Below are 56,086 nucleotides of genomic sequence, written 5' to 3' on the forward strand. Positions count from 1 at the left end.
AATTTTTAAGAGGGGGAGACAAAAAAAGGGTACAGGGACTCAAATTTGTATGTCTTCAACTGAACATATCCTGTCCAAATAGGGGTAAAAGAATCCTATAAAAGGAAAGGATTTTAAAAACATTTTCAGAGACATCACGTCTATCATCTACTGTCCCTATCTATGCTTGTAATCATCACAGACTGCAACAACTAAACCTATAGCCACCCGACTTGAAGCTTGCTGTGTGACCTCCATTTGAATTGTTCAGATTGTATGGGTTTTTTTATATTTAACATGGATGCATATTTTTCCTGCAAATAAACATAAGTAATGATTGAAATAAAGTTTGGGTGTTATTTCACCAAAGTTGCTCTGCTGTTTACTTACATTTAACAATAACTGATGTGTGTTAATATTGCAAGCTGTTCACACATATTGAGATTTTTCAAGGACAGTGATTAGAGTACAGAGTGCCATAACTGTGAATCCCGATTTTAGCACAAGGCTGAAACATAGCAAAATGTGAGAAACATTAAAGGGTTTGAAAGGTTTCTGAAGCCACTGTGTTTGTTATTTTAACTTGTCCAGGGCATTTTCCAACTTCTACATTAGATGGAAATTCCAATAAATCAATCGGAAATGTAGTAAAGGTTTACTAGGCATATATGGTTTCATTTAACGCTGTGTTTCTTGATAAACCTGCTGATTCTGAACCTGCTTGTGCAAATGTTACTCAGATGATTACCCAAATTAGTGTTTAAAGTAAAGTACTTAAGACATATTTCTATAGCAAAGTTTTTCCAGTTACCTGTACAATATACTTATGAAAACACCAAAATCATTGAAATACAAACTAAAATTACAGTGCAGCTTGAATTAATGGAATAATTTATTCCAAAAAGAAAACATACACAAAAAACATTAATACAGTACACACAACAGACTTTACAGTTGTTAACTGGACTTTAAACAGTACTTTTACAGTTAAGTTTACATACCAAAAAAATAAATTAGATCAATATGACCCTTTCATATTATATTTTAATTTGAGTTTATCATAAATTTGGATTTAAAAATTAGTAGCTAACTAAAAGGTCTACAGCAGAGTGTGAAACATTTCAATTTAAAAATGTACACAATACAACAGAGTAATCAAATTTTGCATAATGTATATAAAGTAGTTTATTGCTCGATTTGAATTATCTAAAGAGTGTTGAAATTCAAAAAACTATCCTTAACGTAAATTTTAAATAGCTAAACGTGGTTTAAAACATGCTGTTTGTAACATTTATAGAATTTCTTTTCAATTATTCTATAAATTATAATTTTTACCATTTAATGTATTGGTATTTCTAAACACTGTAGTAAACATCAGAATAAATTAATTTTCCAATTCACTTATACATGAATAAAAAAATTTTGTATTTCAGAACATTCTTATTTATAATTTTTCAAACATTATGGTTCAAGACACACTTTGCAAACAACAATTTATACTTTGAAATTTCAAAAAGATGCCGTTATACTTCTGTACCAGTTTTTTTTTTTTTTTTTTATTAAAAAAATACACAACATGGAATGGGAAAACCCAAGGAAAAAATGATGGAATGCTATTGAAATTTCTTAACCAAAGCCACCCAATATAAACAAGACTCTTCCCAACAATTTATTAGCTTTCAGTACTAAAAGAATAAATAATTTCACAGTTTATTGTGAATAGGAAAAATACATTATTGTAGACCTTGAAATGTTTATCCAAATCTCAAAACATGTTTTAAACATTTAATACTGCATACAGAGAGGCTTATGATGCACTGGACACTGCAAGCTTCTTCAAATGATCCATGAAAACTTGTAAGCTGACATCATCTGTTAGAATTGGAGCTCCAGTTTCCTGTTAAACGATAATAAAAAAAATGTAAACAAAACAAAAAAAAAAACTGTTGAGATTTTGAACATATGGAACGTCTGAGATCTTCAAAATTCACTGAAATTAACCTTTAAAAGTAACCACTTTTTTGCTGTGCACACAGATACCAATCTACTGAAATGTTGAGATAATGAAAGTAAATTGTCAATGAACTAACCCAAGGACGCAGACTAAAATGTTGTTAGTCAAAGGTTAACTCCTGATTTGCTTCTGTCACTGGTTTTAGTTTAAAAGGCATGCTTTCCTTTGCTAAATCCTGTACTTTGGACATTAGATAGTATTGAAAAGCACTTCAAGCTTCTATTCCGTCACAGTTTAAAGGCAGCACTTGTTTGACACACTTTTAGTACCATAAAAAAATAGGTTAGAATTATTAAAATAGGAGACATTATCTGCACATTCAAGATCATTTTGTTTGGGCTGACCTACAGCTTTCCCTGAACACATTTGGAAACATGATGTACCAGAGGTCACAGTGGTGAAGTTGTGACCTTGATCAGTCAGTCTTATTTGTTGTTTTCTAGAAGTAAATATGGCCACCCCAAAATCCACCATCCATTTGGACCAAAGAAGAGCAGCAATTAGCTTGATATGTGCTAGAGTACTGGGGACAAAATTCTCATCAGTTCATCAGTCATGGTACGACTTGCTCAGTGTTGTTGTCAGTGTTGGACATAGACAGATGTTACTCTTTTACTTCGTATTTAACACTTGCCCGGCCATTTTTATACCATTTTAAACACTTTGCTGTGATAAAGCACCATCTCCACATTTTGCAGAAAGCCTTCTATTGATTTATTTACACCTTCAGCTGTACAGCCAACCCAAACAAATTGATCACAAAGATGCAGGCAATTACTGACTTGCTCTCGAATATATCATCTAGTTACTAGCTCTTAGAATACTCAACATTTTAATGTTACTAGTCCTATTGAAAATTATTCATTTCAAAAATAAAACTGCACCAACTTACCTGCCCCCATGAATACAAGTTATTATGGGTCTGTGATGGATTTACTTTTGACAGAAGGAACCGAGCCTGTTTATGGGAGAGGGAGAGAAAAAAAAAAAACACACATGGTGTCAGTGGTCTTTTGAACAATCTTAATTGCTTAGAAAGATGTCTGCAGTGTATACAGTACATACTTGACTTCCTCCATGTTCTGTATCAATGTAACGGGGCATTGGAAATCGACTCTGTAGAATTTCCTGTGCATCATCCAATGGAGCTTGAAGAAGCTGTTTGAAGTTTTCATACTCGGCCATATCTTGATAGCCAGCTTTACGCCACTGTGCAATAGTCTAATAAGAAATATAGTCAACAAAAATGTTAGCACCACCTATAACATACGTTAGTAAAAAAAACAACATTTTAATAACTTGGGTTAAAACGTTAATTTTTTGTCTACTGTAGCTTTGATATTGGTATCATCTTTGAATATAATTCAACTGAAGAAGCATTAACAACTAAATTACCCAGACATACCTCCCCATGATAGATGACAAGCTGAAAGAAGGTGTCCATCAGTAAGATTCTATCAGGCAAAATACTGCTACTGTCGAGCAGTACAGGCTGCAGGATGATGAAAAACACAAGTCATTACCATCTATAACTTATATATCTACAGACTAGACATACTTTTTTAGGCTACCAACTATCAATTATTTTTCTTGAAAAACACTCCAAGCCACTTTATAGTTACACCCAATTCTTTAACGTATCTTATTTTTTTAAATTGTGGCATAGGTAATGCAAGTCACAGAGTTACTAACTGAATAAGAGCTGAGAACTTAAGCAGCAAGAAAACAGTTGACTATTACATCAAAAACGCTAAACACAATTTTCTTTTCAGAGAGTAATACAATTCCACAATGGTTAAAAATATGGCATACAAACCTCAGGTGGTCCATAAAAAGAATAGGAATACAGAACTGGCTGAATCATGATCAATGATTGAGTAAGATCCTGGCGCATAAAGTGATGGCGATAATATGAGGACTCATCTGGACTGTTATTAAACACCTGAAGGAATGGTGATCTCCTCAAATGAAACATAAACTGGAAATGGAGAAAACAAAATCCATATTAAATATATTCTGGTGAGGTGCCAGTTAATCACAGGATACCCACATTCACATGTGGGTAATTTAGAGTCACAGTTCAACTTAAGCTGCATATCTCTGGAATGTCAAGGAAAACACAAACTGCTTTAAACAGATGCTAAAAAAACATGTAAACATATTGACAGTAACTGGGTGAGGTTTCTAGTCCACAAGAAGCTCTGAGATAGGATCATTAAAGATAGTGTTAACATCCCCCTGATAATTACTCAAATAAATACAATACCAACTGTGATAAACACCATGTGTGTAAAACTGAGTGTATATTTTTTATTAAAATTAATACACAAAATTACAGGCCATTTATGCTTCACAATTATTAGAAGGAATTTTTCTATCGATCTTGAAATATTCATTTAATCTCATGCTTTTTGAATGAGACATATTTTCAATAGCTCAAATTACTGCAGACGTTAGGTTTATCGACAATTACTTTTTAGTTTAACTTTACATTGATTCTGCACAATTCTTATAATACTGTTACTCTACAGGCTTATTTTCCATTTCTACTGTTACAAAAGGTCACCATTGCTAGGAGAAATGTTAGAAGTTTTTTTTCCCCAGGGAGAAAGTATCTACTTTATTGTAATGTGTCAGATTGGAAACAAATGAGCCATTCTTCTACTGGCTAGTGTCTGCATTCTGAAGAACAAAACTGACTTGAACGACTGAATAAAGTAGGTTTTTGGAATGCAAAAGAAATGTTAAAAGTTAAGAAGTACTATTAAAAAGGGAAGTTAAGTCAAATTATGCATTATTTGAAATCCCCACAATAGATATACTGATAAGCATCATAAAATAATAAATGTTCTGAGATGTAAGTAACGTTTTAAACCTCTGGTTTTGGGAGAAGAAATCTCTACTACATTACATAAAAAGTTTTACCTGTGGGTAAAGGGAAAAGGCTTCTGATAATCTGAAGGAAGAAGGATCGTCTTTATGAAATTGTCCAAATTTCTGACACTGTAAGTAAGCAGTTTAAAAACAATTAATGAATGCATTAATGTAAACCTATTTACTTTAGTTTTACATTTGCACATTTTACTTCCTTTACTAAACCACCCATAAAACTTCACAGTTTCCTTGGTTTCTTCTCAAGAAGCAGAACCACTGCTGATGAAAGTGCCTGCCTGAGAGGTGTTGTGATAGCAAACCACTTTCAGTTTGCATCACATTTTGCACAAGAACGATTTTGATAAATTGTTGCCCTGGTAGAAAAAATTTGTAATCATCAAATTATATTTGGATTGGTTTTGTTTTGCGCAAACTACAGCTAGAAGAGTTCAATTGTACTGAAGAAAAATAGAGGCCAAGAATGAGAAAAAAGAAAGGTGAATAAGTACATTTGGAACCTAGTAGCCTTTCAGCTACTGCAGGAACAGGAACAGCATTGTTCCTATTTTTAATGAGGATAAATAGGCATTACTTATGTTGATTTCTTATTAAATGTAGACAAAGGCTATTTGCATATTTTCATGTCCCTGCCTGCCAAGAAAAAGCACTTGGAATCAGGCTGCTTGTCTAGGTATGGTTCCTGGAGATTAATAGAATTAGGGGAAAAAGAACAATAAGAAAATTAATTTGCTCAAAATACCATATTATTAACTGATGCACTATAAAGACTTTAATGCTTCTGTCAAGTAATCATACAATATTCACATGAAAGCTATCTGAAAACTATAACGGCTCAAGGAAAGAACTTACATATGAAATCTTACCAGTCTAATTAGCTGTCTGTCAAGCCACCTTAGCACATCAGGTCCTTCCTCAGACTCTGCTCTAAAAACTCCAAGCCTAGCCATTAACACAGCTGATGCTTCCTGATCAAATGATGCTTCAATGTGTTGAAGCTGAGACTGCGCATCTGCCCAGCTATAAGAAGAGGAGAAAAACCAAACTCTCTTAAGTACAATAACATTTTCAAAGACTTAATGTTAGCATAAAGAGATACTCCACCCGCTATATCTAATTTTATCACACCTTTCTTATTTCTTTAAAAATGAATACCAGTAAAAGTCAGCAGTAAACTGGCCAGTAAGACGGCAGATTCAGTTCCCTACTTTAATTCACTATTTGTCACTCTGCACAAGTCATCTAACCTATTTATTAATTTATAAAAATAGTCATATGCCAGCAGTCTTGTGATATTGGTAATAGAAAAGAGTAAATTTGTATTTTAAATGTATAAAAAGAAATAACTTTGTCACAGTATATAATTCTAGTCAATTGGTTTTAAATAAAATAGCAGAAATTATAGAATGGAGTAACACACATAAAACAACAGCTACTACACAAAAAAGTAACCATATAAAAAAATTAGAATGTTCCCCCCAAAAAATAATACAGGGCCAAATTTAATATCCCACATGTAATGCAACAAAGTATGTACACTCAGCAAAACAAAAGTCCATAATAAATATTGTATACTTGTCAGCGGATGATACTATATATGTACTTTATAATTTTTTGTAAATAGTTTATACTTCATATATATGTGTGTGTGTGTGTGTGTGTGTGTGTGTGTCTGTCTAGGCTGAAGTGTGAGGCTACAGCATGAAGCTCAAAGAGCCAGCAAGGCAGCCCCAAGTTAACAAGTCGGAAGAAGAAAGAAGTACAAGGCATGAAGCTGAATGAAAGTGACTCCACCACCAAAGTGAAACCGCGGAAAAAAGACAAACTCGCTTAGCTGCTGATACAGAAATGAGGCAAGCACATTGGCAAAATGAAACCTCAGAGGAGAAAGAAACTTGATTAGCTGCTGATTGACAAATGGGGTTGGGCGAGCACATCCGCAAAATGAAGCCAACGCTCTGCATTTTCATTTTTTTTCCCCTGACGATTTCAATAGTTTCTAGGAGCCTTGGCTTTTTACAACATGGGCTTACAAAGCTATAATATATTTTTTTATAATTATGTAATATATTATTACATACATACATAGGGTTCTACTTGCTTTATCTTTTGGTTATATTCTCAATAAGTGGATTATTTATATTTTCCGGTAGTGGTTGTTTTATTCGTAATAGAAAGATATAATATAAAATAAATGTGGTTTCTTTGTATGATCAAAAGTTCATTTTAATTATCTAATTGTAAATGCAGCATTATTTATATTTTATATAACCTATAACGATCACTATTCCATAACACTTATCAAGCACAGATATTACTGTATAGTGAAATTAATTGCAAATGTGTTTTAGAATAGAAGGACTGCAATTTTAATTTGACTTGCTTTAAGTCAAATAGAAACTCAGTGGGCACTAAACAGGTAACAGTGCAACATGTTAACTTGCATGATTATACTCTGATAATGAGGGGGAAAATACAATTTCAAAATTATTATATATAAGGTTTTCAGGTAAATAAATAAAATTACAGCAAAAAGAGTATATTTGTTTATAATGTTAGAACATTATCAGCTGTTAGAAATAATCCTATAGCTTTGTTTGGTTTTACATTTTGTTAAAATACAAACTAATTCTCATAAGCTTACTAAAATAAAATACCTACCTCCTGGCAATTGTGGTCACTCTTATTCGCTTTTGCGTGCTTGAATGCTGATACTGTGTAATAAATTGAATTGCTCCTCTCCCACCCTGAGGAACTGGCGCATTATGCTATGTAACAAACAAACAAAAAAAATACATATAGATTTGAAAAACACTTGAACTTCCTTTTTCACGTATTGATATGCACATTTTCTCTGGTTTCACATTGATCAAGCTTTTCACAATAAGCACTAAAAATAAACGTACTTGATTTACAACTTCAAAATATATTCCAAGTGTTGTGAATGGATTCAAGCCACAGACTTTCCAGTGAGTTGTGCCACCAATTCCAACCTCCTGATGGACCAAACAAAAAAAAAAAAAAAAAATGCTTGTCTTAATGGTGAGGATTTTTTGTTCCCCAAATGTGATGCTTATATTGGTTCTAACAATTAGGCTTTTACATATTACAGCAGTTAAATAATGAATATTTAGCCATAATATACATTTACTTACTATATTTAAAACAGAAATAACTGAATAAACCTACATTTTCTGAAACACTTTGCCCCTTTGCATTTAGGGAAATGCAAGGTCCAATAGTACCAGATACTTTAAGCTCCCTTGAAACCTGTAATTTAAAACATTTAAAAAATTAAATCAAATATTAGGCATCCATTCATTCAAATCAGTGTCAGAATATATTTGTAATTAATAAAAAAAAAGAAACAAGTTTTAAAATACTACTATTTCAGTAAATCTTAACCACTTGTTTTTTGTAATTAAATTTATGCAACCTAGGCAAAAACACATTACAACACTTAACCAAAATATAGTGTGCTCAGAAAACAAATAAACAAAAGAAAACTAACATTGGTGTTTTATTTAAAACAAATGGCTATACTATATTCAGTTACCAGAAACTAATAACAAAAAGCAAATTTGAAAAAAAAAAAAAAAAATTGTTAACACTATTGAGAAAATGTAATGTTTCAGATTAAAGAAATTAAGTCATAGTATTAACTCACTCTAAACAGATGTCCTTACCTTAACTTCTATTACCCCTCCAAAGGCCATTTGGAAGTGTCCATTGTAGTCTTTCAAAAAAACTCTCTGGAATGTTTGTTTGAAGAGAGAGGTGTTGAATGAGTCACCCATCACTATATAACCCCTAAAAAGAAACAAGTGCAATGTTAATGCTTTCCATTTAAACACAAAACTGGTTTGAGGTGTACTAAATAATTCAACACCAGATCACTATATTTTAAAAGAGGTTTCCTTATTTAAAGAAACAACTTGCACAAGAGATTATATGTGCCACAAAACATCAACACAGTATATTTAGTATCAGAGATAATATATAAAGAATATTAGAACAGTGTCTCAAAATGAACAGTTTGAGGTAACAACTAAAATTTTTACCCTGTTAGGTTGGCACAACATTTCATCTCAAGAAGCCCAGTCTGATCCAAGGCACAAGCATAAATATCAACACAATGACCATTAGTAGCTGCACGATTAGCCAGGGCTTCATAATACTGCAGTCAAAAAAAAAAAAAATGAATATATAAAGACAAGTCTATTCCCAAAAACAAAAATGTGTAATCAGTAAGTGACACATTTCTATCATTTTAAACAAAATTAGCCTTGTGAACTTTACACATTGGGCTATAGGCATTGTCTGCAACTCAATGCGCCAAAGATCTTCCTTAGTACTTGTATCAACTCTCCCCAACGGGAAGCTGTAATTTTGTAAGGTAATTTTGATCAGCACAATGGATATTTCAGGTAGTGGTAGAATAATTGCATTCCTTATTAGTACAAGTGTCTGAATGAATTTTACTAGTAAAAAAAAAATAAATAAATACACTTTAAGCAACATACCTTTGTTGCCTTTTTTAAGTGCCGTGCATTGTCTTTCTCAATATCATGCCATGAACGAATTGGGGTTTTAAGTTCATCCCCAACAACCATTCCTGGTCCCTGGGTAGGTGGACCTCCAGTGAAAAGCATTATCCGTGCACCTGTATTTGGGAATGTACCCTTAGAAAATAAAAAGGTATAACATAGGTTAGCAAACATACAAGTCACTTATTAAAACAAGTTAATAATCCTGTAGTGGAGGTTGAGTTGGGAACTAGAAAAATAAGACTGTATATAACTTACAAGCACCCTATTTAAACATTTGTCTAGCAGATTGGTCTCTGATAAACAAAGAACAGCAGCAAAAAGATGCAGAAAAATTACCAAAGAATTAGATCATTGCAAGTCACTTAAAAATTGAGCAGTACTGCATATTCTTGTGGATCGCAAAGTGAGTCATCGGGACAAAGAGACTTTTAATTAGCTCAAATGTGTTTGTTTGTTATGTGCTTAAATAAGCATTTATTTGTAACAATCAAGGGTGCTAGACAATATTAGCACTGCTAAATCAATATATCTTAATACATGAGAAATGGAGCTAAAACTGCCACCACGGACTACATGTCTAGCCTTCTTACACACATTAACAATTTCACACGTTCCTGCTCTGCTTCTTTGCCTTTAGTGGCCTCCCCTTTGTCACTCTCACGTCTCTCTGTATTGCAGTCAATCTCAGTCAATGCACTGGACTCCCTTCTAAACTCACTTTGTTGTCAGCCAGGTCAACTTTATGTTGCTGATGATCAGCACATTAGTGCTGACAGGCTTACTGCCGTTAATCTTCATGACTAAAGTGGTTATTAGGAGTCTCTGCCTGAAAAACTGGGACTTTAAATTTGAAAATTATATTTATTTTAAAAATACTAAGATCCAGCATTTTTATATTTGCATTTTGCTTTGGAAACTTAGAATTACACATTCTGGCAACTGTCAAACTCAGGCAGTCCGCTGTTAGATTTGATTTTAGCAAAGTGATCCTCAGTCCAAAACACTTTGAGACACTTTTTCTTTATTAAATGTATCAGCATTTCTTGTCAACGTCCAGAATCTATATCAGAACCTTTTCCAATCCATCAATTAGAAAGCCGATTATTCAAAGCACAACACACTGAACAAAAATAACAAAGGTTGTGTACAGTCTTAAGATATTAAACCAGTAAAATTTTCTTTAGCATTGTTATATGCTTAAGCTGTACCCCGGATTAAAGTCTTTACATACTGTGATATTTAAACATGCACTTTCATTGGACCACCTCATTACCATTTGTTTTTAACTAAAGAAATTCAAATCTACCATTATTTCTGCACATTTCAACAGGACAGATTTTTAGACATATTTTTTTCAATTCAATGAAATAAAGGATATTAATAAAGGTATGATGACATCTATCCTCATGACAAAATGTACTGAAGTAATTTATCAAAGAGAAACTTGCTCATATTAGCAGAAGTGGCTCACTTATTAAGAATATGTAAGTAAGATCTTGTGCAGGAAGAAAGAGAAAATAAAAGAAATTGAAATGGCTTAAATTAGCCAGGTACCAGTCAGATTATCATTGGAACTGGGTACTATTTTCATACGTGACCAAACCTAAACTCTATCACTACTGACCCAGTCAGTGCTTTGAATATCTGTTGAGGAATTTATGGAAAATAAAGAAACTTTTACCCAATGTGAAATGTAAAATTGATAGTGTTATTTCATCCAAAGTGTTATCCATGCTGGTTAAACATCATAAGTAAAGAACAATATTTCCTATTTTTGAGGCTAAAATGCACTATAACTCATTATCCAAGGCATTTCTTTGATGACAGTTTTTTGGCAATCTTCTAGGGTGACATTAATTTTTGAAGTCAACATACATGCTATCAGTCAGAAAGTAGCAAGAAATATTCTTTAATCCTCTAATCTTTTGAACTACTATGCAAGGATCCATAATAAAAAAATTTAAATTGTCTGTACTAATGAAAGTAAGAAATACAATCAAAGGATATTCAAAATCTAAACTGTTGCTATTTGATTTTATTTGTTAACCACCCATGCCTTTTTTCTTTATTGTTACACTCTGTTTAACAGGATTTCAATTAAACATTTACAGTTACACGGATGTACAATCAAACCAATACATATATTAAAGGAAGTTACCTCAAGCAAACCAACAGCAATAGATAATGCAATTCCAGTAGATCTCAGTGGCCTCTTTCCTTGAGGTACTGGCCATGGGTCTCGCTGGAGCTCCCCAAGAAGGTCAGTAAGGTTCATGTCAATCTTATGTACAGGCTGCAAAAACCTAACAATAATTTATGCAACAATGTCAAATGCAGCAATTAAAACAGAATAAAATAATTAAGTCATAGAGTAAGTAATAAGTTTAGATTAAGCTGACAATATTTCAGGAAAAACTTTGGCATCAAAAGTAAGAGTTTATGAAAGTTGTGTGAGGAGGAGTAGTAAGTACTCTGGGACTGAGATGTTGACAATGAAGATAGAATATGTAATGGTGAAGAAAAATAAAATCTTGTGGATTGTGTAGTGTCACAGAGTGAGGAAAAGGAATGCCGAGTTAAGAGACTGGGTGTGGAGGTGTGGTGCAGAGGACAGACCAACTAAGGTGATTTGGGCAGTGAGAAAGTGAAAGGCAGAGAATGAGTAAGTGAAGAGGTGCACCAAAATGGGAAGTGAAAGGGATGAGGAATGGAGTTAGGTGCTTTTGGATGACAGGAAAAGAATGGTCCTTTCTGCTCACAGAACAGCCAGAACTGACCAAAGAAGAGGAAAAATGATTTCATGGACAACTGGCTAACCTGGGTAAACCCAGAAGAATGTCCATTAAACCAGTGATAATGATGATTTTGGCAATGTGAAACTATTAACTACTAAAATGTATCAAGTAAAATTATATTTTTTATAATATTTAAGCAGATACAATACCTGCTGGTACATGTTTGATCTGGAGGCTGCAGTGGTCGCCCCTGTTGTGCAGGGGCTGATGCCTTACTCAGACCTAGCATTTCCTGTAAATGAGTATCAACATTTAATTGCTAAATAAAAAGTACTTTTGACTATTTTTAAACAGTTACACAAAAAAACATTTTTATTCCTTGTTTAGGTACTATTAAAAGTAAATTGTCATGTATTAAATAAATTTCATATATTATTTTTTACTTCAAAATTTCTCAGAGTAGGGTGAGAAACCAACAATTTTGTATGTACTAATCCAATAACTAAACATTTTTAATTTCAGTTTAGAGCCATAGGGAGCAAGGACTTATCCAAAATGAAAATTTTTGTTATGTTCTTTAACACTATCAGTAATGTAAATTAATTCCCAATAAGTAAACAAAATGTCAGAACACCATAAAGTTAATTCTTCCTCATCCTTCCACTCAACCAACAATTCATTCAAAATAAAGTAAAAAAAAAATCTGCATATTTGATAAAAATATTGAAACAGTTTCACATCCACATACAATAGGTCTACTCGCATAGAAAAAGAAAGTCGATTTATCCGAGGTGTAATAATTTTATCAACATAAAAATAGGGTGTTGTACCGTGTAAAGAGGTCTATTAATTTTTTTACATTTAAGATGTATCACTTAAAGATTTACCAATGTTGTTACTTGTCCTGGTGTGTGTGTATATTGTAAAATTTATATATATATATATATATATATATATATATATATATATATATATATATATATATATATTTATTAATTAAAACACACAGGGAACTCCAGTTTCTGTATTACAATCTTGCCTGAAGAAGGGGCCCAAGTTGCCTCGAAAGCTTGCATATTATAATCTTTTCAGTTAGACAATATAAAGGTGTCATTTTGCTTGACTTCTCACAACTATCAACATGAAAAATAAAGTCCAATTTAGTCATCTAGCACAGAGACTTTAAAAAAACGCTTTAACAGAATATTAGACAAAGCAAATGAATTTATTTATGGGTTAGACTGTTTTGTTCAGTGTTGCCAGTAAAGAACTGGCTTTATCACAATAAATTAAGGCAAGGTACGCCCCCAAATTCACACAAATACTACACCGATGGCAGTGTATGGTATAAATCTGTAAGTCCACCATTTCTGGCATCAGTTAATGCTCAACTGCAAGACTGGGCAAAACAAGTGACCTTAGTGACTTTAAATGTGTCATGATAGTTGGCAATGAGTATGCAAGTTTTAGCATCTCCAATCAGTTGTCATTTCACATTTTAACAAGAATGCAAAAAGCAAAAAACTACAATTGATATGTGATCCTGTGGACAACAGCAGTTTGTGGATCAGGAGTGACCAAAAGAAAATGGAGAGAAATGTACAAGCAAACAGACGGGCCATAACCAGGCGAGTTAAATCCGAATTCAGCATAGGTGTGCAAAATGTTGGAGTTATTTCATAATCTAGTATATAGTGTGGATTTCATGAATTTGAAAAAAATAATGAACTTAGAGATTGTGGATATGAATCCAACAGCCTTACATTACACACATAAACATTTAATTTGGAATACATTTTGAAAATGCTACAATCTCATGTCAACGAAATTGCAAATTAAATCAGTTTGAAGAAAAACAAAATCAGTGTGTAAGCTCGACCAGACAAATGATTTCTTTGTACTTGACACAAACTGCACCAAGGTATACCAATGCTATAAAAGATGTATAATATTTTAATGACTGCTACACAGTAATATTTTCACCGTGAAAAATGTGCATTATGAGTAATATGTCATTAAAATGTGTTCAACTGTAGACCCACAGATTTCTTTCTATCCTTGTAACTATAATATAAAAATTAAAACAATCAGGAAGACTTTAACGGAACAAACCTCTATCTGTTTTGCAGACAGATCTTTGGTTCCCCTGAAGACAAAGCTCTTGGAAATGCCTTCACAACTCAGCTCATGGACCTGAACCATTCTTCCAAATGTAATAAGACCAACAAGTGCATCAGGAGGTAAAAGACTCAGAGACATTTGAAGAGATTCCTTCAAGGCCTGTAGATCTTCTTCTTCCAAACAAGTATCCACAACATACAAAAATATAAGAGGGGTTTGTGGTCCACGCTTAAAAGGAAAAAAAAAATTGCAATTATCAGCCTGTCACTATGATGTAACTGTAATACATCAAGTTTATTATGACCAAAACAAATGGCCTGTATAAATATTAGAAAGAGCAGAAAGACAAGACAAATACGAAAAAATAAGTGTTAAAACTGGTGATAAATTAGCACTCAATTTTTTAAATACAAAATTATTACAGCATTTTTAGTACCTGCATTATATATTCAATTGTGGAAAATTGTGGCATTAGCTCTGCTGGCTGATTAACTTCTGAAATGCCGGCATATGCAGGAGGGAACTACATACAAAAAGAAAAACAGAATTGAAAATACCACATCTAAAAATGATATAATGATTTAACAACTCAAACTACAAACTTACTGGATTCCTCTGAAAACAAAAATTGCACGTCCAAAGTTTTGCACGGAAATCAACCTGACTGCAAATTTAAAAAAACAAAAAAAAAAACTTTAACAACATTTTAAGTACAACACGCCACAATTGTTTCTCCTTATAAATTAGAGCACTGATGAGCTTACCACAATGGGTTCAGTACTGCTTTGCAAGTTGTTCTGCTACAAAGGACTGGTTCATACTGCACTGGTGGAAGATCTGGACGTTCTTTCAGTGGTGTGTAAAGACAAGAAAGGGGTACCACCATCCTGGTGGCTTCAAGTCGACTTGATGGCCACACATTCCAACTGAATCGAACACCATCCCTCTCCTCATTCTGCTGTATGAACTCCTGGTATGTTGCCATAGAACTGCAAATAGAAACAGTATAGTAAACAAGTTAATGGTGACATCTCTTTACGATGAAAGTAACTCTTCAAGATGTACTCAAGAGTGAACCATGTTTATATTTTAATAATTTTAAGAAAAATGAGTATTGTTTTAACTGTCACAACTTTACAGTGCAATGGACATATGCTTTAAAAAAAACAAATAAGCAAACTTTTGGTATCCTGCTCTTCAGTTTAAAGAGTATTGCATTTTTCCTAGATGGTGTATGTTCCCTTTGGATGTCAACAGAAAAAAATCTTAAAAGGAACAAATAGAGTAAATTCATGGAAATAACCAGCACAGCAAAACCCCTGAAAAGGAAATAACGAAAATAAGAAAGCCAGTTATTAGGACAACTAAAAGTTAAATGAAAAGGAGGACAGAGCATCTACCAGTGCGACAGTGCAAATGATTACAAAAGGTTAAAATGAGAAACGGAAAAAGCACTTGTCAGGGTCTGCCAGAAAACTGACAACCAATTAAAATGGGGGACTGGAAAAAACTGAGTATGTACCTAGTGGTAAATATACATTTTGAAGTTGATAAAGCTGAAAAGAAAAGTTAAAAACAAGTATTATTTTAATCAATAAAAGGAAAAAAAACACTATATAAAAGATGTCAGAAGATAAGGTCAATGCTGCCAGAAAAGCAAAATAAACAGTACATAGTGTTGAAGAAAGAAAAGGAAAAAAGTCTTATCCTGATGTGCAAAAAAACATGGATTACAAACTGGATACACTGACAGCAAGTTTGAAGACTAACAAATTATCCAGCAAGTATAGGATAAAGAAAGAACAATGTGAGCAAGTAAGTATGGAAAGAATTCAAGAGTACACAAAGCATGATAACTTTGTTTAAAAATTTTCCATTGCCATTTTGAAATTCCAGACAGAAAGTAACCAAGACAAGAATGAAGAAAACATTCAGAAAAAGACACAACATGGTTGATGGAGAAAATGAGAAAAAAAGTTATGGATGAACAAAAATGAAGAAAAAAATGCTTAGAACACCACCAAGATACAGAAGTGGCTGTGCAGGAATTGGGACAAATAATCATATGATCTTAGATCATGTTCTAAGATTAAAATCATTATTGAAATTATTTATTAAAGAACAAACAGGTAGAAGTAAGAGAAAGACTAAAAATGAAGTCCCAGAGAATAGTGTCACTAAATAATGAAAACCTCCTGAAGGCTAGACACAGATTAGTGAAGGTGAGCAGAGAAACCTTCTAAAACACCAAATCTCACAAGTTCTCCAGGCATTCAAAGTCCAATTCTCTATACCAGACAAACGAGAACCAGCTATCGTAGTGATGTGCTACCATGCACTTATTTACGGGGTCATGAAAAAATAAAAAAATAAATAAAATTTAAAAAGAAGAGTTAAGAAACAACACCACTTCAAAGGAAAATTTCATCACATGTTAACAGTTAAAAACAATCAAGTTAAACAACTCAACTTTCCTCTATATGTTAAACAGGTAGTAAAGAGGTATGCTTACCAATGCCTGTCCGAAAAAAAACTAAGAAAATTGATTAAGAAATTTCAGGCAGAAGCAATTTTTAACCTTCCCTCTATTGCGACTGAGACCTTTCTGAATAATTTAAAAAGGAATCCCTAAACTCTGACAATCTTATACCAGGTAACACTACTCATGATGTCAAAGAAAAAACCTGTTCCACAACATTAACAGGCTCTAAAGATAGTTTAAGTAACTTGAACCGGAAAATCGTGCGTCATTTCAAACTTACACACCCTTACCCACGCATAAATAGAAGGAGATGCTTTTCATTTACTATAGGAGCGGTCAGTGTTGTACATTCTTTCCCTTCCTTCACCTCAAGGGTACTTTCATAGCTAACATATGCATAGGAGGGTAAGCATTTCTGTCATTTAAAAATCTAGAATTCACCAACAAGTGAAATGCCATTCATTCATTGCAAAAATGGCAAGGAGAAAGTAGAAGTACAATATTGAAATTGTTTATCCAACTTATCTGAACTCTGTTCCAATGGAGTGCCCTTTCACACTACATTTTTACTTTTTAATCTACTAAAACACAATCATTCTTAAAAGAATGAAAACTGCATACTGATTAGTGCAGTCAATTTTCTTACCACAACTTTTAACAAGTATAGATACAGACTGCAAAGAAATGCAAAATAAAAGGTGCCACGATCAAACATTTGTTTATGTAAAATATTTGATTCAATGGAAATGTCAAAATATTGCTTAGCACAATACAAGTAAGGGCCTTTTACTATATACTGCAAACATCGGGTTCTCATTTGCAAGCTAACCTTAACATTTAAGCGGAAAGTTTTTGCTTAACAAAACACTCCTCTGCCATGTTGGCCTAGAGTGGTTACATAATGTGACATACAGTAACTGCTACCATTGTTTATCTAATCCAAAATTCTTCATTTAGTGGTTCTCAGTACATTTGGTTTGAACTCTTTGTTTTGGGCAGCACGGTGGCACCATGGTAGAACAGCTGCCTCACAATGAGGAGGCCAGGGCTCATGTCAAGTTCTCCCCAGTTCTGCATGGGGGTTTTCCAGGTGCTCTGGTTTCTCCCGGTGTGTATGTTCATACTGCAATGGAATGGCAACCTGTCCAGGGTTTGTTCCAGCCTTGTACCCGATGCTAGCTGTGATAGGCTCCAGCCACTATCCCCGCAACCCTGGTCTGGATTAAGCAGGTTAGAAAATAATATATTTTTTTATTTTAAGAAAATGTTTATGAAATGAACAAATACAACAAAAGAACAACAAGTTACAGCTTATGGCCTCTTACTTGTTTTACTGATCACCAGAGAACCTACGGATGACCTCAATCTTTAAAATTTAAAAAAAAGGTGCACTGCACATAATTATGAAATGAAACATTTATCAGCTGTAGCAACTTTTAACTATAGCAGGAGTGGGCAATGTCGGTCCTGGAGAGCCAAAGTGGCGGCAAAGTTTTAATCCAACTTAGTTTCTTAATGAGAAGTTAATTATTGCTGATGAACCACATACTGCTTAAGTGACATTTTGATGCTTCATTTTAGTGGTCTCACTTGTTAAGGTTCCCCACCCTTAATTGCTTATTTCAATCTTAAATGGCTGCATTAACTGTTTTAATGGCTCCTTATTAGCAGTTAGATGTAAATAACAAAGCAGCAAGAGCTCCCCATCTAACCTATTTCCATTTACATTGGAGTGTGTTCATCATGCTGTTTGATTTAATAAACCACTTAATAGAAAATGTAACAGACTGAAAATGATCCTTTTTAGGCTTCAAATCATTTCGATGATATCCTTCAAAAGGGATTCAAATATACGATATAAGAACCTTACATTGCAGACTAACAAGCCATAAAACTAAATCAGGTCCGAGGCTGGCAAGGATTGGTTTCTAATTAAGCAATTGGGTTTGAATGAAAACCTGTAGCTACTGTGGCTCTCCAGGACGGACATTGCCCACCCCTGAACTATGGCAACCCATTAGTCGTCGTGGTGCAGTGTTAACCTCACATCTGCTGAGCTCCGTGTTTAAACCCTAGCACTTTTTGTGTGGACTGCACTGACTACGTGCTCCAACTTCTGCTTACGTCCAAAAGATTATACATCATGAAATGATCCCAGAAATGGACTGACGCTTCATACAGGTTTTTTTTTCTGCTCTTTACAAAATATTCGATGTAGTTTCCAGTCTGCCATGAACATGTACTGGAATAACCATGGCCAAAAAATTAATCAATAAAGTTTATTTAAATATTGAAAAGCTTTAAGAAAAGGAAATAAATCTAAACATCAAAAGAGATTCATGGATGGATGCTGAGAAAGTTTCCAGATGGTAGTCACGTAAATTCAGTAGAACTAAATAAACGAAAAGGCAGAATAGGAGTGCAGCGTGTACCGCAGCTATCTAACAGAACTAGCATCCTGAGCTCAAATCCAATTACTGTTTGTGTAGAGCCTGCATGTTCTACTCATGTCGGCCTGTTACCCATTTTTCCATTGACCTCCCCGCAGACATGCAGGGAAGGTTAACTGGCAAATCTAAACCGGCTCCTATGATAGCAAGTGTGGGCGCCATGTGTGTATGCCATGTACTAGCCTGACATCCTTATCCAAGACTGCTCTGGAAGCATTGGGCACAAGGTAGGAAACAGTCTCTGGCAATCCCATTATGCTGCTTTATAAAATGTATGTATGTATATATAGGAGACAAAACTTACCATTCTGCATTTTGTTTGGCCTGTCTCAAAAGTAAGCTTACTAATGCAGCATAACTTTATATTATTAATATATTAATGGTGTTGTTCTGAATAACCTGAATACTTTCATCTAACTATATGACGGAAAGCAGTGCATTTGGGCAATATTAAATTTTCATCTCAAAGTTACCGTTTATATACCAAGTCAATACAAACTGACAATGGGCTAACTCAACTGGCCAACTATATGCAATAACACAAAAATCTTTGATGCTAAGGAGAATGTATATGTAGTTTTATTAAAATAAATCACTATTAATTATAACAGCCATGCAAAACATACACCCAAAAAGATAAAATCATCTTAAATGGATACCTGGCAAAATAAGCCAACTAAATTTCATTTGAGGACAGCACTAGTTGTTACAACTTTCAAACAAAATCAATTCCATAAGGAATTCATTACATTTGGTTCCTTGTTCTGTGGTTCAAGAATTCTGTACTTTGCCCATTACACCAAAAGCCTTAAAAAACAAACTGTCAACCATGCAAAATAATATGATGTGGCAGTGTTGCATAACCATGTACCTCAGTTATCTCAGTATTATGTAAGCAGTGAGCTCCGTTTTCCACCAAAGTTTTAACAGAGCTGATTACTTCTTAGAAATGACCTGTTTATCTGAAAGATTTTGTCCTGTGACATTTTACCTTTAAAAATGTACATAAAATATGTCACACTGATAAAGCAAATTCTTTTTAATTTTCCAACAGAAATTGTCTAGTTAGATCTACATCTCAAATAAATATAGCAATTACTTTTAAAGAATAAATATGATAATTACTTTCAGGAATAATCAGCTTTAAGACAATTTCCACTACTTAAGTTATTTATGGGTAACTGTTCCTGTGCAATATAACCTTACATTCTCAGCTCCACTTAACCATGCAAAGAGTTGTGCATTGGCCATTTGTGGATTTTCCATATTCTACATAAAGGGCTTTATTACTCTGTGCTCCAATAGCCAAAGTCATGGCATTATATTATGGGCTATTGCATAAATTGTGTTAGTGTGAGCTTTTGCAGGAGTGTAACCTCATCTTGTCCAATGTGGATTCCTGAGGTGCATCAATGCTGGCAAAACACACTTCATTGACCAGGACTAGAAAAATGAAGACATTAGATAAATACTGTATAATAAATTGCATTAGATACAGCAGTGTACTTCAAGAATTTATACAGATGCAGAATGGATGCTGTATTGTCATGTCTATAAATACCTTCCACCTTTCTTCTCTGTATTTACCGGACTATTAAGACCCAGCTCTTGGTACCTCTCCCAATCACTGAAATACAAAATGTTGACAAACTGCTCTTTTCTGATATGACTGAAAAGAGACAGTTCTATCTGCGGCAATGAACAATGTTCCATCACAATGATGAAGACATTAACATGCTCTACGTGCATCATTATAATTTCTTCCAACTTAGAAGAAAATTTCACGATTAAAGTCAATTGACTCATGTTCATGTTAAAGATCATGATATCTCACCCATTGTTTGCAAGCTAACTGTAGATTCCCCCCATCCTCAACACTATTTGTCCTGTCTTTGTGCAACTGGATTAACGAGGGGATCACCTGCCTGCGAGTATGTGTGTCAAACTACGTACAGGATACAGCACAATTTTCACACAGGTATTACAAGCTGGGTGCTGCTAGGAACATAAGAAATGGCATTCAGCCGGTGGGTCAAACGATGGATTCTTACAGCTGGTTTCCCATGTTAAACCGAGCGAGAATGTCACTTCATGTATATTATCACTTGAAAATGACACAGTCTGTCATGTATTACAAAACTTTACATGCAGAATTAATTAAATTAATATATTTGCAGTTAACAGTTACAATGGACTATTGTCAAAGAATTTGCCACTAAAATGAAAATGGCATAAACATCAAAATGTAAAAAATACATAATCAGAAATAAATCGTACAAATCACACATTCAAAGACCTCAAAAAGCCAAGCAGAAAAATATAGATTGACGGGAATCAAAGGCATTTATTTATAAAGGGTTTATCACCGAGTCACATCTAACTTCTTATACAAAGCTAAGTAATAGGATTTAAAGCAAACTTTATAAACTTGTTTATACAAATTCCACTTCGACGTTTTACCGATGTTAACATCCGACGTTTAAAAGACCATTAATCCATTGCTTTAAATGAATGACAAATATGAAATTAGGAAACCTAACAAAATGTCCCGGCTCAAAAGTAAGAATTTCAAAAGTCAGAAATTTAAATCTGAATGAAAGGGAAGTAATTCGTTCTCTTATCCTTTTACTTTGAAATTTTTCAAAAGAGTAAAAGAAACAAAAATGACTATATTTCAACATCAGTACATCCGCGTGAAGACGCCGGCTAACCGGATCCTCCAAGCACCGTCGTGCCTCTTCTTAACAATTCAAAGCTGAGTTAGCCTTAACCTATAATAACATTAATTCGAATTAACTTACCTGGATGAAATCGATCACGTAAACAGATTGATGTATAAAGCGTCTAACACAAATGTAAACTTAACAGAGATATGTCAGATATGAACGGTTAACTCCAACGAGACGTCTAGAATGGTTGTGAATGACGTGAGTTGCGCACCTCCCGGAAGTCCGGAAATCAGCGCACTGGGGATTTTGATTGGTGCACACTGGTCATGACGTCAGTGGCCAATGGCTTTGCCACGTCGGGGTATTGGAAATCGACGATGACGCGCACAACTTGGGCTAAACTGGCGCTACCGGCAAGGGCGCTGCCAGAGTTTTTTAATACTATAGTCGTTGCTATGTAATTCCATCTTTTCGTTTCCCATTCCTACCTGTATTATAATTAGCTGGGATGCCGAAAATCATAGAACCACCAACACATTCGAAATCACTCACTAGACCTATTTAGAGTAGATCAGGCCCGGATATGGATTGCTCATGTTGGGGGTGGGGAGGGGTCAATAAGCAATTTTGAGGGGGCACCTTTTCTCACAATTGACTATAGAATAACGCAGTAGCGGCTTGTGATCAAAGGGTGAGGCATATGGACATATTTATTTTTAATGCTTTATTTTAATATTTTAACTCGGCATTATGCTATTATAGTCATCTCTCCGATAAGAAAATGCATATTATTATTATTACTGATTTCTCTAAGGTGCTTTGAATAAATAGATCGATAGATACTGCTAATCAGACATAAACTTTGACTTATCTACTGGCACATGAAAGGCAAATTTGGAACTCATAAGCTAAGAAATACAGAACATGTACCATGAACAGTAATATAGTGGAAGGATCCTCCCCAAAGAGAAAAAAATAACATTAAAATTGACCAAAGGATAAACAATCTGGTTTTGAAAACAGGTGGAAACTATGTTTATTTGATAGTAAAATTTGAAAAAAAAAGTAGAATAATGATCCTGCTGCAGACTCTAACCAGTCATTCAAAGCATCAGTCTTCTTTATTTTTGGGCAAAAGCTCTAAAATACTCTTCCATGTCTATACCTTTTGTTGTTAACATTTTCCTGTTGTGTAGCTTGATGCAACAGAAAGGGGTCTGGACATGTGACAGCATAGAGAATGATCTCTCACATGCATTTGAGGATACACCCATCACTAATGCAGTTACATACATTGCATTAAGTTTAGGAAATGCTTCCTTACAGACCAGTATATGTTGGCACACAGTTGAAAGGCTGACATAATTGTCAGGGGAGAATTTCTTTAGGACGGCACGGTGGTGCAGTGGTAGCGCTGCTGCCTCGCAGTTAGGAGACCTGGGTTCGCTTCCCAGGTCCTCCCTGCGTGGAGTTTGCATGTTCTCCCCGTGTCTGTGTGGGTTTCCTCCCACAATCCGAAGACATGCAGGTTAGGTGGATTGGCAATTCTAAATTGGCCCTAGTGTGTGCTTGGTGTTTGTGTGTGTCCTGTGGTGGGTTGGCACCCTGCCCGGGATTGGTTCCTGCCTTGTGCCCTGTGTTGGCTGGGATTGGCTCCAGCAGACCCCCGTGACCCTGTATTCTGATTCAGCGGGTTAGAAAATGGATGGATGGAATTTCTTTAGCAGCATGGCTTTTGATAGTTGAATTTCATGCTGCAGAGTATTAGTTAAAGCATCCATATCAGTGAGGAGGGGTGCCAACAGTTTCAAATCTAGAAAAGAGTTTGACTGAGGAAGAAGACAATTTGCGGATCTAATGAGGTCAAGATTTTTCTTTGAAAATCTATTTTCCATTTCTTCAATAACTCTGTCCATAATGTTCAGAAGGGATTTCTTCAAAGACTGAATGGAAGTGCTTAATGAATCTGAATTAGTCTGACCAAGAGTGGTGAGAACAATGCTGACTGTTAGTAGTTTGGTCAAGGTTCTCTTTCTCCTTGCAGCAGGGGGAATATCTGTTGATATTTCAAAATCATCCCATGATCCATCTATTTGGATACCTTTCAGTGCTTCCAGAGAATCACTGATAACCTCCCCAGCGTGACGCACATCTATAGACTGGGCTTGCAACTTGGAATTTACAGGCTTCAAGACACTAAGAATTTTACAAGGAATTTTCCAACCTCAAAAAAACTTAAACCGTACCAGAAGTCCTGCTGTCTCTATGCGAATAGCCATCATAGCCCCACTGTCTTCAGAAACCTCAGACAAAATGTTCAGAATAGTCTCCTGATAATAAACAAGGCATGGAGTCATATCATAGTGACTTGTTCACTAGATTTCCAGTAGCCTTTTAAGTGAGGGTGTATTTTAATTTTGGGCTTCATATTAATGATGCAAAATAGAATGGAGTGACCCACAGAGGTCAAAGAAGTTTTTTACTCATGGAACTGCATGAACCACTGCTAAGTGCAGTCGATGGTTATAGAAGTGCATATATGTAATGTGTCTACCAAGCTTCTGTTACAACAATGTCTGCACTCCACCCTTGCTCCCACTCATGATTGAGACTTCATTATAACATTGGCTGATTATATTATCAGGACTGCAACCCTCAGTGGATAGGTGTCTGATCATTTCCGTGGTTATATATTCAGCATCTAGCTGAGTCAAGTCCACCAAACCAATTAAATGTTCCTCCAGAACAGAGATGTACGCAAACCATATCACTATTGCTAAATTTTCTATGTTACGTCTATCTAAATTTAGATCACTTTTGATACAGAATCCAGGAAAATCTGCATTTTCATATTTTTTTTTCACTTCATGCAAAACTAAACTGGCAATAATCTCATTTTGTATGTTTCTTGATATATACTTTGCATTTTGAGGAATGCTTTTTTGCTCTTTCAGGAATCCTTGTGCAATTGTGCATCCTTGTACATTAATGAAAACATCATCAGAGATGTCTTCAGAGTTACTTGTGCGAGACTGAGTGGATTCAGTGCTCCCACGAAAAGAAAGCTCATTCACACAGAGAAACCCCACTACTTCCCCTATGCTGATTAAAAGCACGAGACTTCTGACTAAGCATTCATTTAGGAAATACTTTTAGTATTGTTTGGGATGTTTCACTATTATTCAGATCACTTAGATCATTTTCAGCAGCAAGAACTACACTGCATCCTGCACTGTGTTGTTGCTAAATGGAGAGAGAACTGCTTGAACTGCTCACTTCATCTGAAGGCACTGCTCCTAAAGCCAGGAAGTTAGAGCTGACAACAGCACTGCCCTGATTGCCAGTAACAAGGGAACCAAAAGTCAATGTATGGTGTTTATGGCTTGTGTAGTAAGGGTCACCCAGCACAGTTTCTAACCAAGTAATTTTATTTAAACTGAGTGCTAATATCAACTTTTGTAAATGTGTAATTTTAAATACTTAAACGTTAAATAGTGTCCTAGTGAGCTAGCAATCTAATAATAATGATAAACAATAAGGATAAAACTTAAAGTATTTTTATTCAACCCAACACTAAAATAAACTACAGCAAAATTAACAGAAATTTTAACAAAATGGCTTCCTTAAATATACACAAATATTCTCTTCCAAATAACAGGCACCCACAAATATTCCGCAAAATTACGTTGGAAGGTCAAGGCAACAGCGTTATTTACTCTGCTCAGTCAGCAAATCAAAATTAGGAAATTGTGACAAGACCAGAAGAAATACAGTAGGATGCAAAAGTTTGGGCAACCTTGTTAATAGTCATTATTTTCCTGTATAAATCGTTGGTTGTTACGATAAAAAATGTCAGATAAATATATCATATAGGAGACACACACAGTGATATTTGAGAAGTGAAATGAAGTTTATTGGATTTACAGAAAGTGTGCAATAATTGTTCAAACAAAATCAGGCAGGTGCATAAATTTGGGCACCACAAAAATGAAATGAAATCAATATTTAGTAGATCCGCCTTTTGCAGAAATTACAGCCTCTAAACGCTTCCTGTAGGTTCCAATGAGAGTCTGGATTGTGGTTGAAGGTATTTTGGACCATTCCTCTTTACAAAACATCTCTAGTTCATTCAGGTTTGATGGCTTCCGAGCATGGACAGCTCTCTTTAACTCACACCACAGATTTTCACTTATATTCAGGTCTGGGGACTGAGATGGCCATTCCAGAACGTTGTACTTGTTCCTCTGCATGAATGCCTTAGTGGATTTTGAGCAGTGTTTGGTCGTTGTCTTGTTGAAAGATCCAGCCCCGGCGCAGCTTCAGCTTTGTCACTGATTCCTGGATATTGGTCTCCAGAATCTGCTGATACTGAGTGGAATCCATGCGTCCCTCAACTTTGACAAGATTCCCAGTCCCTGCATTGGCCACACAGCATGATGGAACCACCACCATATTTTACTGTAGGTAGCAGGTGTTTTTCTTGGAATGCTGTGTTCTTTTTCCTCCATGCATAACGCCCCTTGTTATGCCCAAATAACTCCATTTTAGTTTCATCAGTCCACAGCACCTTATTCCAAAATGAAGCTGGCTTGTCCAAATGTGCTTGAGCATACCTCAAGCGGCTCTGTTTGTGCTGTGGGCGGAGAAAAGGCTTCCTCTGCATCACTCTCGCATACAGCATCTCCTTGTGTAAAGTGCGCCAAATGGTTGAACGATGCACAGTGACTCCATCTGCTGCAAGATGATGTTGTAGGTCTTTGGTGCTGGTCTGTGGGTTGACTCTGACTGTTCTCACCATTCGTCGCTTCTGTCTATCCGAAATCTTTCTTGGTCTGCCACTTCGAGCTTTAACTTGAACTGAGCCTGTGGTCTTCCATTTCCTCAATATGTTCCTAACTGTGGAAACAGACAGCTTAAATCTCTGGGACAGCTTTCTGTATCCTTCCCCTAAACCATGATGGTGAACAATCTTTGTCTTCAGGTCATTTGAGAGTTGTTTTGTGACCCCCATGTTGCTACTCTTCAGAGTAAATTAAAGGAGGAGGGAAACTTACAATTGACCCCCTTAAATACTCTCTCATTATATGATTCACCTGTGTACGTAGGTCAGGGGTCACTGAGCTTACCAAGCCAATCTGAGTTCCAATAATTTGTTCTAAAAGTTTTGGAATCAATAAAATGACAACGGTGCCCAAATTTATGCACCTGCCTGATTTTGTTTGAACAATTATTGCACACTTTCTGTAAATCCAATAAACTTCATTTCACTTCTCAAATATCACTGTGTGTGTCTCCTATATGATATATTTAACGGACATTTTTTATCGTAACAACCAACGATTTATACAGGAAAATAATGACTATTAACAAGGTTGCCCAAACTTTTGCATCCCACTGTAAATGTGATTGGCATTTTCAAATGGGGCAAAATATAGTTGATCAATTGGGTGGGCAGAGCATAAATTTGGCTGGGCATTGACCCACCTTTCAAAATCGTGCCGTGGGTTAGATTAGATTAGATTAGATATATTTTATTTATCCCCATGGAGAAATTCACAAGCATAAGGCAGAAAAACATAAAGTACAAATATGTTCACTCGAAGAACAATATAATATAGAACAATAGAATAAAAACATGTAATGCACTGAATATTATACTAAAATCTGTACTATCTTCATATAGCTTTTGGCTGAAGTGAAAGGAAAGAACTGCCTAATGTCAATGGGTAGAAAAGATTCCCATAGAATAAATGGGCAAAATTATTCCAATTTTGCCACTACCTTCCTTTCCACAACAGCCTATAGAGTGTCATAGGTCAGTCCACCCTGAACCCAGAGCTGGCTTTTCCAATATGTTTGTTCAGGACTTTTGCAGTGCCTGAACTCTGATTGCTAAGCAAAAAGACTCTAGCATAGAATAATACACTAGTTAAAACAGACTGGTAAAACATTTCCAGCATTTCCTCAGAAAGTACAGTCTGCTCTGGCCTTTCTTATACAACCCAATTGTGTTGTCAGAGGAGCCCAGTTTGTTGTACATATGGACCCCCAAGTACTTATAGCTCTACACCACCTCCACTTCTTCCCCCTGGAAGATGACTGGTCTCAGTGTCTCCTTGACATGTCAGAAGTCCTCCGCCAACTCTTTTGTTTTGTTGATGTTGAGCTGCAGGTGGTTCTCCCTGCACCACAAGGCAAAGTCCTCCACCAGCTTCCTGTACACAGACACATCTCCATTATCAATACAATGATGGAGGAGTCATCTGAGATCTTCGGTAGATGGCAAGAGCTGTTAATATACTGGATTGCTGTTTTGTACAGGTTAAACAGAAAGGGAAACAAGATGATTGCCTGTGATGTCCTGATATTACACACCACCATCTCTGACACACAGTCCTTGAGCCATCACAAACCACTGTCTGTTGGATAGTTAATGCATGATCCCAGAGACTGTGTTAACAATCAAAGACATTTTTCTTTATTTGGTTGTAAACACAAGTACCTGGACAAACCCCACAGAGGCACAGGTTGAATGGTCAGTTGTTATCCTGTCATTATCCTGTAATTTACAGAGAAACCATACAGTTTCAAATTGACAAATCTCGCAAGCAGAATTAAATAAAAACTACAAAAATGCAGAGAAAGAAGTGCTCCGTACTAACAACCACCAAAATAACACAGGCATGAGTATGACTCATGTTTGTTCTTCAAATTGAGCATTTTTTTGCCCAATATACTATAGTGGGCCGATGAGGTGCCTCACAGCAAGGAGAGTGGGGTTCAAGTCCCAGGTGCTCACTGCATGGAGTTTGCATGTTTTCCCTGTGTCCATGTGCTTTCCTCCAGGTTTTCCAGTTTTCTCTCACAGTCCAAAGTCATGCAGGTTAGGTAGACTGGAGATGCTGAATAGGCCCCAAAGTGTGTGCTTTTACCCTGTCCTCTCCAGGGATTGTTTCTGCCGTGTGCTCAATGCTTGCTTCTTTGGATTAGCAGGTTTAGAAAATGGATGGATGAATGTATGAACTGAACCAACAATATGAGCCGGCATAAAGACCAAGAATCCATTTGGTCGAGACTGGCACGTGCCATGCAGTCCTACAGAATATTGCTGTACTAATTGTTAATTGCTATTGCTATGCTGTTGCCTCTAGAGTATAGGAGACATGCAAGTGAATAAATTATTATACCGTGTACACATTACAATGAACAAGAAGCAGTTTGGAAAAGAGTTGATTTTAAAATAGGCAATAATGCACCATTGAGAGTGAATTGAAACAACAAAAGTTGCACTCTGGGGAAGTATTGAACAGTTTGTTTCAGAAAAATAATACAGAAGACAAAAATAGAAGAAGCTTTCATCTTTAGATGCTAAGAGTTGATCGAGCCTCATAAAAAGGCAAATGTTGACAATGTTAGTGACAGCATCAAATGAACATGCTCTATGTATTGTCAAGCGAGGTACAATATACATGAATTCTGGGATGCTGTTTGTTCATTGCTCTCTAAGTTGGTGTCAGAATCCCCCTAGTGATTTTAATGGTGAACAAAACTAAAGCTGTAGGATTCATCAACTTTTGCAAGGCTTTATTCTTATTTTGAGTGACTGCTCAGGATCATTGAGTCTGGCATGGGTCAGGAGACTGGGGGTCAGATTTGGAGCTTATCATAGAGAAAATTGTAGGAATCCAGATGATAGGCGATTAGACACGTAGAGGTAGGGACCCCACTGCCATTACATAAGCGTCAGGTTAAAGTTTTATCTACAGACAAGATGCATGACTCAGAATGCAGATTAAATATACAGTAAGTATGTGAGGTAAGGTGGTTATTTATGGTAAGGGAGACAGAAGTTTTGAGGTGAGGTAGTTATACTCACTTATCATGGTGCTGTTACCAACGTGATGCACATTAATTAGCACATACAAGTAAAAAAAATTACAAACACAGAGGCAGGTCACAGAGAAATATGGGATGAGGTAACCAAATTCAGTATACTATATTCAGGTTTCTTGAGCTTTGGCATAGATCCTCCTCAAAGAAATAGCACCTTAATAAACTAATGCAGGAATGTGTCTAGGTTTTGATGGTATCAGAGTGTTAGCCCTGTTTTATGGGTGTCTAGGTCCATCCTTCTCTAAACTCTTACACTCTCATTTAACTTCAAAACATATTTTAATCAGTGCTTGAAATTATTGTCAGTACTCTGTGTTTTGTTGGCATTTTGTTTCTCCACGAAATAAGCTCATAGCTGAGTGTCTGTCCGTCAGGCACAATATATCAGGGGCTTAAGCCTCTGCTACCCTTCCAACTCCACTGTTTTTGCATTAGTCAAAACTAATGTTCTCAAGAAAGGTGGTGGCTAAAGCACATCCCACAGTAACGTTAATGACAAAAAGGTGTCATCAGCAAGTAATTGGTGCTTATGGTAACCCAGTGAATGTGTCTAGAAACTGAAAAACAGCAGAGTGAGCATAGAAACCTGAGTAATTGCAGATGTCACACACAGCAGTGAGCTAAAATGACAATTTAGGAAAATAAACTGCGTATGACTGGAGAGGCGTCAACATACTGTATCTAGTTTTGGTGCATTCCAGTCAGTCAAGCAGTCCTAGTAAGTTTTTAGATAATCTGTGTCGTAAGCGTCAGTGAGGTCAAGGAGAAGTAATGCAGAACAGAACAATAAAACATTAGCTTTCAAAATGAGGTTGTTCACAACAGAGACATTTTGCACCACAGTAGCACATTGGTTAGGACCGCTGATTTATGGATCCAATGTCCTGGATTCAAATCTCGTGCCTAGCCATTGTCCATGTGGAGTTTATGTGTTCTGCACATTTCTGCTTGAGTTTTCCTTCCACCTCACAAGTGGCATACTGGTTAGGTTAATTTATAATTGTAACTTTGCCCCAGCATGTGTGTTTGTGGGCCCTGTGACAGCCTGGGGTCCCTATTAAAGGCTACGTCCTGCCTTGCAGCTGGTATGGACTCCTGGTATCCACTGTCCTTAACTGGATTAGTTAGATTTGTTACTGAATGATTGACAGTTTGGTGAGTATGCAAAATATCATTAGAGACATAGCAAAGGACCTCTGAGTAAGCAGATTGTATATTGTAGTCCTAATAAGACTTCGTAACACTTCACTCATTTTCATTTTTGTCATTTTGGTTTTGAGAGCATAGAGATATGAGGCAATTATGATAATCTACTATAAAAAAGTGATTTTTTTTGTTGTAATGCCAGTAATTTCAGATGTGGCAGACTCTGCCTGACAACTTAAATTAAAATCTAAATGTTCTTTATATTTTTATTGTAAATATCTCTTAATTAGAATTCTATTAACCATTATATTTGCACATTTGAGGGACTGGAGCCTTCGCCCGGGATTGTTGCTGCCTACATTTTTGGTGCATGTTATATTTTATCAATTTTTCTTTAAAATATAACTTCAAACTTCAGTGATGTAATAAAGTTGGTCATAAAGAAATAAAGTGATGTGATGTTATAATGTGGGTAGTAAAGTTAGTGGTGCAATTCATATACCATATAATCAGTAGGTGGTGCTGTTGCCTCTTTTATTGCCTTGTAAGGAATCTTTCTTTCATTATATCCAGTACACCATTATATGAATGAACGTCTTCCGTTCATCTATCCATCCATCTATTTTTAAATTTAATTAACCAAATTTAAGGTTGAGGGGCTGGAATCTGACCTGTTAACAACAGACACAAAGCAAAAACACTCTGTGGATGGTGCAAAAGCACATCATAGGACATGCTCATGCTTTGTCTTACTCTAGACTAATTTGGAGTTAACAATTAACCTGACATGCACCTCTGATGTGAGATGTGAGAGAAAGAAAAAAAAGGTGTACCTGGAAAACATCCCAAATAGGCACAGGAACATTAGAACATTAGAACACTCTAGACAAGAACAGGCCATTCAGCCCAACAAAGCTCGCCAGTCCTATCCACTTGTTTCCTCCAAGAAAACATCAAGTCGAGTTTTGAAAGTCCCTAACGTCTTACTGTCTACCACACTACTTGGTAGCTTATTCCAAGTGTCTATCGTTCTTTGCGTAAAGAAAAATTTCCTAATGTTTGTGCGAACTTTACTCTTAACAAGTTTCCAACTGTGTCCCCATGTTCTTGATGAGCTCATTTTAAAATACAAGTCTCGATCCACTGTACTAATTCCCTTCATAATTTTAAACACTTCAATCATGTCACCTCTTAATCTTCTTTTGCTTAAACTGTAAAGGCTCAGCTCTTTTAATCTTTCCTCATAATTCAACCCCTGTAGACCTGGAATCAGCCTAGTCGCTCTTCTCTGGACCTTTTCTAGTGCTGCTATGTCCTTTTGTAGCCTGGAGACCAAAACTGCACACAGTACTCAAGATGAGGCCTCACCAGTGCATTATAAAGGTTGAGCATAACCTCCTTGGACTTGTACTCCACACATCAAGGTGCTATATAACCTAACATTCTGTTAGCCTTCTTAATGGCTTCTGAACACTGTTGGGAAGTTGATAGCTTAGAGTCCACTATGACTCCTAAATCCTTCTCATAAGGTGTACTCTCGATTTTCCAACCGCCCATTGTGTATTCAAACCTAATATTTTTACTTCCTATGTGTAATACTTTACATTTACTGACATTAAATTTCATCTGCCACAAATCTGCCCAAGCCTGTATGCTATCCAAGTCCTTCTGTAATGATATAACGGATTCCAAATTATCTGCTAATCCACCTATCTTGGTATCATCTGCAAACTTAACCAGCTTGTTACTTATATTCCTATCTAAATCATTTATATATATTAAAAAGCAGCGGCCCTAGCACTGACCACTGTGGAACACCACTCTTAACATCGGCCAGTTCTGATGAGGTTCCTCACACCATCACCCTCTGCTTCCTGTGTCTGAGCCAATTCTGCACCCATCTAAAAACATCACCCTGAACTCCCACTTCTTGATGCCCAAACCTCTCATGTGGCACCTTATCAAATGCTTTCTGAAAGTCCAGATAAATAATATCATAAGCTCCACTTTGATCGTATCCTTTTGTTGCCTCCTCATAGAATTCCAACATGTTAGTAAAACACGACCTCCCTCTTCTGAACCCATGCTGACTGTTCAGAATAACTCCTGTCCTTGCCATGTGTTGCTCAATCTTATCCTTAATAATTCCTTCCATTAATTTTCCTGTGATGCGTTAAGCTTACTGGCCTATAGTTGCTTGGATCTGCCCTGTCACCCTTTTTATATAATGGGATGATATTTGCCATTTTCCAGTCCTTTGGAATCTCTCCAGTGCACAGTGACTTCCTAAAAATATGTGTCAAGGGTTTATATATGTACTCACTAGCCTCCTTAAGAACTGGAGGGTAAATATTATCTGGGCCTGGTGATTTGTTTGATTTCATCTTATTTAATCTGAGCAGCACTTCTCCCTCTACAATTTCCAAATCCCTCAGTACCTCCTTAGTAGTCGTGTTTACCTCTGGCAGGTTATCCACTTGCTCACTTGTAAACACCTCAGAAAAATGTAAGTTTAGGGCATCTGCTATTTCACTGTCTGTATCTTTTAATTCCCCTTTACTATTTCTGATGAACTTGACCTCCTCCTTAACTGTTCTTTTACTACTAAAATACTGAAAGAATCTCTTGGGGTCTTCTTTCGCCTTATCTGCTATATTCCTCTCCAACTGTCTTTTAGCCTCTCTGATATCCTTCTTAATGGTTGCCTCATTTTCTCATACGCTCTACGATTCACTTTGCAGTCATTAGTCTTATATGCCTTATAAAGCAGTTTTTTCCTTTGCAACTTCTTTTTTAAATCTTTATTAATCCACCATGGAGTTTTTTTTTAGTTTTCTATTAATTCCAAATTTAGGTATGTATCTGTCCTGCATTACATGTAAAACATTTTTAAACCTGTTCCACTGCTCCTCGACTGTCTCCACATTTAAAAGCTTATCCCAGTGTATCCTTCTTAGACTTTGTCACATCTGCTCAAATATGCAGACTTCACACAGACATTTACAGGATATATGTGGACAGAATTTGAATTTTGGATATTGGAGCTATGAGCCTGCTCTACATACTGTAGATATCTCCATCCATTTATACATCTGTTAATCCTCCTATCCAGTTTGGTACAAATTGTGCCAGTGTGTACCTTAGCAGAATTTGGTGCAAGGTTGGAGGCAATCATGGTCTGGCAGCTTTTCCATCACACAGCACACATCCCCTTACTGAAATACACAGGGACATTTTATAGTCACCAGTCAGCTTAAACTACACGTGTTTGGAATATTGGAAAAAAACAAGATTACTTGGAGGAAAACCCTAACAGACAAAAGGAGAACACACACTCCATCTAGAGAATGCTTGGGAGTTAAACCCAAAAGTCTGGAGCCACAAAACAGTAATACTAAATACTGTGTCACAATGCCATCCTACTATAAATATACAGTATGTATTTCAAATTTACAATACTAATTTATCTTTGATTTATTGCCACAGTCAAAAGACAGGCTGTAGAACTGTGTAGTGTCAGGAGTTTCTTTAAGATGACCCAAGGCCTGGCTGGCCTTCATCATTGAAAATAGAGGAAGATGCTGCTACTGACACGTGGGGTGAATCATAATGGAGTCCTGAAAAATGACAATATAGGATAGCAGACACTAAAGGAATTAGTTATCTCTCAGCTGAATAATACATTCTTTATGAACATTTAAATATGAGCATGTTCTGTGCATGCTGCAAGTGCATATTGTTGACTCTTGAACCATCACTGCATCCAGTGGACCAAGCAGAATCTCAAGATAAGGAACTTTACCTGGAAGAAATTTAAACAGACTTTTGCAGTGCCCATTCATGTGAACATTCATAGTCACACAGATACAATTTAGAATTTCCAGTGAACTTAACATGCATGTCTTTGAAATGTGGGGGGAAAAACAAAATATGTGGGAAAAAAAATCCACACAGACACATACAATCTCCACTCAGGCAGCAATGAGGAATGGTATTCAGACGCAGAACGCTGGATCCAGCAGTGCTGATCAGTTGTGTGCACCCTCTGTGTTACTTCTTGCTGTACAGAATGGCAGAACTACAACCCTAGGAGCCCAAACTTGCAACTCTCAGGCTTGTCATTTTCATTGTGGAGTCTTTGTGTTTCCCCTATATGTGTTTGTGTTTTGAAAGGTTACTGAAATTTCCCCCTATATCCCAGTGATGTGCAAGTCAGATTATTTGGTGTATTTTGCACACCAGTCTATCCTGTGTGTGCTCGTCATTGGTCTGGTAAGCAAACCAGAGCTGACTCATATGTTATGTCAGATGCTAGCTGGCTGGTATATTTCCAGGGTCCTCCTGGTGTTAGTCAGGTTTAATTTTTTTTTAATTTGTGTTTTTTATAGTGCGGATATAAGATATTGTTTTATATTCATCCATCCATCCATTTTCTAACCCGCTGAATCCGAATACAGGGTCACGGGGGTCTGCTGGAGCCAATCCCAGCCAACACAGGGCACAAGGCAGGAACCAATCCAGGGCAGGGTGCCAACCCACCGCAGTGTTTTATATTCATATTTGACTTATTACATTCTGATGGTGCATGCCATCTTCACTCCTTTAGCAATATATGAGATTACTGTATACCTGTGTTATTTGATTAGATAAATTGTTTACCAGATAGCTACATTATAATATATCTTAAGCATTACTATTTATCTTGTTCCCTTCCTTCCAGTGGGTCAGCAATTTAAAACAAATGTTGTCATTTTCAAGTGTATTTGCTTAATTCTTTAATTTTTTTATTCTGCCCCATCATACACCTGAGTAGTGTCAATCTTTTTTATTGAGTCATTAAGCAGCTGAGCCCTAAAGCCTAAGACATTTCACAATTCTGGTTTACAGATTCATTTTGCTGCTTGTACTGAATGTGAAGTGAAGAAATACCCATTTTCATGACAAAGTGTTCATGTTCAAATATCTTTATTTTCATTTCATCCAATATTGTCTCAAATTTTTATTTTTCATTTTCAATGTAATAATTCTTCATTGAGCTGGTAATTTCATCAGCACTACAGTAATGTCAAGATTTGTTCTCAACTTGAATCCTTTTGCTGGCCTCCTACTGTTCTTTACTGACTGGGCTGACAGTTGTTTTCCAAAAGCTGGTTATAATTTCGCCAGGGTTGAGTGAAAACGACAAACTGGCAGTTCAAGATCTGCAACAAAAAACACAAATACAAACAGCCTTATTAGAAAAGAATTATGAATTGGAGAACATATTTCTCAGAAGTATCTAACAGAGTATTCACAGTTTCTTTTCCAAAACTATTTAAAATGTGCTTAAAATATTAGCAGTAGAGCATTAAATGCTTGATCTGTCAAGTGCACAGTAGAATGCATACAGTACATTTAAAAATACCAAAGAAAACTATTTGAATGATTGAATATTGAAGAAAATGAATTATGTGGTGTCAATGTAAGTATTTGCCAAAATATATTAGATTTGTTGTTTAAGTAGTGGATTTAATTCTTACATTCTTAAATTGTTAAATGTTTTTATATTCAAAGTCCTTCCCCTATTTTCTTTTTTTTTTTTTTTGTAATGTGTTGCTTTGCTGAAATCATTTTCACATTTTTCCAATACCAAATTATGCCTTACCTTTCCCAGTCCCTCTTGTATTAAATTATGTTTTTTTTTCTAGATCTAAATCAAACCACGTCATTTTAAATCAATGACATGGGATTCCAATGTTACTGTGGAGTAAATCACTATCCTGTGTTCATGCCACTCTCCTCTTCTGGAGTTGAGAGCCAGCACCACCAACTACTGTCATAACCATGCTGCCCACCAGTTTAATAATATGACCTACCCACACTAGACCACTAACTTACCTTATTTGTCAAAGGACATGACTCCACATTGCTGCTGCCCTTTTTGCACTGTGTTTCACCCACTTTCACTGTCAAGAAGTATTTCAGTCCAGCAACCACCTATTAAGATTAAACACAAATATTTTATGAGCAAGGGTTGCCCAGAATGTTTTATAACACTATTTTGTTATTAGTTAATTCCAGAATTGTTTGAACATAATCTAGGATTATTTACTGCATTTACTACATTTGCAATTTTTCTAAATAATCCCTGTCGGTGAGAAGAGACAACATGTATGCCCTTCATGAATTCTACACTTATTTCCATTTCCTCAATAATTTTGTCAACACTCCCAAATTTTTTTTTCCATTTTATTCTGAGGGCTCCAGAGACGTGTAAATCTGATGAACCCAAGGTACGTTGGTGTAGTGTGAATGGGGAGGTACAGTCCATCTGAGTTTAGGGATTACTTCCTATCTGTCTTTAAATTTGTTTGTGGTCTTTTCTTGTTATTTTGAAGTACTTTTAGCAATATTTTTGTGAGGCTGAATGCTCAAGTAAGCTTCTTTAATTTATAGATCTGGGTTAAAGTTTCACCACAAGACATAATATCTACTCAAACCAGTCCATCAGGATCCATCCAAATAGTAGCCATGATGTTACTTATTGAAGTAGTAACCTTAAACCTCTTCCTCAACACTGGATGATGCCACTTTATTGACTGCTTTTTGACCTTCAGTTCAAATTGATGGGTTGATGTTTTATCCTCAGTGACATGACAAACATAATTCACCTTTAGCCTTTTACCAGTAGAGCAAATCTGAGTATGCCTCTTTCTACATAGTTTTGTGATGCACAATTAGGCTTAATGGAGCCCAACTTTAACATACTTTTGAATATCCAACTACAGTATCATTGATTTTCAACTTGTATTGCAAAGACTGGATCCGTAAAAAAGATGGAATGTCCTAGGATATTTTTGAGTTTTGTCACTTATTCTACACTATCCCTTTACTGAAGCCACTACAGATTCGCTGGCAGCAACCTCTCCGGACCCCATGTCACTCAAAACATAATAAGTTTAGATTTGACTGCAAATCAAACATTTAATCATGTTAAACAATGTTTGAAAAATGAACAAAAATAAAACTCATATTTACCTGGTTCTTGGCAGAGATAACCTTCAGTAGTTTGTAGTCATAATCATTTGAAGAAATTGTGTTGTATGTGGCGACAGCATAGCGAGCGGCATCTTGCACATCTTCTCTGGCTGGAGACACTTCTTCAATTTCTCCTGTTGCCAAGACCACAACAGCAGTGGAGAGAAGGAAGCACAAAGTCTGACACCAGGAAGCCATTTTCTCTTAGCAGAGCAGATGTGGGTGAAAAAACCTCAGGCTAGTCAGGCTTATATAACACAAATTATCGCCTGCTTGTATGCACAAGAAATCTGCAAGCTAAAGTAACAATCGAATTTTCACAGTTTACAGATATGATTAAAACTAAAGTTTAGACTTATGACTTAATATACTGTTTATCAAGATTGGCAGAAATAAATTAAATCAGTTTATAGAAAAGGATTTTGCAAATGCAAATTTCAGGGCTAGCAATGCAGAAACAAAGGATGAAAAGATCTGCTGTTTTCTTTGGTTTCTGTAATCTAATCTTTGTTATATTCATTTGAACCTTCTTAAAATAATATTCTTATTTTGCAAACACCAAACAAACCATGCTATAAAAATGATCAGTTAAAAGGATTTGCTTTATGCAGTATCTCTGATAGAGCACGTCTAGAGCTCTTGGCTTTTGTTGGAATGTGATTGCTACAGTTATTGCCACATACAGTATGGCCTTCTTTGGAATAAAGCTTTGACAACAGTTTTAAGACTTTATCAAAGTTCCTCCTAATTCCAACCATCTGTTTTGTGAACCTACTTTTTCTACTATAATGTTGTGAGATGCCAAGATCTCAATTTATTTGATAAGACCAGGTGGGTCGTTGTGTGGTGGGTGCGGCAACGCACTCTCAGCAAATGCTCCCAACCTTTCCCTACTGCTGTCTACGGAAAAACACGAAGAGACAAATGGAGCTTTGGAAACCAAAGATGCAAAGGCTTAATCTTTAAATCTGATGGCCCAGAACATGAAATGTATTTAGATGTAGAATGCCAAGTGGCCAGTTGACCTATGTCACCAGAACTGTAACTTTGCATTTTATAACTGGCCATGGACTATCTTTTCAGGTATGCTGTTAAGTGGAGTTATAGTTTTTCAGAATTTTATCAATGGGCTTAATGTCATAAATTTAAGTTGATGTCCGACCTATTTTCTGTGCTTCTCCAAATAAATAATGTCTGTTTTAGATTGCTTGTTATTATTTTATACCTTTAAATTTGTGCTGGCAGTCTATAACTGCACTTAGTGAAGAGAGCTACCTCTCAGCCACCTCAAACATGTCATGCAGATTTATGTCTACTTCTGTACCATAAGGGACACCATTAAAATTCTTCTTTTTTGTTTACCAATGGAAGCTGAGAGGAATGGTTTGTATAAAAAAACTTAACTTATACTATATGCTCAGATTCCACATATACTTTGAGAATGTGAAATATAATATAAAATCATTAAAGCATGGTACTGTTACATGGTACTGTGAGTCAAGTGGACATGGTCATGAGTAGTACACAGGGTCCATAGGGAACTGTGCTGGCTTATTTTCCTGTTTACCCTGTACACCTCAGACTTTAGATACAATACTAAATCATGTCATCTTCAGATATTTTCCAAGCACACAGATATTGTTGGGTGTACAGTATCAGCAGTGGCAGGAGAATGAATACAGGACACTAGTGCAGGATTTGTTGAATTCTGCAGACTGAACCACCTCCAGCTCAACATCAATAAGACAAAAAAAATAATCCTTCACTTCTGGAGGGTCCAACCCACCCTGCCCCTGGTTCTTATTAACGGTGAAGACTTGCAGGCGGTGAGGACATACAGATATCGTAAGGTGTATCTAAACGACAGGCTTGATTGGAGGATATATACAATAAGGGTTAGAATCACCTCTCTTTCCTGAGGAGGTTGACATTGTTTGGTTTATGCAGGCCACTCTTACATGTTTTCTGCAAGTCTGTACTAACCAGTGCATTTTTCTGTCTGGTAGGTAGTTTGCCAGGGAAATGGAATTAGTGCAGGGGTGCCAACAGACTGTGAACGCTGGCCCCGGCACAGACAGACGGACACCATGTTGTCACCACACACCATTTATTTACAGTAATATTATTTACAAGTTGCTCACGTGCACCCCCAGTGCCTTCTTGCACCGATTTCCCCAATGTCCAGGCCCACAGTCTCTTGTGCCTTCCTGGCTGCCTCCAGTCCTCTCTCTCCAGCTCTGTCCGCTTCCTCCCGACATCCACCGGTGACTGGAGGGAGGCGGCCCCTTTTATGGGAACCCGGACGGGCTCCAGCTGCTTCCCGGCACTTAGCGGTGACCACACCCCTGTGTGGCGGAAGTGCCGGCTGCGCACTCGGAAGCCGTCCGTGTCTCCCCGGTCGTCTTCCCCCCGGCACTTCCTGGTGTGGCGGAAGTGCCGGGCTCCCGGGATAAACAGGCACTGGGGCGCCGCCTGGCGGTGGCCACGGGTCCCTACAGGGCTGGGCTTCAAAGCCCCCTACCCGAGGCCCCTGCATAACCAGGGACGGACGCCCCACTCGGTCTGGAGGAGGCACACGCCCTCCTCCGGTCCTCCAAGGCGTCCCGGCTGGGCTCCATCCCCGGCCAAAGACCACACGGGGTAAACCGGCATCGGGGCGCTGCCTGGCGGTGACCACGGGCCCCTACAGGGTAGGGCTTCCATGCCCTCGACCCGTGGCTCCCAACAGAACCAGGACGGACGCCCCCTCGTGGTCTGGAGGAGGCACAAGCCCTCCTCACGTCCTCCTGGGCGTCCCAGTCGGGCTCCAGCCCCGGCCGGGGACCACAAGACTAAACAAACTGAATAAAAAGGCTGTTCAGTCTTGAGAGTCAAGCTGGACTCACTGGAGGAAGAGGTAGAACAGAGGTCACTCGTAAAGTGGCTTACTATCCCGGACAAGGACTCTCACCTCCTGTATGACGTTTTGACTGAATAGAGGAGCACATTTAGTAACAGACAACTGAGACAACTGCTTTGCTCCAAGTAGCACTGTATGAGGCTGTTTGTACCCCCAGCTATCAGGCTCTATAATAAGTCACCAGATGGTCGAGGTGGCCTTGTTGCCTGTGTGTTGAAAAGTACTAAGTTGGTCTAGCAGACATCTTAACAGACAACGATGCTATGTGCAATATACTGTGCCAATGACTGACATCCTGTACATGGAAGTGTAACTGATAAGTATGTGCAATTCTAATCACTTTACACTTAATTCTGGTTATATGTGTATTTGTACCTTGTTCACATACTTATGTGATTATGATCATTCTTTTTACAGTATATAGTATATATTTGTGACATTTTTGTCTACCGTTCTAACTCTGTAATTTCCTCCATGTCAACTCTACAATTGCTACATACAATACTTTAGTAAGACTAAGTTCAGGGTCCATTAATCTGTTATGATCCTGTTAGGTAGTCTGCTATACCCTAAAGTTTTCTATTTTTTTTGTCCACATATTAGGATCCTATTCAAAGTCCAAAGAATCCATTTTATACACAAAGAACCATTCACAGAAAGAAATGGTCCTTTGTCAAGTAGTGCTTCTACGAGAAACCACACAATTCATTAAAGTGCCTTTAAAGGATTTTATTCTATTTTTAAGAGTTTAGCTTTGGGAGACTGGGTTTAATTTCAGGCCAAGTAACTGTCTTTGGGAAGTTTACATATTTCCCATTTCCCTTCCCAGTGAGACTACTCCTAACACTCAGGCTTTTCCTCAACATCCCAAAGATGTGTACCATATTATTTGGCAAAGCTTAATTGTTCCAGTAAGTGTGAGTGTGCCAGTGTATTCTTCTAGGTTTGGTTTCTGCCTTGCATTCTTTATGAGAGGCATAGGCTCCAGTTCTGCATGAGCCTGAAATAAATTGAGTTTAATAATGGATGGAAGGATAATGTTATGCGAATCACTAGCAGGGAAATAATCTGTTCTAAAGACGCCACTGACTGTCTATAGGTTTTTATCACTCTTAAGTAAAATCTTTTTCTCAGAAGTATTATTGCGGTAGAATATAATAAACCGCTTCAAAGGCCTAATATAAGACCAGTGTTCAGGCTGTCTCACCAGTTTTATTAATTTGTCCTCTACCAAACACTTATTTGTATACCTTTCAAAAAGACAAACTAGGATAAAGAAGATGAATCATTCCTGAAATGTATTGGAAATGTTGCATTGACATTTACAAGGACGACCTGGTCATGTTAGAGGCTGATCCTGTGCACACAGATAACGTGGAGTGGCTAGTAAAAGCTTCATGACACTCAACCATCACCTGGTGAATGAGCAGAAGTGGTCAAGCACTGTGTCCATTCTATTGTTATGATTTTTTAAACAAATGCATGTTTACACAATATACTCAAATTAAAGTTAGTATATAATATTGAGTATATGGTCATATACTATTTAACATTATCATTTACTGAAAGATGAATAAACAGGAAGGGTCTTAGTCAAGGAGGTAGCCAAGAACCAAATGGTAATTCTAACAGAGCTTCAGAAGTCCTCTACTGAGATGGGAAAAACTGTCGGAAGGATGGCCATCTCAACAATACTGTCAATGAGGCATTTGTGGTAGAGTGGTTAGACAAAAGCCACTCTTGAGTAAAAGGTATATGACAGCCCACTTGGAGTTTGCCAAATGACATTTAAAAGACTCTGATGGCATTGGGAAAAAGATTCTCTGGTCTGATGAGACAAAACTTGAACTCTTCCGGCAGAACTCTAAGCACCAGCCTAATGCCATCAGTATGGTGAAGTATGGAGGTGACAACATCATGCTATGGTGGTGCTTCTCCGCAACAGGGACAGGGAGAAATGGTCAGAATTGAGGGAAGGATGAATGCAACCAAAAACAGAGAGATCCTTGAAGAAAAACTGCTCCAGAGCATATGCAGCCACAGACTGGGACAATAGTTCAAGTCTCTGGAATGGCTTCAGGACAAGTCAAAGCCCAGACATAAACTCCAGAGAATGTCTGTGGCAAAACCAGAAAAGGTCAAGTTTACTAATGCTTTCAGAGGATCTGCTAGGAAGATTGGGAAAACTGTCCAAATCCAAGCGTGCAAAGCATGTACAGTATATAAGTAGGTTTTTTGATTAGAAGACTAAAGGTAGGCATGGCTTATGTACACATTTGCTTCTTTTCCACAGTGCAGCGTGGTTTTATTTGAGATTTTTGTTTGAAGATAAGGAAACGATAAAGAAACCATATGAAAGAATAAAGGTCATATTATCTGATCCATTGTGAAACCTCAAGTCATAAATTTTCCACAACAGATATGATGGGAAATTTTTACACAAAAACTGCTAGGTACTGGAATCACCAACAGGAATCATGTGTTACCATACTGGTCTCTGATATAAATCTTTTTAAGTAAATACTTCAGAATATATGTATACTGTTTACATTATATAGGGTGATCCAGATCTAATTATGCAATTTTCATTACACTATAACTTATTAAGTTTATTACATAGAAAATCACCCGAAAAATCCCAGACCATCTAGAAGTGTGCAAACGGACGAAATGAAGAATCGTCTTCATGCTGAACTGGAATCGTCCCCACATAAATCAAAGTCATCCAGATGATCTGGATCTGCATGATTAGATCTGGACCACCCTGTATAAACCAAAATCCCCTGACGAGGCAATCTGGATTATCACCCACCAAATACTCAGCCTTGCACTGGCCTCCCTTCAATTGGGTGCCCATAAAGATGAACACATCTAACACTCACACTCAATACAAAGTACACAGAATATTGATTAGTTTTGCTACATTAATTTCTTTTTATCTTTGTCTTACTCTTAGTTTTAATTTCATGTTCTGACCATAGTGTAAGTCATTCTTTAATGGCCCAATGAAGCATTGACTAACCAATTCAGATCTGGCATTTGGTTTCAGCTACTCTTTGCCAGCTTGTCAAAATGGAATGATTAGTTATCTCTTCTTTTAGAACTTCGGTGTACTTTTAATTCCAACATTCTCATTAGAGAATTAAGAAGCACACACAGTACTTCAGAAGTAAAAAGATCTTTTATTTTTATTAAACTTGATAGACCAGTTGATAACCTATTAAATTGCTGTTGTATTAACCAACCTGTTCGTTATAAATTGTGCCAGTTGTTTCCTTGATTTTCAAGATATCCAAATTCTTTTATGCCCAGTCTCTGGATTGTGGCACTAATTCTTTTTTCAGGCTCCCCACTATTTACTTTTCTTTATGGAAAGTTCTCTAATTCATTACATTGATGTGGTCCTACTGCGTTAAAAGATCAAGACACAGTGTCAACAGTAATCCCACAAAGCTCCACTCTCCCAAATCCACATCTTCTCCTACCATCCAGATAAGCAGATTGCAGTTTGTAGAGTTAGTGATAATGGACTCCTGCTAGTGAATAAATAAATTTCCAGGTACTGTGCCGGCCCTTTGCATTAAAAATAAAAAATAAAAAAACACATTTACTTTGATAACAGCAGGCTTTATTTTCTTTTTAACCTGTCACTACAGTACAGTTCAATCAAATATATCAGTAATGCATAAAAGCCAAGATAAAAAAACAAGCATAAGCAGGTAGCACAACGTTCACTTAAAGAGCCAAGAATTGTGTAATATGTAAATTCCACCTGGTACACCATGTGAAAACTTAAAAGGCACAGGATGTTTCCTTAACCCATGTTATGAATTTGTGTGACAGCTAAATACCATTTTAACATTTTATGTACAATACACCTAATAATGTGTGCTTCAAATGAGGTGAGGTCAGTGTAAAATTTTAATGAAACCCTATTTTTTCTGTTGAGCATGTTAGCAGTTTTGCTCAAATTAAAATGAAATAACTAGTAAATACAGAGCGAGGAATGACATATTTCCAAATATTTTCCTTACTAATTGAAGGCTGTCACACCCCAGATTCATTAAGTTATGGACACTGTTCATTTTGATCATAACCTACTGACTATGCACAATATTATGGGATTTACCAGTGGAAAGATTGCTGCATCTGTTCAGGCCTAAAGTGACCTGCTGCACTTTGCTTCAGTGAGGAAGAAGCAGTGTGTGTAAAGTGGGGACTTTATAGATGGTCCATTGTCAGCATGAAAAAACAGCAACTTACAGTATGTATGTATGTGTGTATATATATATATATATATATATATATATACACACTGCTCACAAAAATTAAAGGAACACTTTAAAGAAACACATTAGATACATCAGATCTCAATATGAAGTTGGATATCTATACAAATAACGACAGGGCAATGTCTTAGGAACAAAAGGATGCCAAGTCTTTTAATGGAAATAAAAGTTTTCTGCCTACAGAGGGCTCAATTGTGTAGACACCCTAAAATCAGAGTGAAATGAAGATGTGGCAGGCTAGTCCATTTTTCAAAAACTTAATTTCTGCTACTCAAAATGCTTTTCAGTATCTTGTGTGGCCCCCACGAGCTTGTATGCATGCTTGACAATGTCGGGGCATGCTCCTAATGAGACGACGGATGGTGTCTTGTGGCATTTCCTCCCAGATCTGTATGAGGGCATCCCTGAGCTGTTGTACAGTCTGAGGAGCAACCTGGCGGCCTAATGGACCGAAACATAATGTCCCACAGATGTTCTATTGGGTTTAAGTCAGGGGATCGTGAAGGCCATTCAATTGTTTCAATTCCTTCATCCTCCAGGTACTGCCTGCATACTCTTGCCACATGAGGCCGGGCATTGTCGTGCATTAGGAGGAAACCAGGACCTACTGCACCAGCGTAGGGTCTGACAATGGGTCCAAGGATTTCATCCTGATACCTAATGGCAGTCAAGATGCCGTTGTCTAGCCTGTAGAGGTCTGTGAGTCGCTCCATGGATATGCCTCCAAGATCATCACTGACCCACCACCAAACCAGTCATGCTAAACGATGTTACAGGCAGCATAATATTCTCCACGGCTTCTCCTGACCCTTTCACGTCTTTCACATATACTCAGGGTGAACCTGCTCTCATCTGTGAAAAGCACAGGACGCCAGTGGTGGACCTGCCAATTCTGGTATTCTATGGCAAATGCCAATTGAGCCCCGGTGCTGTGCAGTGAGCACAGGCGCAGTAGACATTTGGGCCCTCAGGCAACCCTCATGAAGTCTGTTTCTGATTGTTTGGTCAGAGACATTCACACCAGTGGCCTGCTGGAGGTCATTTTGTAGGGCTCTGGCAGTGCTCATTCTGTTCCTCCTTGCCCAAAGGAGCAGATACTGGTCCTGCTGATGGGTTATGGACCTTCTATGGCCCTCTCCAGCTCTCCTAGAGTAACTGCTTGTCTCCTAGAATCTCCTCCATGCCCTTGAGACTGTGCAGGAGACACAGCAAACCTTCTGGCAATGACACGTATTGATGTGCCATCCTGGAGAAGTTGGACTACCTGTGCAACCTCTGTAGGGTCCAGGTATCGCCTCATGCTACCAGTAGTGACACTGACTGTAGCCAAATGCAAAACTAGTGAAGAAACAGTCAGAAAAGATGAGGAGGGAAAAATGTCAGTGGCCTCCACCTGTTAAACCATTCCTGTTTAGGGGTCATCTCATTGTTGCCCCTCTAGTGCATCTGTTGTTAATTTCATTAACACCACAGCAGCTGAAACTGATTAACAACCCCTCTGCTACTTAACTGACCAGATTAATATCCCATAAGTTTCATTGACTTTATGCTATACTCTGATTAAAAGTGTTCCTTTAATTCTTTTGAGCAGTATATATATATATATATATATATATATATATATATATATATATATACAGTGCATCCAGAAAGTATTCACAGTGCATCACTTTTTCCACATTTTGTTATGTTACAGCCTTATTTCAAAATGGATTAAATTATTTTTTTCCCTCAGAATTCTACACACAACACCCCATAATGACAACGTGAAAAGAGTTTACTTAAAGTTTTTGCAAATTTACTAGAAATAAAACAACTGAGAAATCACATGTACATAAGTATTCACAGCCTTTGCTCAATACTTTGACGATGCACCTTTGGCAGCAATTACAGCCTCAAGTGTTTTTGAATATGATGCCACAAGCTTGGCACACCTATCCTTGGCCAGTTTCGCCCATTCCTCTTTGCGGCACCTCTCAAGCTCCATCAGGTTGGATGGGAAGCGTCGGTGCACAGCCATTTTAAGATCTCCCCAGAGATGTTCAATCAGATTCAAGTCTGGGCTCTGGCTGGGCCACTCAAGGACATTCACAGAGTTGTCCTGAAGCAACTCCTTTGAAATCTTGGCTGTGTGCTTAGGGTCGTTGTCCTGCTGAAAGATGAACCGTCGCCCCAGTCTGAGGTCAAGAGTGCTCTGGAGCAGGTTTTCATCCAGGATGTCTCTGTACATTGCTGCAGTCATCTTTCTGTTTATCCTGACTAGTCTCCCAGTTCCTGCCACTGAAAAATATCCCGACAGCATGATGCTGCCACCACCATGCTTCACTGTAGGGATGGTTTTGGACTGGTGATGAGCGGTGCCTGGCTTCCTCCAAACGTGACGCCTGCCATTCACACCAAAGAGTTCAATCTTTGTCTCATCAGACCAGAGTATTTTGTTTCTCATGGTCTGAGAGACCTTCAGGTGCCTTTTGGCAAACTCTAGGCAGGCTGCCATGTGCCTTTTACTAAGGAGTGGCTTCCTTCTGGACACTCTACCATACAGGCCTGATTTGTGGATTGCTGCAGAGATGGTTGTCCTTCTGGAAGGTTCTCCTCTCTCCACAGAGGACCTCTGGAGTTCTGACAGAGTGACCATCAGGTTCTTGGTCACCTCCCTGACTAAGGCCCTTCTCCCCCAATCACTCAGTTTAGATGGCCGGCCAGCTCTAGGAAGAGTCCTGGTGGTTTTGAACTTCTTCCACTTATGGATGATGGAGGCCACTGTGCTCATTGGGACCTTCAAAGTAGCAGAAATTTTTCTGTAACCTTCCCCAGATTTGTGCCTCAAGAAAATCCTGTCTCGGAGGTCTACAGACAATTCCTTTGACTTCATGCTTAGTTTGTGCTCTGACATGAACTGTCAACTGTGGAACCTTCTATAGACAGGTGTTTGCCTTTCCAAATCATGTCCAATCAACTGAATTTACCACAGGTGGACTCCAATGAAGCTGCAGAAACATCTCAAGGATGATCAGGGGAAACAGGATGCACCTGAGCTCAGTTTTGAGCTTCATGGCAAAGGCTGTGAATACTTACGTACATGTGATTTCTTAATTTTTTTATTTTTAATAAATTTGCAAAAACCTCAAGTAAACTTTTTTCACGTTATCATTATGGGGTGTTGTGTGTAGAATTCTGAGGAAAAATATGAATTTAATCCATTTTGGAATAAGGCTGTAACATAACAAAATGTAGAAAAAGTAATACGCTGTGAATTGATGCACTGCATATATATATATATTATATATATAATGATACTCTTCAATTCAAATCTTAAATTTTAGTCACACAGTACTGTGAAAACATATGTAAACCCAAGGAAATGTTTTTTCTTTCATATGTGGAAATCAAGATTCTATCTTTATTTAAACAGCATCTTTAGATAAAAGTTGGATAATATAACAAACGTCATACCACATTTACACTTTGTAGTCCACTGCATAATTTAAATAAACGTAAATGCAATTAACGCATGTGGAAAAAGTAAGTTCAACCCTTACATTTATCACTACCTGAGATACCTAAATTTACAACTAGGTGCAGCAGATAAAGGCACAAATTAAACAATCTTGTCTGAACCGTCTTGTTTAAACCTCAATTACTTTGGTTTGCTCTTTGTTGTTGGGAGTGTGTGTTATCACGATGCAGAGACCAAGACAGCTGTTTGTGGTGTTCACAAAGTTTATAGCTGCCCATGGGACTGGTAAGGGATTTAAAAAGTCTCCAAACAATTGGAAATTAACCATACCACTGTTCAGAACATCACCTAAAAGTGGAGAAGACTTCAAACAACTGCCAACTTGTCCAGGCTAGGCCACCTCATGAAGCAGAATGCAAGATGCTGCAAGAAGTCTCTGACAACACCAATTTTTCATTATGAGACCTACAAGCAGCACTTGCTGATGTCAAAGTGTACAGTCTACCATTAGAAAGAGGCTGCACACATTATTTCTGGATGGGAGGTATGCCAGGAGTAAATATTTGCTGCCCAGAAAGAAAATCAAGGAAAGATTAAAGTTTGCTTAAAAGAACACCTAGGCAAGGACCAAGTCTTTTTGGACAATATGCTTTGGGCAGACAATACAAAGACAAGAGTTTTTTGTCACAGTTTTAAAAGACATGTTAGGTGAAATTCAAAGCATTGATCCGAAGAACTTGGTACCAACTGTAAAACATGGTAGCAGAAAAGGTGAGGTTTAGGGCTGTTTGCTGCATCAGGGCACCATCACAGAATCCTTTATGAATTCCTTATTGTGGCAAAGGGTGATCAAGGATAATGTGAGACCTGTCAGAAGACTGAAGCTCAAATGAAAGTGGACTTTGCAGCATGACAATAAACATCTATATATATAATTCACTAAGGCAAGACAACCATGAAAAGCACGAGGGGCGTGGATTCACTAAGCCGCCGACAAGTGAGACACCTATGGCGCACACAGGAAGGAGCCACACCCACCAACACCATTGGATATGATAACAACTCGCAGGGCTACACCCACCAACTCGGACGCGACGACACAGAAGAAATGGCGTCATTTATGTTCGTCTGTCGTAGAGGCCACATGCAGTGCAGGTCAGGTTAATGTCATGTAACTCCAAGCTACGTTGACTGTTCATAGAGGCATGTTTCTCGCGGAGGTGAATCGCCATATGCAGCGTGTAAAACAGTTTGCGAGGGGTATCCCATGGGATCCTTAAAACATTCCTTTACAACTGAGGTTAAAACACAATGAAGTGAGCAGTCTTTAAAAAACGAGTTTTCGGTTACGACGCACGACCGCGTGCAGCATAGCAAACTGTTGTACACGCTACATACAGCAATTCGCATCCGTGACAAACATGCGTCTTCTTAGATGCTCCTGCACTTTGTACACACCCACCTCCCACCTCGCTACGCCGCACGGACGATTTTGTGTTGGTTCGTTCCGTGCATTGTTGCAATGTTGCTTTTCTTGCTGATTTATTACATTACCGATTTTGCAAATGTTAAATTTTCTCCCTGTGCTTAAAAATTATTAAAAAAACGGCCTAATTATGCGGCGTATGGTACGCCGCGGGTTGGCTAGTATCAATAAATTCACCAGGGAATGGCTGGAAAGAAAAAAAGCAGACTTCTGGAATAGCCAAAGCAAAGCCTGAATCCGAATCCCACTGAGACGTAGTGTGTGTGGGTTGGGGGGGTTTAGAGGGGGGTTTTAAAATGGGCTGTGCATGTGAGACACCCATCAAATATTGCACAGCTGAAATAATTCTGCATGGAGGAGTGGGAAAACCTTTCTCCTAGTCGATGTCAAGAGACTGCTATGTTGTTTTTTTCCAAAGGAGCAATAGTACCTATTAGAGAAAGATGAAAATTGTTATCTGCTCATTTTTCGTTGAATAAACTGTTTCAAAGTCAAATTTCCATTGCTTTTATTCAATACATCACCTTTATCTATAGATACTGTTTAAATTATATTTTGATATGTCCACATATGTTAAAAAGGAAAAAAAAAACATTTTAGGGTGTACCAATGAGAGAGAGAGAGAGAGAGAGATAACAATAGTAAAAGAGCAGAACTGTGGCTTCATAATTTTTTTCCTGTAGTATACTCTTATATTTTTATTCCACAGGTATTGTGAAAGAAATGTAATGCACTTATATAGATCTTTTTCTAAAACATTTTATATCATAAATTTCTTCCACAACAATTAACAGATATATTGAAACTTAAAATATTATGCAACTTATGCCTAAATGAAAGCATTATGTTTTATTTTATCTCCAGTGAACAGGGGTATTTTATTTAACAAAAAATTAAATGAGGCTCCACAAGTTATACTGTAGTGGTAGATTCAACACACACAAAACAATATCAAAGCAGAACTTCTCTTCCAACCAAGTGTTAATGGCTTCAGATGTTCAGATTGTAATAGGCTCACGATGCACCTGGCACCATCCTAGTCTCAAAATTACAAACTTGCTCTTTCCAGGTCATTTGTGGTGCAATAAACAATTAACTTTGACTATTCAAACCGCATACTTAGCCCAGCCATGCTCTGCAAGACCAATAACACAGCGAACATGATGGACTCCTAGACTATAACTGGATCCTGCCTGGAACAAACACTCTCTGTAAAGAAAAATAACATGCAATATACAATACCTATATGAATAACAGGAATTTATGTATTTCATATTATAAACAGTTGTAATAAGAATTTATAATGTGGGTTATTATGCTTTTTATTTGTAGCTCTATGCTTGGCTTAGCAGACAGATGATACCTCTAGCGTCAGTATGCGATGGGGCCACAGAGCACAAGCCAAAGTAAACACTTAGAGTAATCATGGAGATCAAGTTCTCTTTAAACCATGACAGTCTGTGTAGAAATGTGGGGTCAGGTGAACCAAACCATGAAACCATACAATGAAGCTGTACAACTAAAATCTGAGCATTTTGTGATATTTCTGTACAGTAGTTTGCCTATTTAAAACCAGACACTGCATCATGGTTTGAATCAATGTTGCCTTTAAAGCATTTTAATAAGCTATTTCCTGCTTGTATAAATAATTTAGCAACAAGTAGCCATGTCATTATTCATGAGGTTTGTACAGAGATCCATGTGTCACTACAGACCAGAGCTACAGTTTCTCTCCACAAGTCTGGTAATATTTTCACTGGGAACATTCAAAACTATAAAGTGGCATATGACATTCTGAAAAAGAAAGAAAAAAAACAATAATATAGCATAGGGAAAAACTGAAGAACTTTTTAAATATATACTGCTCAAAAGAATTAAAGGAACACTTTTTAATCAGAGTATAGCATAAAGTCAATGAAACTTATGGGATATTAATCTGGTCAGTTAAGTAGCAGAGGGGTTGTTAATCAGTTTCAGCTGCTGTGGTGTTAATGAAATTAACAACAGATGCACTAGAGGGGCAACAATGAGATGACCCCCAAAACAGGAATGGTTTAACAGGTGGAGGCCACTGACATTTTTCCCTCCTCATCTTTTCTGACTGTTTCTTCACTAGTTTTGCATTTGGCTACAGTCAGTGTCACTACTGGTAGCACGAGGCGATACCTGGACCCTACAGAGGTTGCACAGGTAGTCCAACTTCTCCAGGATGGCACATCAATAAGTGTCATTGCCAGAAGGTTTGCTGTGTCTCCTGCACAGTCTCAAGGGCATGGAGGAGATTCTAGGAGACAAGCAGTTACTCTAGGAGAGCTGGAGAGGGCCATAGAAGGTCCATAACCCATCAGCAGGACCAGTATCTGCTCCTTTGGGCAAGGAGAAACAGGATGAGCACTGCCAGAGCCCTACAAAATGACCTCTAGCAGGCCACTGGTGTGAATGTCTCTGACCAAACAATCAGAAACAGACTTCATGAGGGTGACCAAGGGCCCCATGTCCTCTAATGGGCCCTGAGCTCACTGCCCAGCAGCATGCAGCTCGATTGGCATTCGCCATAGAATACCAGAATTGGCAGATGCACCACTGGTGCCCTGTGCTTTTACAGATGAGAGCAGGTTCACCCTGAGCACGTGACAGAAGTGAAAGGGTCTGGAGAAGCCATGGAGAACATTATGCTGCCTGTAACATCATTCAGCATGAGCAGTTTGGTGGTGGGTTAATGATGGTCTGGGGAGGCATATCCATGGAGGGTCACACAGACCGCTACAGGCTTGACAAAGGCACCTTGGCTGCCATTAGGTATCAGGATGAAATCCTTGGACCCACTGTCAGACCCTATGCTGGTACAGTGGCTCCTGGTGCACGACAATTCCTGGCCTCATGTGGTGAGAGTATGCAGGCAGTTCCTGGAGGATGAAGGAATTGATACCATTGACTGGCCACCACACTTTCCTGACCTAAATCCAATAGAACACCTCTGGGACATTATGTTTTGGTCCATCCAATGCCACCAGGTTGCACCTAAGACTGTCCAGGAGCTCAGTGATGCCCTGGTCCAGATCTGGGAGGAGATCCCCCACAACACCATCTGTCATCTCATTAGAAGCATGCACTGATGTTGTCAGGCATGTATACAAGAACACAGGGGCCATACAAAGAGCTGTGTACAATTTTGAGTTGCTGCAATTAAATTTTGGCAAAATGGACTAGCCTGCCACATAATTTTTTCACTCTGATTTTTGGGGCGTCTTTGAATTCAGGGCTCTGTAGGTTGATCATTTTCATTTCCATCAAACGATGTGGCATCCTTTCGTTCCTAACACATTACCCGGTCTATATCAGTATAAATATCCAGGAGGATTCCTTTTTCCCATTGAGATCTGATGTGTTTTCAAAGTGTTCCTTTAATTTTTTTGAGCAGTTTATATTATAAATGCAATATCTCACAAAAATGAGTACACCCCTCACATTTTTGTAAATATTTTATTATATCTTTTCATGGGACAACACTGAAGATATGACACTTTGATCCAATGTAGTCAGTGTACAGCTTGTATAACAGTGTAAATTTGCTGTCTCCTCAAAATAACTCAACACACAGTCATTAATGTCTAAACTGCTGGCAACAAAAGTGAGTACATCCCTAAGTGAAAAATGTCCAACTTGTGCCCAAAGTGTCAATATTTTGTGTGGCCACCATTATGTTCCATCACTGCCTTAACTCTCTTGGGCATGGAGTTCACTAGAGCTTCACAGGTTGCCACTGGAACCCTCTTCCACTCCTCCATGACGACATCATGGAGCTTGTGGATGTTAGAAACCTTGCGCTCCTCCACCTGTTTGAGGATGCCCCACAGATGTTCAATAGGGTTTAGGTCTGGAGACATGCTTGGCCAGTCCAGCACATTTTTACCCTCAGTTTCTTTAGCAAGGCAGTGGTCGTCTTGGAGGTGTGTTTGGAGTTGTTATTGTGTTGGCATACTGCCCTGTGACCCAGTTTCTGAAGAGAGGGGATCATGCTGTGCTTCAGTATGTCACAGTATGTCAATGAAATGTAGGTCCCCAGTGCCAGCAGCACTCATGCCGCCCCAAACCATGACACTCCCACCACCATGCTTGACTGTAGGCAAGACACACTTGTCTTTGTACTCCTCACCTGGTTGCTGCCACACACACTTGACACCATCTCAACCAAATAAGTTTATCTTGGTCTCATCAGACCACAGGACATACCATACCATACCCATACCATATTTATTTGTTGAGCGCTTAAAAACACAGCATTACAACTGACCAAAGCGCTGTACAGTTACAACAAGCAGGACTAAAAGCATAATATTAAAAACAAACATTAAGAAAGAATTAAAACAGAGATACTAAAAACAGGTCAGGGACCAAATAAAATAGAGAAAATAGCAAAAGGCAAGTGGAAAATGAAACAGGTTAAGAATTAAAAGCCAATGTGAAGAAGTGCGTTTTAGGCGAGATTTGAATGTGGCGACTGAAGCGGCTTGCCTAACCACTAAGGGCAGGGAGTTCCAGAGCCTGGGTGCACAGACGGAGAAAGCCCTTTCACCACGAGCTTTAAAACGTGCCTTGGGAACGGTTAGGAGCAGCTGATCTGCGGATCTAAGAACACGAGGGGGATTGTGACAATGGAGCAAGACACTCAAATAGGCGGGGGCTAGACCGTTTAATGCCTTATAGGTTAGGAGGAGAATCTTAAAATCGATTCTGAATCTAACCGGCAGCCAGTGTAGGGTTTTTAAAATCGGTGAAATGTGTTGGATTCTGCTACTTCCAGTTAGAAGCCTTGCAGCCGCATTTTGAGCCATTTGGAGTCTAGAAAGAGTGGCTTTACTGATACCAAAAAGGCAGGAATTAGAGTAGTCAAGCCGGGATGTAATGAATGCATGGATTACTGATTCCAGGAGGTGGTTAGACAGAATAGGCTTGAGTTTGGCGATTCACCTTAGATGGAAAAAGCAGGATTTTACTGTGCTGTTGACTTGAGCATCCATTTTCAGGAACGTATCCATTTTGATTCCAAGATTGGAGACAGACGAAGTTACTGGAATGGGAAGAGAAACGAGGCCAAGGGGTGGAGCCTGTTTGCAGTCGGGACTAAAACAATGACCTCGGTTTTGAATCGTTCAGGTGAAGGAAGTTTACAGCCAGCCAGTCCTTAATGTCAGATAGGCAGTCGAGGAGAGGTTTGGTGGAGTCAGTTGGCTTGAGGGAGAAATAAATTTGGCAGTCGGCAGCATATAGGTGATATGAAATTGCATGTTTCCTGCAATCCGTGACCCTGTATTCGGATTCAGCAGGTTAGGAAATGGATGGATGGATGGATGTTTTCTAAAAATTGCACCTAAAGGCAGGATGTAGATTGAAAAAAGTAGTGGCCCTAAAAGAGAACCCTGGGGGACCCTACATGAGAGTGGGACTGATTCAGTAATCCAGGTTCTTAGTCTGGTTGTCTTCAGCAAACTGTTTTTTAAAACTAGCAAACCCGCGGCGTACAATACGCCGCATACTCAGGCCGGTTTTTTAATGATTTTTAAGCACAGGGAGAAAATTAACATTTGAAAAATCGGCAATGTAATAAATCAGCAAGAAAAGCAACATTGTAACAATGCACGGAAAGAACCAACACACAATCGTCCATGACTGAAAACTGGCAGGCTGCCATTGCGCCTTCCCCTCCCAGACGGAGGGATGGAGGTGGACGACGTTCAGGCGCGGAGGGTGGAACGGGAGGAGAGGAGAGGAGAAAGACGTTCATTCCACTCCCTCCGTCATGCTAGTCTGCTGATCTCTCGTTCAGTATGCGCTGCCTGCTCATGTGCCCACCTCCAACTCGTCACTTGAGTCGTTGTCATCTTTGCACAGTCCAGATGCACCTGTGACTCACGTAGACTTTTCATTGCTCTGTGCGGTTATGGCTGCTTTTCTATATATAATCCAGCAAGACACCCGACCACGGTAGTAGCAAGGTGGGAGG

General features: G+C 37.8%; 2 protein-coding genes across 3 annotated transcripts; both read right to left on the reverse strand.

Annotated features, from left to right (window-relative positions):
• Positions 1 to 853: 853 nt before the first annotated feature.
• Positions 854 to 22,168, reverse strand: sec23b (SEC23 homolog B, coat complex II component). Of its 2 annotated transcripts, none has more exons than XM_039738302.1 (20): positions 22,025 to 22,168; positions 15,056 to 15,280; positions 14,898 to 14,955; positions 14,728 to 14,814; positions 14,283 to 14,519; positions 12,380 to 12,462; positions 11,594 to 11,738; positions 9,409 to 9,567; positions 8,947 to 9,062; positions 8,572 to 8,695; positions 8,075 to 8,155; positions 7,792 to 7,881; positions 7,547 to 7,653; positions 5,752 to 5,905; positions 4,919 to 4,996; positions 3,810 to 3,971; positions 3,399 to 3,485; positions 3,059 to 3,214; positions 2,886 to 2,951; positions 854 to 1,876 (listed from the first exon to the last, which is right to left on the reverse strand). In XM_039738302.1, the coding sequence occupies exons 2-20, from the start codon at positions 15,274 to 15,276 to the stop codon at positions 1,787 to 1,789; spliced, it is 2,301 nt and encodes a 766-aa protein (XP_039594236.1). In that variant the 5' UTR covers positions 15,277 to 15,280; positions 22,025 to 22,168; the 3' UTR covers positions 854 to 1,786. The 2 variants fall into 2 exon arrangements, with proteins under 2 accessions (XP_039594236.1, XP_039594237.1); XM_039738303.1 differs by lacking the exon at positions 22,025 to 22,168 and adding an exon at positions 16,804 to 16,906.
• Positions 22,169 to 35,757: 13,589 nt separating this feature from the next.
• LOC120516871 (cystatin-like) lies at positions 35,758 to 38,179 on the reverse strand. The gene is made up of 3 exons (XM_039738856.1): positions 37,949 to 38,179; positions 36,809 to 36,907; positions 35,758 to 36,132 (listed from the first exon to the last, which is right to left on the reverse strand). Exons 1-3 carry the CDS (start codon positions 38,144 to 38,146, stop codon positions 36,046 to 36,048), a joined length of 384 nt encoding a protein of 127 aa, XP_039594790.1. The 5' UTR covers positions 38,147 to 38,179; the 3' UTR covers positions 35,758 to 36,045.
• Between the last annotated feature and the right edge of the window lie 17,907 nt (positions 38,180 to 56,086).

This window comes from Polypterus senegalus, chromosome 16 (assembly GCF_016835505.1).
Source record: "Polypterus senegalus isolate Bchr_013 chromosome 16, ASM1683550v1, whole genome shotgun sequence".
Lineage (NCBI taxonomy): Eukaryota > Metazoa > Chordata > Cladistia > Polypteriformes > Polypteridae > Polypterus > Polypterus senegalus.

Excerpts from the sequence above, each read along its gene's own strand:
- sec23b (XM_039738302.1), bottom strand. The coding sequence starts at position 15,276 with ATGGCAACATACCAGGAGTTCATACAGCAGAATGAGGAGAGGGATGGT. Across the intron at positions 11,739-12,379 it reads GATCAAACATGTACCAGCAG|GTTTTTGCAGCCTGTACATA; the intron begins GTATTGTATCTG and ends AATTATTGTTAG. Across the intron at positions 3,972-4,918 it reads CCTTTTCCCTTTACCCACAG|TTTATGTTTCATTTGAGGAG; the intron begins GTAAAACTTTTT and ends CTCCATTTCCAG.
- LOC120516871 (XM_039738856.1), bottom strand. The coding sequence starts at position 38,146 with ATGGCTTCCTGGTGTCAGACTTTGTGCTTCCTTCTCTCCACTGCTGTT. Across the intron at positions 36,908-37,948 it reads TTATCTCTGCCAAGAACCAG|GTGGTTGCTGGACTGAAATA; the intron begins GTAAATATGAGT and ends TAATCTTAATAG. Across the intron at positions 36,133-36,808 it reads CATGTCCTTTGACAAATAAG|ATCTTGAACTGCCAGTTTGT; the intron begins GTAAGTTAGTGG and ends TTTTTGTTGCAG.